This window comes from Mandrillus leucophaeus, unplaced genomic scaffold (assembly GCF_000951045.1).
Source record: "Mandrillus leucophaeus isolate KB7577 unplaced genomic scaffold, Mleu.le_1.0 Scaffold191, whole genome shotgun sequence".
NCBI classification, from domain to species: Eukaryota; Metazoa; Chordata; class Mammalia; order Primates; family Cercopithecidae; genus Mandrillus; species Mandrillus leucophaeus.
The window spans coordinates 5,612,712-5,681,664 of record NW_012101932.1 but is presented as its reverse complement, the minus strand read 5'-3'; the positions used below and the strand labels follow the sequence as shown (position 1 = coordinate 5,681,664).

The following is a 68,953-nucleotide window of genomic DNA, read 5'->3' as shown; positions in this document are numbered from 1 at the left end:
TCAGCCTCCCGAGTAGCTGGGACTACAGGCGCCCGCCACCTCGCCCGGCTAGTTTTTTGTGTTTTTTTTAGTAGAGACGGGGTTTCACCGTGTTCACCAGGATGGTCTTGATCTCCTGACCTCGTGATCCGCCCACCTCGGCCTCTCAATGTGCTGGGATTACAGGCTTGAGCCACCGCGTCGGCTAATTTTTGTATTTTTAGTAGAGACGGGGTTTCCCCATGTTGGCCAGGCCAGTCTCGAACTCCTGACCTCAAGTGATCTGCCTGCCTTGGCCTCCCAAAGGGCTGGGATAACAGGCTTGAGCCACTGAGCCCAGCCTACAAAATGCTTTTAGCTGAGCCTATCACCTCCTGAAATAGAAGACCACATTTCTCAGCCTTCCATGCAGTTGTTGGCCACATGACTAAGTTCTAGCCAATTATTTGTAGGCAGAAGTGTTGTATGGAAAGAGTAAGCCCTATTTCTCCACTTCTCCTTTGTGTTGCTTGGAATGCAGAGGTGATGACTGACTCTAGCATCACATTGGCCTTGGGGTGGACTTAAGGAAACCATATTTGGTGGATGGACCAAAGTAGAAAGACTTGGATTCTGTTGACTTTGTTGGGCTGTTGTATAGCAACTCTGGGCATTCTGTTACCAGATTTCTTTTACTGCAGAGAGTAAACCATGGTGTGTATAAACCATTGTGGTTAGGTCTTGGTTACTTTTAGTTGAACGTAATCTAATTAATATAAACACAAGGTGAAAAAAAAGATCCTAAAGAAAAAGACAAAGAAGACATAATCAGAAAGGTAAAACAGCGTATATCAGGGAACAAATGGGGAAGAAAAATGGGAGTGGATCAACAGTATTAAATATTGAAGACAGAATATTTTTTTCCTTTTTTTAAGTTATACTTTAAGTTCTAGGGTACATGTGTACAACATGCAGATTTGATACGTAGGTATACATGTGCCATGTTGGTTTGCTGCACCCATCAACTCATCATTTACATTAGGTATTTCTCCTAGGTATTTACGTTAGGTATCTCCCCCCGCTCCCCAGGCCCTGACAGGCCCTGGTGTATGATGTTCCCTGCCCTGTGTCCAAGTGATCTCATTGTTCAATTCCCACCTATGAGTGAGAACATGCAGTGTTTGGTTTTCTGTCCTTGTGATAGTTTGCTGAGAATGATGGTTTCCAGCTTCATCCATGTCACTGCAAAAGACATGAACTCATCTTCTTTATGACTGCATAGTATTCCATGGTGTATATGTGCCACATTTTCTTAATCCAGTCTATCATTGATGGACATTTGGGTTGGTTCCAAGTCTTTGCTATTGTGAATAGTGCCACAATAAACATACGTGTGCATGTGTCTTTATAGCAGCATGATTTATAATCCTTTGGGTATATACCCAGTAATGGGATGGCTGGGTCAAATGGTAATTCTAGTTCTAGATCCGTGAGGAATCGCCACAGTCTTCCACATGGATGAACAAATTTACACTCCCACCAACAGTGTAAAGGCTTTCCTATTTCTTCATATCCTCTCCAGCATCTGTTGTTTCCTGACTTTTTAATGATCGCCATTCTAACTGGTGTGAGATGGTATCTCACTGTGGTTTTGATTTGCATTTCTCTGATGACCAGTGATGATGAGCATTTTTTCATGTGTCTGTTGGCTGCATAGGTGTGTTCTTTTGAGAAGTGTCTGTTCATATCCTTTGCCCACTTTTTGATGGGGTTGTTTTTTTCTTGTAAATGTGTTTAAGTTCTTTGTAGATTCTGGATATTAGCCCTTTGTCAGATGGGTAGATTGCAACAATTTTCTCCCATTCTGTAGGTTGCCTGCTCACTCTGATGGTAGTTTCTTTTGCCATGCAGAAGCGAAGAGAGAATAGTTATATTTCTTTCTATGCACATTATACTTGTGATAGAAAAATAAATCTGTTAATCATAATAGATTAGGCATCATTTATTTGATGTTTAAAAAGACTCAGAGCTTGGAATTTTTATTGTTTTAGAAGACTTTATAAAATATCTCTTAATTTTCTTTCAACTGAGCCACAAAACTTCATAAATTGTGTTTCATGTTTAAGTTTGACAATGACTATGTCATAGAATTGATAGTAGCAAAGAGCTACAAAAATATTCCAAGTGTGAAAAATAGAATTTACACATATCTAAATAAGTTAATTGTAGAGCTTTCTAATGGATTCTAAACTATATGATCATACTGGATTTTTTGTTTAGTTTTCAGTGTCTTTGTTCTAAGACAGAAAATTTATATCCATCTTATTGACAGTGTTCATCTTCTAAAATGAAGATATTGACTAGAACAGAATTTTATTAAAGGAGACTTTGCAATCAGTTAAAATCCAAAATTGGATAACAATCTCATACATAACAAAGAAATGAAGTGTAGGAGATTTTATCAATCAGCAAATTCCATTTCACCATCTGCTACACCTATGTCTGAAGATATGCAATAACTTTCATGGATTATATATAAAATTGATTATATACAAAATTATTTCATCTTTCCAAGGTCTCCTTCATTACTAAAATGTGCTAAGACTTACCCTAATTCCTTTATTTGGTAGTCTTGCTTATTGAGAAATCCAAGAATCAGGAAAGAAACCCCAAAAGACCTTGGAGCAGGTAAAAATAGTACTTAAGCACACATGCCTGCATGGGCACCTGTGTACTTTACTTAATAGGAGATTTCCTTGGATCTCTCCTCAGGTTCTAATTATTCTGGCTTTTTAATATAGTGCTCATAGCAGATTTTTAAAAAATGTATCATCCACGTAAGTAACATATCATACATGGCTAAAGGCAAAGCTTGGCCAGCGACCCAGTTTGTGTGTGTGTGTGTGTGTGTGTGTGTGTGTGTGTGGTGTGTGTGTGTTTCTGCAGGGTTCTGGCTATATCTCAAATCTGTCTTCCCACATAGTTGTAAGGTGTCTGTCAGCAGTACCCAGTACAAATACCGCCTCATTGATGCCCACCAGATGTCTTTTTTGCTAACCCTCAAGCATGAAAAGGGAAGCTGTTTTCTCATAAGCTTCCAGGAAATTCTCTTAATAGCTCAATCAGCCCAAATTAAGTCATGTGTACACTGCTGCACCAATCGCCATGGTCAGGAGAATGTTGTACCTTACACTAACTGACTTCAGCCTGGACCTACTCTAGAACTGAGATTTGGAGTCAATTCTACTAAAAATAAGCAACTGGAAATTTAGAGAGCTATTAGGAAGGAGGAAATGAACTTAAGGAAGAAAAGAAAAATTTATTATCAGGCTATGGAGATACCTTATGGTCCCAAGGATAAGAATGTTCTGGGTCCCAGAAGGAATGGAACTGGGAATGAGTCCATTGGCAATCCTTGTCACTTTTTCACTGCCTCTTATTTCTCCTTCTTGTTAAGCCTATCTTTTCTTTTTTTATTAGAAAGAAAGTGTCCAGGCCATGTGATGGGCAGAAGACAGCTTCTCATAGTTCCCAAGTTCACATGTTAACAATTACAGACACACAGAAAATTTATCACTCACTCTGGCTCCAGATTCCACATTACCCGGGAAGGAACCTGAATTAGCCTAAGAACAGTCAGCTGCCCACCCTTTATGCAGTTAACCGTTCCCAGGAATGGGGTCATTATAAACAAACTTGGCTTCTAGAATCCTACTCCTGTGTATCAGGGAGTAAAGGGATCACAGGGAGCTAGGCAGCCTTCACACAGTGTGTCTATCATAGGCAATAACTGCTGGAGACCATTACATTGCCACAACCTGTCAGCAACAAGAGAAAAATAATTTATAAATCAGATACAGAAATAATAAGTGTATGGTACAGTATCAGGACAGACCATTTCACGAGCTCCAATTGTCCGTATTCATGACAATAATTCTGGATCATTTAATGTTACACTGGCTTCACACTATTGTAGTTAAACTGAATTTTCACACAGTTAAATGTATGGCCATTATTATACTACTTTCTATAACTTACAGCTATCTTAATTTTGTCTTCTTAACATCTATACATTGTTGTTATTCATTGTTAATAAAAATCATGTTCTAAATGATCGTAGTGATTCAGAATTGTTATCAAAAATAACTGTGAATCATTATGATCATTTCTGACATGAATTATTTCAACAAACATTTCAATTTCACTAAATAGCATGCTTGCCTTCTTTCATAATGTATGCAGTTTTACTTACATAGTTTTGACTGAACTAATGAAGTTGAGGTTTATTCATCTTAGTTCCCAGGGGTGTACTTGCCATTAAACTGTTTATATATTTCCTGATTCCCAAGTTTTGGTGGCAAAACTCAATACACCTACTGAATGGTTTCTCTACACTGAAGTCAGATTCACTTGAGAAATAGTGTGGCTAGGATGAAGAAACCCTGGGCACCCTAAGCACACAGTCCTGGAATTAAAAAAATATATATATAGACCTAGATATTTATTACCAAAGGGACTCAAGTGAATCATACTTATCTATCAGTGTGACAGGAATGCTGTGAAGCTAGACCCAGGACTGCCTCTATTGAGCCTCTGTTCTGCTTTTCCTTAACTGTTCTAGATTCACAGGCACTTCAGGAGAGGACAGCATTATGGTTAAGAATGCAGCCCCTAGAGTCAGGAGTCCATGGGAGCAGTTTGAAAGCATGGGCTAAATTAGAATCCTACCTCTTCCACTGAGAATCTTTGGGAAAATTACTTACCTTCCCTAGCTCAGTTTCCTTCTTCATGCAAGAATAACGATACGTACCCCAAGTTAAGAGCTTACTAAAATGCCCATATTCAGTACACTCCCTCTATAAATTCTCCTTTGCTTCTTATTCTATCCTAACCTGTTTGCTTTGCTCTGGTCTACGTTACCTAACAGTTTGGTCCTTGCTTTCTGTTCTTAATGAATCTTTGTAGACCAAGAAAAGATACCTGAAAAATCTTGCCATATTGAATTCCAAATTATTCTTATTTTCTTTTTCAAATATTTTCCAAACAAAACTTTTCTGGAAACCCCATGCCTTGGTGAAATCCTGTCTTTTGCTCAATTCAGATCCCTTTCTAAGGAAAAAAAGGCCAAATTTCTTTGTAGTGACTGGTGTTCTCTTCTAATCTAAAGATTTTATTTCTGTTTTCTGGAAAGTGCCTAGTAAATCTCTGGTGCTCATTTTTTAAAATTATTTTTAATTTTATGGATACAAAGTCAGGGTATATATATTATATATGGGGTACATGAGATATTTTGATACAGGCATACATTGTGTAACAATCACATCAGGGTAAATGGGGTATCCATCACCTCAAGCATTTATCATTTCTTTGGGTTACAAACATTCTAATTACACTCTTAGTTATTTTGAAACACACAATAAATCTTTGTTTACTATAGTCACCCTGTTGTGCTATCAAATGCTAGATCTTATTCACTCTATCTAACTATATTTTTGTGCCCACTAACTATTTCCTCTTTCTCCCTCCCCTGACTACCCTTCCCAGCCTCTGGTAACCATCAATCTACTCTCTATTTCCATGAGTTCAGTTGTTTTAATTTTTAGCTCCCACAAATAAATGAGAAGATGTGAAGTTTGTCTTTCTGTGCCTGGCTTATTTCACTTAACCTAATGTCCTCCAGTTCCATTCATGTTGTTGCAAATGACAGTATCTCATTCTCTTCTATGGTTGTATAATACTCCATTGTGTGTATGTACCACATTTTCTTTAGCCATCTGTTGATGGAATTTTGGTTGCTTCCAAATCTTGACTATTGTGAATAGTGCTGCAATAAACATGGGAGTACAGATATCTCTTACAGATATTGATTTCTTTGCTTTTGGGTATACGCCTAGTGGTGGGATGGCTGGATCACACAGTAGCTCCATTTTTAATTTTTTGAGAAACATCTATACTGGTCTCCATTAGTGGGTATACTAATTTACCTTCCCACCAACAGTGTACAAGAGTTTCCTTTTCTCCACATCCTTGCCAACATTCCTTATTGCCTGTCTTTTGGATATGAGCCATTTAAGCAGAGTGAGATGATATCTGATTGTAGTTTTTATTTTAATTTCTCTAATGATCAATGATGTTGAGCACATTTTCATATACCTGTTTGCCATTTGTATGTCTTCTTTTGAGAAATGTGTATTCCGATCATTTGCCAAATTTTTTAAAAAATTATTAGTTTTTTGTTTTTTGTTTTTTCCTACAGAGTTGTTTGAGCTCCTTAGACATTCTGGTTATTAATCCCTTGTCAGGCGGGTAGCTTGCAAATATTTTCTCCCATTCTATGGGTTGTCTCTTCAGTTTGTTGGTTGTTTCATATACTGTGCAGAAGCTTTTTAACTTGATGTGATCCCATTTGTTCATTTTTTGCTTTGGTTGCCTGGAATTTTGGGGTACTACTCAAGAAATTTTTGCACAAAACAATGTTCTAGAGACTAGTTATCTCAATATTTTCTTTTAGCAGTTTCATAGTTTGAGGTTTTATATTTAAGTCTTTAATTCATTTTTATTTTCTTTTATTTTTGCAGATGGCAGGAGATAGGGTCTAGTTTCATTCTTCTGCATATGGGTACCCAGTTTTCCCAGCATCATTTATTGAAGAGACTGTCCTTTCCGCCAGTGTATGTTCTTGGCACTTTTGTCAAAAATGAGGTCACTGTAGATGTATAGATTTATTTTTGAGTTTGCTCTTCTGTTCCATTGGTCTATGTGTCTGTTTTTATAGCAATACCATGCTGTTTGGGTTACTACAGCTCTGTAGTATAATTTGAAGTCGGGAGAGGTGATTCCTCGAGTTTTGTTCTTTTTGCTCAAGATGGCTGATATGATTTGGCTGTGTCCCCACCCAAATCTCATCTTGAATTGTAGTACCCATAATCCCCATGTGTTGTGAGAGGGACCTGGTGGGAGGTAACTGAATCATGAGATCAGGTTTTTTCTGTGCTATTCTCATGATAGTGAATAAGTCTCATGAGATGTGATGGTTTTATAAAGGTCAGTTCCCCTGAACGTGCCCTCTTGTCTGCCGCCATATAAGACATGGCTTTGCTTCTCCTTTGCCTTCCACCATGATTGTGGGCCTCCCAGTCATGTGTGACTGTGAGTTCATTAAACCTCTTTTTCTTTGTAAATTACCCAGTCTTGTGTATTTCTTCATAGCAGTATGAAAATGGACTACTACAATGGCTTTGGCTATTCTGGGTCTTTTGTGGTTCTATATAAATTTTAGGATTTTTTCTATTTCTGTGAAGAATGTTATTGATATTTTGATAAGGATTGCATTTAATTTATAGATTGCTGTGGGTAATATGGACATTTTAACAATATTAATTCTTCCAATCCATACACATGGCATAGTTTTCCATTTTTTTGTGTCCTCTTCAATTTCTTGCATCAATGTTTTGTAGTTTTCATTAGATATACTTTGCTGCTTTGGTTAATTCCTAGGTATTTTGTTTTATTTGTAGCTATTGAAAATGGGATTACAGTCTTGATTTCTTTTTCAGATTGTTCACTGATTAGATATAGAAATACTACTGATTTTTATATGTTGATTTTGTATGCTGTAACATTACTGAATTTATCAGTTCTAATAGTTTTTTGGTGGAGTATTTAGGTTTTTCTAAATATAAGATTATGTTATCTGCAAACAAGGATAATTTGACTTCTTCCTTTTGAATTTTGATGCAGTCCATTTCTTTCTCTTGTCTGATTGCTCTAGCTAAGACTTCCAGTATTATGTTGAATAACAGTCGTGAAAGTGGGCATCCTTCTCTTGTTCCATATCTTAGAAGAAAAGCTTTCAGATTTTCCCCATTCAGTATGATACTAGCTGTGGGTCTGTCATATATGGCTTTTATTTTGTTGAGGTACGTTCCTTCTATTTTTAATTTGTTCAGAGTTTTATCATGAAGGGATGTTGAATTTTATCAAATGCTTTTTCAGCATCAATTAAAACGATCATATGGCTTTTATCCTTCATTCAATTGATAGAGTGTATCACATTGATTGATTTGCATTTGCTGAACCATTCTTGCATCCCTGAAATAAATCCTACTTGGTCATGATGAATGATCTTTTTAATGCGTTGTCGAATTTGGTTTGCTAGTATTTTTTTTTTAGAATGTTTGCATTAATGTTCATCAGCAATATCGGCCTGTAGTTTTCTTTTTTTAGATATGTCTTTGGTTTTGGTATCAGGGTAATACTGGCCTAATAGAATGAGTTTGGAAAAATTCTCCTCTCTTCTATTTTTTGAAATAGTTTGAGTAGGATTGGTATTAGTTCCTCTCTAACCGCTTGGTAAAATTCAGCAGTGAAGCAATTGGGTTTTGGTCTTTTCTTTGCTAGGAGACTTTTTTATTATGGTTTCAGTCTCATTACTTGTTATTGGTCTATTCAGGTTTTAGATTTCTTCATGGTTCAATGTTCATAGGTTTTATATTTCTAGAAATTTATCCATAGATTTTACAGTTTATTGGTATATAGTCGTTCATAGTACTCTTAGGATCCTTTGACTTTCTGCAGTATCAGTTGTAATGTCTCCTTTTTTATGTCTGATTTTATTTATTTGGATCTTTTCTTTTTTTCTTAGTCTGGCTAAAGTTTTGTTGATTTTGCTTATCTTTTCAAAAAAACTAACTTTTCATTTCATTGATCTTTTGTATTGTCTTTTATCTCAATATTATTTATTTCTGATCTGGTCTTTATTGCTTCTTTTCTTCTAATTTTGGGTTTGGTTTGCTCTTGCTTTTCTAGTTCATTAAGAAGCATTGTTAGATTATTTATTTGAAGTTTCTCTACTTTTTTGATGTAGGCACTTATTGCTTTAAACTTTCCTCTTAGTACTGCTTTTGCTGTATCCCATAGGTTTTGGTATGGTGTGTTTCTATTTTCATTTGTAAAAGAATTTTTTCAATTTCCTTCTCAATTTCTTCATTGACTCACTGGTTCATGAGGAGCATATTGATTAATTTCCATATGTTTGTATAGTTTCCAAAGTTCCTCTTGATTTCTAGTTTTATTCCTAGTTTTATTTCTAGTTTTGATATTCTAGTTTTGTAGTTAGAGAGATATTTAATGTGATTTCAATTTTTTTTTGAATTTTTAAAGACTTGTTTTGTGCCCTAACATATGGTCTATCTTTGATAATGATTCACGTGCTGAGAAGAAGAATGTGTATTCTGCAGCCATTGGATGAAATGTTCTGTAAATATCTATTAAATCCATTTGGTCTATGATGCAGATTAAGTCTGATGCTGCTTTGTTGATTTTCTGACTGGATGATCTGTCCAATGCTGCAAGTGGAGTGTTGAAGTCTCCAGTGATTATTTTATTGGGATCTGTCTCTCTCTTTAGCTCTAATAATATTTGCTTTATATATATAATAATATTAACTCTAATAATATTTGCTTTATGTATATCCAGTGTTGAGTGCATATATACTTTAAATTGCTAATTTCTTGCTGAATTAATCACTTTATCATCATGTAATAACCTTTTTTGTCTCTTTTTATAGATTTTATCTTGAAATCTATTTTTATCTGATATAAATATAGCTACTCCTGCTTTTTTTGGGTTGCCATTTGCATGAAATGTCTTTTTCCATCCCTTTTTTCAGTCTCTGTGTGTTTTAATAGGTGAAGGGTGTTTCTGATAGGCAGCAGATAGTTGGGTCTTATTTTTTTCCATTCAACCACTCTATGTCTTTTGACTGCAGAGTTTAGTCTATTTACATTTAATATTATTATTGATAAGTAAGGACTTATCTCTGCCATTTTATTTGTTTTCTGGTTGTTTTATGGTCTTCTTTTCCTTCCTTCCTTCCTCCCTTTCTTCCTGTCTTCCTTTTTGTGAAAGTGATTTTCTCTGGTGGTTATGTTTTAATTTCTTGCTTTTTATTTTTTGTGTATTTGTTGTAGTTTTTTTATTTAAGGTTACCATGAGCCTTGCAAATAACAACTTATAACTCATTATTTAATTTAATTTATTTATCTATTTATTTATTTGAGGCAGGGTCTTGCCCCATTGCCCAGGCTGGAGTGCAGTGGGGTGATCTTGACCTACCACAACCTCTGCTTCCTAGGCTCAAGTGATCCTCCCACCTCAGCCTGCAACTATAGGCATATGCCATCATTCCTGGCTAATTTTTGTATTTTTTGTAGAGATGGAGCTTCTCCATGTCACCCAGGCTGGTCTTGAACTCTTGGTCTCAAATAATCTGCCCACCTCAGCCTTCTAAATTGCTGGGATTACAGGCATGAGCCACCAAGCCCAACCATAACCCATGATTTTAAAACTGATGACAGCTTAAGTCTGATTGCAAAAACAAACAAAGAAGCAAAGATAAAAACTAATAAAAACTCTACACTTTTACTTAATCCCCCCTTTTAACTTTTGGTTGTTTCATTTTATATTATATTATACTATGTCTTAAAAGCTGTTGTAGTTATTTTTGATAGGTTCATCTTTTAGTGTTCCTACTCAAGATATGAGTGATTTATACACCACAATTGCAGTGTTACAATATTCTGTGTTTGTTTATGTACCCACTATTACCAATAAGTTTTATACCTTCAGATAATTTCTTATTGCTCATTAACGTCCTTTTCTTTCTTAAAATGAAAGTAAAACAAATACTATGTCCACATTATGAGTAGACACCTAGTGATAATGGAGCAAAGCAACTAGCCCTCAGGCAGGGCCTGGTAAGGTCACCATGTTTCACTCAGCACCTGGAGTCTGGCATAGCAAGCTCAGGTGTGCCAGTTTAGAGGGTCTGACTCACATTAACCAAATTCACAATATGCTGATCAATTCCCAAGGGTCTTTATAATAAAGAGGGAAATTCCTCAACAGACTGGATATTTGTAAATATGTAATTTTTACCAATAGGAGAGCAGCTTCCTTTAAAGTTCAGAGAACCCTTTATTCTGTAGTCCTCTCACAACACTGAAAGGCTAATTCTAAAAAATACCTCATCATCCAGACTTTGTGGCTGGTACCCAAAAGAGGCCCTAATTCAATGTAATAACCTCTGGGCTTCTATTTTGATGTACATGTCACAGCACTATGTCCTAAGAGCATGTTGTAAAGAAGTCTGAGAGAATTGAAGACAACCTATTCATAGAAACATTGATATGAATATAGATGTATAAATGTGCATATCACCATAATGTGAGTTTAAAAGTAGAGAGAAAAATATCATGGAGAAAAACAAGTTTTTAAAGCACAATATACAGAATAATTTTACAACTAAAACTTTGTGGCCTAGAGCATCAAACCTGTTTTTCATCTCTTCTTTATCTGCATTGCCCCCTAGTGGTAAAATTGCATTAGTCCTTTGGAGAAATGAGGTAGATTGAGAGTACAGGAGACAGGCTGAAACAAGAAGGAGGCAACAGGTCAGATAAGAAATAAAATAGAAAAGAAGGAAAGTTTTTGTTTCCTGGAGCAGTAATCAGGAGAGCTTGGCATGCGAATGTTGGGGAGAGCCCCTAGCACCTGCAGGAGCAGCTTTTGCTGCCCATGGACATTGGTTAGGTCTCTTACGTTTCTTAGAATTGACGAGGTTTTGCTTTGCTTTGTTTTGCAGCCCTGTATAGGGTGGGTGTTGTGATACTGAATCACATTGCTCAGCCACCACTGTACCTACCCTGCACTCCCTGTCATCTCAGAGAAATGTGGCCTAGGAAATTGGATGATACAGTCCATAGTGTGCATTTAGCAGAGGAGATGTTGGCAGAATAGCTCAGTGGCCCAGAAATGCAGGGCCTTCCACCCTTTTTAGCTACTCTGGGTACTCACAGACAGAAGAGGGCCTTTTAAAGAGGGTGTTTGTTTGTAATTTATGTCCATCTATTTTCAATGAGACAAGGAGACCTACAATGAATATCACAGTGAAAGGGACATTAGAAAAATAAAGAAGGCAAACTAGAAACAATCTTGAGGAAGGAGCAAAAACAGTACAGGGACTTTGGCACAAGGTGATTACCACAACTAAGCATTGCATTTAGTTCTAAATTTTCTTGTGGCTAACGCAAACTGGAAATGCAGGGAATTATATACTTTCCATTGCCTGGAGCAAGAAAACATAACTGATCTTCAGAGATACACAGTTCTGGGTGTTATATGACAAGAGGAATTCCATAAATCCTAGATCCATAAATAAATATTGCATTGAAAGGTATCCAAATGTATAGCTGATTCTCTTCCATGAGAGCTTGCAGACCTATTACTATACCTAAATACGGTTAGTTCCCCTAACCTCTGGTGAGACCTCTAGTGGGCCATGGAGTTACTGCAAAGTGTCCATGAATCTCAATTCTAGAGGGATAGTTTCAGTAGTGAAAAAATGTTTTGTGCAAATAAAAGTACCAATATTTTTCAAAAATATTTAATATGAGGATTATTATAACTAGTAAAATACAAATGTATGTAAAAGAACTACTGAATTCACATTAGCTTTTAGTTATTACAGATTTTCTTAATTAGAGTCTACTAATAATACCATTATTTTAAAATTGTATATTACAAGTAGGTCCCTGTGCTTGAAAAGGTTGTAAACCATCACTGGTGCAGACTATCTAGATGGTGTTATTAATCTAAGCAGAGAGGGCAGACACTGCCCACCCCTCCTTAATCATGCTCTCAATAACTTTTTCATGTTCTATGATGAGCTCCAAGGAAGGCACTTTGTGCTCAGATGCTCTGGGGCTTTGCTCAGTAGTTAGCTTTGTGGTTTTAGGAGGCCCGAGAGAACTTTAGGGCTTTCAACTCTGAGCACTTTGTTCAGGAAGCTTAAGAGACTTGTTGTGGTTTCGGAAATGACATGCTTGAAGCTGGAGTTGGCACAAACTACTGCTCCTGCTTAAACAGATGGTAGGAAGAAAGACAGCCATAGGGGCTGGTGGCGTGAAAACCAAAGCTGTGGTTGTCTCCACAGACAACTGTTCTTCAACAAGCTTGCAATTAATTGCTCCACAGAGACATACACACTTCTTTCATGTGGGCAAAGAAAGAACTTTATCAGACAAGAAGCCTCATTTCTCTTAAAACGGGATGAAGGGGAGGAAGTTAGGCAGTCAATCGGGGCAGATTTTACAACAGTGAAAATCACGTTTTTGTTGAGTTCTGCCTTAACATGTGGGCGACTCCATGCTGCTAAAGATGCTTCATAGATGTTTGTGTTACTGTCAACCGCGGGCTGATGCTCTAACTGCCATAAAGCCCCCAGAGAGGGGGAGGCAGAGCTCCCTCAAGCAAGCCTAAAGTCTTAACCTACTGTGATCTGACAACCAGCTTAACTTGGCTGTTTGGGAACAGAGGCTGATGGCAACAATCTTTCAAAAGTAAAATGGGCATGTGCAAAGCCTTGTAAGAAGCAAAGAATTTCAGCCTCACCTGATGCAGTGGTGCCATTAAATAAGCTACCGAATCACCATCGCGGAAACAGACTGGCATATTTGTTAAATATAGTACCAAGGTAACAAATAGTTTTTAGTTATAACTTTAAATGTATATAGAGACACATATAAATTTGAATGTTTAGACAAAAATGTCTCTCCCACAGTCTATCATGGCTCCTGAGTTATACCACTGGAAATTCATTGATTTGAGCCAAGAGTCTTTTCTATCTCAGAATGTGAACATTCTGGTGGATGTGTCTGGTAGAAATGGGGAAAATAACAGACATCTGAAGATGGGACAAGGTGCCAGTAAGGAAAATAGAATGATAAAGGAAAATAAAAGGTAAGACAGATAGTTCTTACAGCTTGGAATGTTTGGAATCTATGGTCAGAAACAAGATGGCCAAATGCAAAATCACAAACTGGGCAAGGTTCTGCCGGCTTGTGGCCCAACCTCTCAGCTCCCCTCCCCTTCCCTGCCAGGCCCTCCTCCCCTTTGGCTGACTTGATCTCAAGCTTTAAACTCTTTTTTACCCTCTTTGCTTTAGCAAACCTATCCTACAAAGAGCACTGAACCAAGGAAACACACATTCACATCTTGATTCTTTGGCTAAGGCATTCCATCTCTTTCCATGTCTCTTGTAAAATGTGGTTATTACTATCATAGTTTCTTGATGCTAAAAATATATTTTTTCTTGCTTAACATTACTGAAGTCTGGAAACATTTGTAAATGTGTACCTTTTTTTTTTTCACTTTCTCACAGGTTGCTGTGAGGGCTGAATGTGAAAAACTTTTTCTAAAATGTTGGCAATGTATAACCATAGACAAATAAAATGTCATGAGATCATTCCCTTCAGCATCTGCTGTTTATGGGATGATGGTTCAAATGATTGCCAGTGACGTCTCACAGGTTCCTACACGGTATACACATGTTTTCTTTCCTAAGGTACAACATTATAGTGCTGGATTCCATTTGCTGTTGAAAAACCATTTTGTATCATAAAAATACCATGATCATTAAAATAAACACAAAGAGAGAAAATGTAAATACTTTTTAACACATTAAATTGTGTGTGTTATATTTATTGTATATAAATTATATATAGTTGACCCTCCATATCCATGTGTTCCACAGCAAGAATTCAACCCAATTACAGATCAAAAATATTAAAAAACACATATATACAGTAATAAAAAGTAGCAATACAATACTACAAATAATACAAGTAAAAATACAGTATAACAACTATTTAAATAGCATTTACATTGTATTCGCTGTTATAAGTAACCTAGAGATTAAAGTATGTGGATGTGCATAGATTATATACAAATTCTACACCGTTTTATTAAAAGGGCTTGAGCATACTAGGATTTTGGTATTTGCTGAGGTCGTGGAACAAATTCCCCACAGATACTAAGGGATGACTATATATTTAAAGGGAGCATTATAAAAATCTTAAGGGATTTTTCTGCGTGGTCTAGATTGACACAAGCTTCTTAAAATGTAAATTCAATGAGATTTTGATAGAAAATATCTTTTGCTTTTCCTAAATATCACATAGAATACATAGTATTTTTTTATTGTTCCAAGACTTACAAAGTATAAAGGCTGCTAGAAGATGAATGTTGGTCTTCTGGCAGATGAAGAAAGAGGAAGGTTTGAGGACAGGCCAGCCATGTGGTACTTTTCAGTCCTACCAGGTGGATGATCCTCACTCTTCTTACTGGACTATTCTTCAGCAATTTTTATAGCATAGCGTCTATTGTCTTTAAAGCATTATGGTCAGGGAATGCATGGCATCAGGCCTACTGGGGGTCTGGCTGTGGTCAGCATTCTTAAATTCCAAGAGGATGAATTTCTCAAAGTCAGACAGTAAGTTATTGGCAGAGTCAGGATTCAAACTTAGAAACCCCTGTGTCCTGTGCTAATAAATATACCTTTGTGGCCAGTGAGTGGAGAGTCAACAAATATTTATTGAATGGCTGCTATATGCTAGATTCTACACCAGCCATCAGACATGCAAAAATGAATAATCCTACTACAAACTGATAATAGATAGGAGAATGTGCTAAGAGCATGAAGTAGAAATTCACAAAAGAAACTTTCAAATGATCAATAAATGTTTAAATGCGTGTAATTCACTAGCAATTAAATAAATTTAAGGCCAGGCGTGGTGGCTTATGCCTGTAATCCCAGCACTTTGGAGGCTAAGGCAGGAGGAATGCTTGAGCCCAGGAATTCAAGACCAGCCTGGGGAATATAGCAAGACCCCTTCTCTTAAAAAAAATAAATAAATAAGAATTAGCAGGTGGTGGTGCATGCCTGTAGTACCAGCTACTCGGGAGGCTGTGGTGGGAGGATCACTTGAGGTCGAGGCTGCCATGATCACACCACTGCACTCCAGCCTGGATGATAGAGCAAGACCCTGTAACAAAGAAAGAAAAACAGAAAGAGAGAGGAGGAAAGGAAGGAAGGAAGAAAGGAAGAAAGAAGAAAGGGAGAGAGAGAAATAAATTTAAGTTAAAATGAGAAACTTTTTTTTTTTTTTGCTCTGTTTGACAAAGGTTAAAAACGTGACTATACTCAGTGTTAGGAGGGTGTGGGGTCACTTTCCTATTCAATTGATGTTAAAATACTACCTTGCTAGGGGAGTTTGACAATATGTATCAAAATAAAAGTGCCTGTCTTTATCTTGGCAATTCCTATTTGAGGAATTTAATCAAAGGAAATAATAGAAAAGGGGCTCAGGGATGTGTATACAAATATTTTCATTGAAGTATTGTTCATAAAAATGTTGTTTACAGTATTGTTTTAGTCCATAAAGCTCCATCCTTTCTATGGAATACTGTGCAGTTGATAGTGTATACCTGTGTTAGGATGGTTATCCACAATAGATCACTAAGTAAAAACGACGACAGTACGCTGTATACAGCTCAATCCTATTTCTGTTTTTTAAAATGTATACATGCTTATATACGTAGAAATAAATTTTAAAAATCCTCCAAGATTGTAAACATGAACTAGCCTTTCATTTTTATACTTATTTCTGTAATTTTTTGCAATGATCTTTGATTACTATATTTTTGAGACGGAGTCTCACTCTGTCGCCCAGACTGGAGTGCCAGTAGTGCAATCTTGGCTCACTGCAAGCTCCGCCTCCCGGGCTCACACCTTTCTCCTGCCTCAGCTGAGAGAGGAGTAGCTGGGACTGCAGGCACCCGCCACCACGCCCAGCTAATTTTTTGTATTTTTAGTTGAGATGGGGTTTCACCATGTTAGCCAGGATAGTCTCGACTCCTGACTTTGTGATCCGCCGGCCTCGGCCTCCCAAAGTGTTGGGATTACAGGTGTGAGCCACCGCGCCCAGCCTGATTACTTTTATTATCTGAAAAAAGTATTAAAATACAAATTTTAAACACTCTACCCTAAAGGAGATCACATTTGTATATTCAGCATATTTTTTCAAGTTATAATGTGAGTTGTCTACCAAGTCTAGAATCTACAGAATTGATAGCACTAGCAAAGCTGTGAGACTGCCCCTCTTTTCAAAAACCTAAGCCCAGTCTCATGAAGAGGGCAGGGAATCCAGAGACGACCTGCCTCCAGTCCTGTCCTCAGCATTTTTCTACTTAAGCTGAATCAGACCCAGGTGATGTAATCATTTCTCTTGAGCAGGGAAGCAACTAAAGTTTATTGGGAGGTTCTTAACTTCTAGTACTCTGCTGGATACTTCTATATCCCCCACCGGTGAGGCAAGTATCACTAGACAAAGTAACTGGCCCCAGATTGCACAGCTAGAAATTGGCAGAGTCATGACTCAAATCTAGTCCTCTGATTCCAAAACCTATGCTATTTCCCTGGGTTCCTTACTGTCTGCTTTTTTGTGTTTGTGTGTTTGCCAAGATATAGATTCCTGCTTTAGTGTGAAATAGTCTATGCATTAAAATTTGCACGTAACTGAGTCTTCCTTAGAAGAGTCCTACAGTGGACAGATTCCTGTCATGATCTGGCTTTAACTGGCTAGAGACTCATATATTCTATCCATCCTTACATATATCATCTGCATCAGTCCATCCTTTTGTCTAGAATTTGTTAAGAGCAATATAGTTTATAGTTTAAAAGTATGATCCATAGAACCCAAATGGCTGGGTTCAAATTGTGACTCTACTGCTTAGTACATATAATGGACAAGTTGCTTTGTGCCTTATTTTCCTATAAAATGGAAATGATAACAGTACCTACCTCATAATGTTGCTGTGAACATTAAATGAGTTAATCAGCATCAAGTACTTAAAACAGAGCCGGCATGTAATAAGCACACCATCCGCGTCATTATTATTAATACCATGCACCAGGTACTGGGCTAGATGCTGAAATTTCAAAATAGAACAAGATAGGGTTTCTGCCTTCAGGGAGCTTATAGTCTAGTGAAAGAGAGAGATATGCCAATACCATAGGGACAGAATGTTATGCTGGCGGCACTGGCGAGGGTAGGGTCAAAGGGGGCTTTCCAGGGAAGGTGCTGTCTAACCTGAAGTGAACCCAGCAAACATGGGAAAAGGAGGGACCAAGGCCTGGAAGCAAGGGTGTGTGGCCAGCTTGAGGCACAAAGTGGTAGAGAATTACTGAGATGCTGAATGCCAGAGGGGTACTAGAGAGATGGAACTGGAGAGGGGATGTCAGCTCTTGTTCTTTGGCAACATTTTTTTTTTTTTTTTTTAGAGACAGAGTCTCACTCTGTTGCCTAGGCTGGAGTGCAGTGGTGCAATCTCTGCCCACTGCAACCTCTACCTCCCAGGTTCCAGCGATTCTCCTGCCTCAGCCTCCCGGGTAGCTGGGATTACAGGCACATGCCATCACACTCAGCTAATTTTTGTATTTTTAGTAGAGACAGGTTTCACCATGTTTGTGAGGCTGGTCTTGAACTCCTGACTTCAGGTGATCCGCCCGAGTTGGCCTCCCAAAGTGCTAGGATTACAGGCGTAAGCCACAGTGCATGGCCCTTTGGCAACTTTTATAAAGTCCCCTGAATCTAATGCAGTTGACCATATTCCTCTCCTTTTCTTGCTTTTAAACCTTTCTCCCTGTTACAGCCCTTAATTATATCAGACCTAAAAGATAATAAGGTCAGGGTCATAGGCAAAACCTCTCCTTTCATTATGCATTCAGTTTCTGTGGTTGAATAACTGAATGTTCCAGCTATACCTGTGTCTGGAAACTTCAGCATATTTAGAGTCTCAGACCGTGAAAGTGGGATCCAAAGTGTCCCAGGCTTTGGGGAAAACTGACTTCCCAGTCATCTGGGTATGGCAGGCTTTTCTGGACAAGCTGCCTGCCAGTACACAGAGCAACATCATATGCTGGGGGCCATACCCCTGCCTTCAGCAGAAATCACAGTGTGCCTGCGCGGCAGGCTGACCAGCTTAGGCAGACAGAGTTTATTACAGTTCTTATATCGTTCTTTTCAAAAATAATTATGTTCCAAGGACGGAACGCGAGTGATACAACTCTACTGACTGAGTTTTACAAGTCTGTCTTAATCTCAAAGATTGCTCTCCCTCTATTTCTTCATTCCCCTTTAAAGTGTAAAGTAGTACATGTTTTCAGATTGTTCAGCTTTAATTTATGCCCCATTCATCACAAAAATTGTGTATTTTTAATTTTGGTCTTCAATCATTGCATTCCACAGGTTCTCTCTGTGTAAAATATAGTTAGACCAAAAGATTCTCATTCTATTTTGAGATTCCGTTTGAAAGTGAATCAAGGGTGCTCACAAAACTGGTTACCATTTTCCAGAAACGGTTCAAACTCTGCTACCTATATTTATCTTCAAAAGGACTTTTGTAGTTTTATCATAATACCGTTTGTGTTTCTCTTTTGGCTTCAGTTGCTTTCTGTTTTTTGGTGTAACATCCTCCATCGTGTATTTTTGGCAACAGAGCTAGTCTGATTCAGTCTTCCTTTCATTTCTGAGGCAAACCGGTGATTCATCTTTAGCATGGGAACCACTTTTATAAACACGGCTGTTACTGTTTTCTATCACTGGGGTTTGAGTTAGGAAGATAGATCAAAGAAAGTTGTCTCAAGAGACATTCAAGTTTGCAATTCGTTCTTCATGGTTGCTCCTGTCTACAACACCCGAAAGAATGTGAGTGCAGGTCAGGTCCCTTTGGCCTGCCTTTGACACCACCCCTGCTTGAGGGGGAACTTGTGCTGTGTGGAGGAAGATGGGCTAAAAGTTGCATGGAAAAGTAATAAAATCATGTGCCTCCTCATGTGCTACACTGAGACAGGCCTACCATCACCTATATTGTATTCCTGCCAAAAAAGTTTAATCGAAACCTAGTGGTAAGGAAACAATTGGGCACGTTCAAATTGAGAGGTATTTTGCAAAACAGCTGTCTTAGGCTCTTCAAAAACGTCGATGCAATGAAAAACAATGTCAACAATAGAAACTTGGGGAATTGTTCTAGATTAGTTCTCAAAATGTAGGCCCTGGACTAGCAGCATGGGTATCACCTAGGAGCTTATTGGAAAAGCATAATCTCAAACCCCACCACAGAACTATAAAGTTAGAATCTACATTTTGACAAGATCCCAGGTGATTTGTATGCACACTCAAATCTGAGAAGCTCTGCTCTAATAAACAATTAATATTCAAATTGTCCCAATAGTCTCAACAATATCACTCTTTACTGTTCCCTGTCCTACACCCTCCCCAAGTCTTAGTCTAGTCAAGTATCTCACATTACATTTAATTGTCAAGTCTTTTTTACTTTAGAACTGTGGCTCTAAAACTTGAGCATGCATCAGATTCACTTGAAGAGTTAGTGGAAACACAGATTGCCACCCCCGCCACAACCTTATTTCTTAGTGGTAGTGGTTGTTGCTGCTGACTCTGGGACCACACTTTGAATATCAAGATGTAAAATAATAGTACATATTATTTCAGTGTTAAATTTCTAAGTGTAATAATCCTGGTTATATAGGAAAAGGCCTTTGTCCCTAAGAGATTCTTGCTAAAATGTTTAGCGATTAAGTATCATGATATCTACAACTAACTCACAGATGATTCTGTAAAACAAAGAAACAACTAGATGGATGGATGGATCATGGATGCATGGAGTGGATAGATGGATGTGATATGGACAGGTGATAGGGAAATACTGGGTAGGAGAGGGTGCCTCCCTGCAAAGGTTTCACTCTCAAGCCTGAAGACCCATGGCCCTAAGTGGGAACAGGTATTTCTGTTTTCATGCCCGAAAAGTTGCCTTTCAGCCCACCACACCCCCATCCTGGACCCCATACCTATATAAACCCCAAGTTCCAGAAGCAGACGAGCTGATGAAGAGATAAGGAGACAAGCACATGGCAGAATGACATGGCAGAGAAAGAGAAGAGAATGTCTGAACACCAAGAGGAGTTTGACTGCAGGCGGTTGGAGAGAAAGTTCGGCCACTGGACAGCCAAACACCAGGGGAAGATTATCTTCCCACTCCATCTTCCCTTCCAGCTCCCCATCCATTGTTCTGAGAGCCACCTCCACCACTCAATAAAACCCCACATTCATCCTTCAAGCCCATGTGTGACCCGATTCTTCCAGGATGCTGGGCAAGAGCTCAGAACACAAAAAGCTGTCACACTGCCCCTCTGCCCTTGAGAAAAAGCAGAGGTCCATTGAGCTGGTTAACACTTAAGCCATCTGTGGACAGCAAGGCTAAAGGAGCGTTGTAACACTGGGGCCACAGACACCCACCCCTAGACACTACTGTGGGGCCAGAGCCCAAAGCACTCACCCCAGCTCCTGCACCTGCCTGTCTGCATGCTCCCCCATCCTGTCAGGGGTTTGAGCAGCGAAAAGGCGAGCTACACCCCTGTCACACGTCCTATGAGGGGAATCAGGGAACTCTCCCTATTGGATATTGTTTTATCCAATAGATGGATAAAACAAATGTGACAAAATATTAACAATCAGTGAACATGAACATAGATGAACAGTGAACACAGTGAACAAAATAGTTGAGGGAACACATAAACAAACAAACTGTAGAGGAGGAAAAAACCTTTTCCTCTACCCTCTTAGGCTCACTGCCCGGGACTCTGCAAATTAGACTGCTAAAAGACAGTTCAACAAGTGAAAAGGCACACATATTTTATTTTATGTTAATTTTTACATAACAAGGGAGCCTTTTTTAGAAAAGAAGTGAAAACCCAAAGAAGCGGGTCTGGGAACTTATATGCCATTTTAAACGAAGAGCAATACATTGCAAGATATGTGACAAGAAAAGAAAAGGGTTTGGGGCTTCCAAGCATTGCATCCTGTGGGTAGATAAATATGTGGGGGAAACTAATGAAAGATAAAGCTATCTTAGCAAGATTTGTTTGTGCAGGTCCATCTCAGTGCTGACGTTCTGTTTTCTTCAAGGTCGTGGTACTTTTCTGGGAGAAGAGATTCATGGCAGTCCTTATTTCTCAGGAGTTTCTGCTTTTACTCAGGTAAGGGAAGCTCTGGGAAGCCTTTCTGCATCTGTTGAATCCCAAATGTCTTCAGCTTAAGATAATTTTTTAATGCAAAAGTGGCATATTTTAGGGCAGCATATTCTGATCCTCTTCAAAACCATGTTGACCTAGAGGTTGTAGATTTTATGTTGAGTCTGAAAAGAGCAGTGCTTGGGTGGATCTGATTTGCAACTCCTCACTGCTTAGTGGGCAGAGTACAGTACGTGACCCAATAACCAGCCCTTATGATTTTAACCTGAAGAGCTGAATCAAAGCTGGTCTTGTAGGTGATGTTTTGTCCCATGATGACCAATGGGAGGGGTAACCATACTGAACTGATTTCACTAATATTAAGTCTTCAACCAACATTTTCTTACCATTTGTTTATGGTGTCCGGAATATTTGACCCTTGCCATCTGTGTCCAGTCAGCAACCATCCATGGGTGTTTAGAGTAGGCAGTGGGAGGGGTGCTCCATTAATCACTGAGATGGGTAGGTCAAAGCACCTTGGTCTAGTTGGGGAAGGAATGCAGATTCTGGTTCCGGCAATGCCAAGTAAGAGGTAATGTTTTCAAGGCAGGTCACTTAGGCCCTTTGGCTTGGTGTTTCCATGTCTGTAGCCTGACCATTGGACTAGTGCAGGGATTTTCAAATTGTGTTTTGTGGAACCTTCAGCGATTCCCTAAAGATACCTCAGGGACTACTGAAAGGAGTGGGGGGTACCTGTTAGGAAGGTTTAGGGGGAAAGTACCTCCCCTACTCCAACCACACATAGTGAACCATTCACCCCTGTGTGGTGATGGCAGGTGGGACATTGATGGGAGGAATAAGGTGGTGGAGTGGGGAGAGAATACAAAGAAAGGCAGGGTGCTCCTTGGCCACCTATGAACCACCTCATTCTTGTGAAAGTTTATTGAGTGACTCCTAGTTCAGGCCAGACATCCTCATGAAGACTGAAGAGGTGGCCAAGGCAGCACAGGGTCCAAGGACACAAGGCTTCTTACAGGAGGTACTTTTCAGTCAGATCCCCAAAAGCAGCTCCAAAACCCATGACTGATTCTAAGGCTGGTGTATGCCCTATCTTGCTCTCCATAGCAAAAAGAGAGGACTCTTTTCATGTTGCCACTGTAAATGCCTTGTGTGAGCTACATGCTTCAGTAAGAAATGCCCAGTATCCCTTGGCACCAGTCAAAATTTGCCTTAAATTGTGAACTGAAATAATTCATTTTTTGTTGGATTGTTTCACTGATGCTTACACTTAGCTATAATTCTAAACAAACAACTTTGCCAGCGAGCTGTAATGTTTACACTGACCATAACCCAGTTTCTAGATGTCCAGATACTTTCTTAACAGCACCTCCTGCCACAGCATACTGTCCCACCAGTCAGGCAAGGTCTGCAGGCCAGGTCCCCTGCAGGATGGCTTGGCAATGCTAGGTAACACGTCTTGGGTTAGGCATCTGCTTCTCCTGTGCATGCACACACACACACATGCGTGCACACATGCACACACACATGCACTGTTACTACTTATTAGTCACCAAGGCATAAGTTTTAAACTCTGAAAAATATAAACTGACACCATATCTCCTATTGTTACAAGTTTAGTCCAGCAGTTAGTTCCACTTTTGCTTCTATAGGAACTAGGACATAAACCCTAATTTACATTGGTGACCCACAGTCTCAGATGCTACGGTAGGTAAGAGTTTGATACTACTTTTCTTTAAAATCACATATATACACAAGCATACACACACAAACAAGCCTCATATTAAAGATTTATTCTTAGATTTGCGTTGACTTCCTCTATATCCACTGTTGCATTTGCTTCTGGTCACACTGATCTGCGACAGTCTTGCATAAGTCACTTAGCCTTTCTCAGCCTTATCATCTCTATTTATAACATGAGAGAGTTTGCAGGTTCCTGAGGGGCCATGCTGTCTTTGGCCTAATTCTGTGCCATGTTCTCTGCCTAGAAGCCTGTACCACTCTCCAAGCTTGCCCCTCAGGAGGCATTTGGCAATATCTAAAGACATTTTTGGTTGTCACAACTTTGATGAAAGGGGATGTGACTGACATCTAAGTAGAGGCCAGAGATACTATTAATCCTATATGCAAAAGTAAGCCCTTACAACAAATACTTATCTGGTCCAAATGTCAATAGTGCCAAGGTTGAGAAACCCTTTTCTAGACCTAGTAACTCCTAAAAGTTCTTTACCTTGAAATTTAAATGTCGCTTCCCCCAAAGACCCCGGTCTAATGCCCTAAACTGAAGAAAAAAACTATCAGAGCACTTGTCCCCCTATGCTGTAATTATTCTTTACCCTTTTTTTTCTTTTTAGGAGATGAAGGAATATTTCTTGTTTAGTGCTTTATGTATTTCTCGAGCTTAGCACATAATGTAGCAGAATAAGGGAATGGATAGATGGATGGATGGTGTCTTAGTCCATTTAGTGTTGCTATACAGAATAACTGAAACTGGGTAATTTATTTTAAAAAAGAGAGAGGTTGATTTAGCTCATGATTATACAGGCTGGAAAGTTCAAGGGCATGGCCCTGGCTTCTGGTGAGGTCTTTCATGCTGGGATGTAATATGGCAGAGAAGGTCAATGGAGAAATATACGTGTGCAAAGAAGACACAAAACCCAAGGAGAATCCTTGGCTTTATAACAAACCACTATTATGGCAACTAGTTCAGTCTTGCCAGAGTGAGAACTCACTACCATGAGAACAGCACCAAGCCCTTCATAATGGATTTACCTCCATGACCCAAACACCTCCCATTAGGCCCCACTTCCCAACACAGACACATTGTCATCTGAGACTCCAGGCAAGCTCCTTTTGGCTATAAGCCTGTAAAATAAAAAAATAAGTTACAGTTAATCATTATTGTACAACATTGGTTGGAACTTCATGGGTCCACTTATACGTGAATTTTCTTCTGCTTCTGCCACCCCTAAGACAGCAAGGCCAAACGCTTCTCTTCTTCCTCTTCCTCAGCCTACTCAAAATGAAGGATATTGACCTTTATACAAATGAAGGATAAAGACCTTTATGAGGATGAAAACCTTTATGATGATCCACTTCCACTTGATAAAGAGTAAATGTATTTTCTTTTCTTTATTATTTTCTGAATAACATTTACTTTTCTCTAGCCTACTTTATTTTGAGAATATGGTATATAATACATATATAAAATATGTGTTCATTCACTGTTTATGTTATTGGCAAGGCTTCTGGTCAATAGTAGGCTATTAGTAGTTAAGTTTGGGGGAGACAAAAGTTATATGTAGATTTTTGACTTTGCAAGGGGTCAGCACCTGAACTCACACTTTGTTCAGGGGGTCAACTGTATTTACTTCCAAGATAAAACGGTTGTACAGGCATTGGGTAAACATTCCTATTCCAAAAGGGAGAAATTAGTCAAAAGAAATAAATGACAAGCCCCACACAAGTCCAAAACCCAGAAAGGAAGTCATTAAATCTTAAAACTCCAGAATAAACTCTTAGATTCCATGTTTCTCATCGTGGACTCAATGGTGCAAGGGGTGGACTCCCATGGCTTTGCTGGTGGTAGCCCACATGGCTGCTCTAACAGGCTAGAGTTAAACGTATGTGGCTTTTCCAGGCTATGGCTGAACACAGCCAGTGGCTCTACCATTGTGGGGTCCTGGCCGTAGCCCCACCTGTGTGGCTTCACTAGGCATTGCTATGGTGGGAACTCTCTGCAGCAACTCTGACCTCACATTTCTGCTCAGCATTTCCCTAGTAGTTGCACTCTGTGGTGGCTCCACTCTTTCAACAAATCTCTCCCTGGGCCCACAGGCTTTTCCATGCAGTCTATCTAGGTGGAGAAAGCCACACTTCCATAGCTGTTGCATTCTGTGAGTCTGCAGAACCACATGGAAGCCACAAAGGTTTACTGCTTCAGCCCTCCAGAGCTACAGCCTGAGCCATATGTAGGGCCATTTGAGACGTGGCCACTCTAGTTCAAGCAGCCAAGATGTGGGGAGCAGTGTCCTGAGATAGTGTAGGAGTATGGTGCCCTGGGGACTGTCCCCCCAAAACCGTTCTTCCCTCTCAGGCCTTTGGACTCATGATGGGAAGGGTGTCTTCAAAGATCTTTGAAATGCCTTTGAGACCTTTTTCCCATTGTTTTGATTATTAGCACCTGCTCCCTTTTGTCAATGTACATCTCTATAGCAAGCAGTAGTTGGGTCACACCCTTGGATTCCTCTCCTGAAAATTCCTTTTTCATTCTCTGTCACATAGCCAGGTTACAAATTCTCCAAGTTTTTCATACTCTGCTTCTCTTTTAATTTTAAGTTCTGTCTTTAGGTCATTTCTTTGCTGTCATAACTGAGCATAAGCTGTTAAAAGTAACCACACAGGTTCTTGAGTGCTTTGCTGCCTAGAAAGCTCTTCCACCAGATATCCTAGTTCACTGACTTAAGTTGAGCCTTCCACAAGGCCCTAGGGCATAGACACAATGCAGTCAAGTTATCTTCTCTGGTGTACCATTGGTGACCTTTGCTCCAGTTCCAAATAAGTTTCTCCTCAAGAAAAGTCTCCGTCTGAGACCTTGTCAGAATGTCCTTTACTGTCCATGTTTCTATCATTATTTTGGTCATGACCACTCAGCCAGTCTTTAAGAAGTTCCAAACTTTCTCATGTCTTTGTATCTTCTGAGCCTCCACCAGAATCACCCTCAATGCTCTGTTCATGGCAATACAGACTTTCTAGCCTGCTCTTCCAAATTCTTTCAACCTCTGCCCATTACCCAGTTCCAAAGCCACCTATCTTTATAGCCACACCCATTCCTCGGTACCAATTTTCTGTCTTAGTCTGTTTTGTGTTGTTATAACAGAATACCTGAGACTATGTAATTTATAAAGAGGCTTATTTATGCCATAGTTCTGCAGGCTGAGAAGTTCAAAGGCATGACCCTGGGTTCTGGAAAGGGCTTTCATGCTATATCATTAAATGGTGGAGAAGATGAAAGGGGAAGTGGACATGTGCAAAGAAGAGAGGTGTCCTGGCTTTATAACCCACTCTGGAAGGAACTAATTTAGTCTTGCCAGAGTGAGAATTCACTACCACAAGAATGGCACTACATCATTCATGAGGGACCCACCTCCGTGACACAAACACCTCCCACTAGGCCCCACCTCCCATTACTGTTACAATGGGAATCTAATATCAATAAGAGTTTTGGTCGGGACAAACAATATCCAAACTATGGCAGATGGATGAAGTCTTGTTCGTTTGCTAGAGCTGCTATAAAATGCCACAGGGTGGGTGGCTTAACTAAAATAAGTTTATTTTCTCACAGTTTCAGAGGATGGAAATCCAAAATCGAGGTGTCAGCAGGTGTTATTGCTTGAATGTTTGTAACCTCCAAAACTCATGTTGAAACTTAGTCCCTGGTGTGGCAGTGTTACAAGATTAAGAGGTGGGGCCTTTAAGAGGTGATTGGGTCGTGAGGACTTTGATCTCATGAATGGATTAATTCGTTCTTGGATTAATGAATTAATAAATTATCATAGAATAGGATGTGTGGCTTTATAAGAAAAGGAAGAGAGACCTGATCTAGCACACTCAGCCCCTTTGCCATGTGAGGCCCTGTGCTGCCTCAGGACTCTGGAGACAGTCCCCACTGGGAAGAAGCCTTTTACCAGGTGCAGTCCTTTGTTCTTGGACTTCTCGGCCTCCATAGCTGTGAGAAATACATTTCTCTTCTTTATAATTTGCCTAGTTTCAGGTTTTCTGTTATGAGCAACAGAAAACAGACTAAGACAGCAGGTTTAGTTTCTTCTGAAGCTTTTTTCCTTGAATTCCAGATTGCTGTCTTCTCACTGTGTCCTCACAGTGAGCATTTCGTACCACTTTAGAGCCTGACTTTTCTACATGCATCCATATTTTTCCTTCTTATAAGGACACCAGTCAGATTGGATTAAAGTCCACCCTAATTTTTAACTTATCACCTATTTTATCTTAATCACCTCTTTACAGGCCCTATCTCCAAATAAAGCCACAGTCTGAGGTACTAAGGGTTAGGTCTGTAACATGTAAATTTGGGGGTGGGGAATGTCAGGCCTCTGAGCCCAAGCTAAGCCATCGCATCCCCTGTGACCTGCACGTATACATCCAGATGGCCTGAAGCAACTAAAGATCCACAAAAGAAGTGAAAATAGCCTTAACTGATGACATTCCACCATTGTGATTTGTTTCTGCCCCACCCTAACTGATCAATGTACTTTGTAATCTCCCCCACCCTTAAGAAGGTTCTTTGTAATCTCCCCCACCTTTCAGAATGTACTTTGTGAGATCCACCCCCTGCCCACAAAACATTGCTCCTAACTCCACCGCCTATCCCAAAACCTATAAGAACTAATGATAATCCCACCACACTTCGCTGACTTTCTTTTCGGACTCAGTCCGCCTGCACCCAGGTGAAATAAACAGCCTTGTTGCTCACACAAAGCCTGTTGGTGGACTCTCTTTACACGGACAGACGTGTGAGACAGGGAACACAATTCAGCCTGTAACAGATGGATTTTTATTATCTCTGACATTCTGAGGTTCAACTCCTTAGGAATATGTCTTAATTCAAGACAATTCTCCTGGTCTCTTCCCAGTACTAGCAGCTTTTCTTCAACAATCTCTCCACCTTTTATTTCAAATAACTGAGGACTGTGAGATCGGCAAATAAAAATTATCTGTTGTAACCTTAGAGCTCGCATCCTTAAACAGATTATCAAAGGCAGCCTCAATCCATCGTTGGATCCTGCCTCCCCTACTTACAAACTGTGTTATCTTGGGCAATTTCAGTTTCTGCTCTGAAAAATGGTATGATAATTATATGAACCTCCAAAAGATAGTGCTAGGATTCAGTAAGATAATACGTAAAATATGCCTAACATAGTGCCTGGCACATAGTAAGTATTCAATGAATGTTGTGGGGGGGGGGGGGGGGGGCGCGTGTTTCAGCGATTGAGTTTTTGTGTATGTGTGAATTACACTTTTTTTCAATATCACTGTAAAGTTTTTCTTTCACGTTAGCAAAAACTTTGATATTTTCAAGGCAAAACATATTTTGCTTTCTAAGGCTTTCCTTTTAGTTGAAGTTACAGATAACGTAAGAAACCAAATTGTCATCAAGTTTTTACTCACAACTCCTACCCTGATACCCTGTGTAACCCCAACTCTCAGAAGCTAATGATGGGCTAATGGAAAAATGAGAGGAAAGAGTTTTTTAGGACCTAGATCCCCTCGGTCAACTTCATCATCTCCCTCTCATCCATCCCAGCATTCACTCCTGCATTAAACTTATAGATTCTTGTTCCTTACTATCTCTTAAATATTTCTGCTTCCTGATAGGCTCATCTCTCCACCTTGGCTGAGACCCTCACCACTTGTTCAGTACCACTTTAGAGCCTGACTTCCCTGATCCTGGACCATGTACCTTCACACCCATACCCTGACTCTGCCTTCAATTTGATTTTGCCGAAATATAATACCTCAATGGCTTCCTCTAGCTTTCAGGATAAACTTCAAAGTACTTAATCCATGAGCCCTTTCCAATTTGACCCCTACTTTCTTCTCTAGCTTCTTCCTCTCCCGGCCCCTCCCTCTGAAAGCACTGTGCTGTTTCACATATCTGTCCCTCTCCACATGTCACACTCTCTACTTCAAATCCCCTTCCTCTGTCCTTCATCTAGTGAACTCCTGCTTGTTCTTCAAACATCCACCTCCTCCAGGAAGCGTTCTTTACTCTTTAGGGTCCAATAGTAGCTTTTATTTATTGAGGAAAATTTGCATACAATGAAATGCACACATCTTAAGTATTAATTCAAGGAGTTTTAATAAATGTATACACACCCATGTAACCACTACCTCAATAAAAATATAGAAAAATGTTTGTGCTCCTTCCCAGTTGATCCTCACCCCCACCATTCATAAACACCCACCCCACCCTCCTAATTTCTACCACCACTGATTAGTTTTACCTATTCTTGAACTTCATATAAATGGAATCATGGAATCACACTCCTTTGTGTCTGTTTTCTTTTGCTTAATATAGTGTTATTGCAATTCATCCATGTAGTATGTTAAGTAGTTCATTCTCTTTTTTAAAATTGCTGAGTAGAATTCCATTGCATGAACATATTACAGTTTGGTTAAACATTAACTGCCCTATTGATGGGCATTTGAACTGCTTTGTTTTCTGGCTATTACGAATAAAGCTGTTATGAACACTGCTAGCATTTTTTACATATCCATGCTTTACTCTTGATCTTAAGAGAAGAGTTTAATATTTCACCATTCAGTTTAATGTTAGCAGTAGGCTTTTAAAAATTGTCCTTTATCAGAATGAGGAAATTTTCTCCTTAGTTTGCAGAACTTTTTTTGTTTTTAAATGATGAAGAGATGCTAAATATTTTCAAAAGTTCTTTTGCATTTTTTAAAATAATAATTTTTTTTATTATTTGATTTTGGATGTTAAACAATCTTTGAATTCTTTGCATGAATCATGGTCATGATTAATACAATTTTACATATTGCTGGATAAAACTTGTCCATTTAAAAGTATTTTTTTGCTTCTATGTTTATGAAGTATATTGGTCTCTGATTTTCTTTTCTCAAAAGATTTACGTAGGTTTTGGTATTGGTATTCTGCTGACCTCATAAAATAAATTTTTAAGTATTCCCCCATCCTTTGTTTTCTAGAAGAATTTTTGTACCTTGATATCATTTCTTTAATAAATGATCAATATAATTCACTAGGGAAGCCCTGGGCTGAGAGTGTTCCTGTGAGACTGTTTTTGTTATTATTATGAACTCCATTTCTTTAATAGATATAGAGCTCTTCATGTGTTCTATTTCTTCTTGTGTCAGTTTTAGTAAATTTATCTTTCAAATAATTTGTCCATTTTATCTACTTCTTAAAATGTAAACAAATTTTAAAAATTATTTTAAAAATTATAAAATTCATTTTATAATTGGTTATCTAAACCTTGTTTTTTGTCAGTCTTGCTTAGGATTTGTCCTTTTATTTTATTTTATGTTATTTTATTTTATTTTATTTTATTTTTTGAGACAGAGTCTTCTCTGTCACCCAGGCTGGAGTTCAGTGGCACAATCTTGGCTCACTGCAACCTCCCTCCCAGGTTCAAGAGATTCCTATGCCTCAGCCTCCTGAGTAGCTGAGATTACAGGCACATGCCACCACATCCAGCTAAGTTTTTGAATTTTTAGTAGAGGTAGGGTTTCGCTATGTCAGTCCTGACCTCAATTGATCCGCCCTCTTTGACCTCCCAAAGTGCTGGGATTACAGGCATGAGCCACCGTGCCAGTCTGGATTTGTTGATTTTATTAATCTTTTCAAAGAACATATTTTTGACTTTTCTTAATTTTTTTCTGTTTGTTTTCTATTTCATAGATTTCTGCTCTTTTCATTATTTTCTTCATTCTACTTACTTCAAGTTTATTTTGCTCTTCTTTTTTTAGCTTCTTAAGATGGAATCCTAGCTAAGTGATTTTAGACCTGTTTTTGTATTACAAGTATTTAATGCTGAAAAATCCCTATACAAGATGGGCGCAGTGGCTCATGCCTGTAATCCCAGCACTTTGGGAGACTGAGGCAGGCAGATCACGAGGTCAGGAGTCCGAGACCAGCCTGGCCAATATGGTGAAACCCTGACTGTACTAAGAAAAAAAAAAAAAAGAAAAGCCAGGCGTGGTGGCTCACGTGCCTGTAGTCCCATCTACTCGGGAGGATGAGACAGAAGAATCACTTGAACCTGAGAGGCAGAGGTTGCAGTGAGCCAAGATCACGCCACTGCACTCCAGCCTGGGCAACAGAGCAAGACTCTGTCTCAAAAAAAAAAAAAAAAAAGTCCCTGTACACACTGATTAATTAGCTGCATCCCACAATTTTGATATGTTGTGTTTGTATTCTTACTAATTCAAAATGTTTTCTAATATCTTTTGTGATTTATTCTTTGATTCGTGGGTTATTTAGAAATCTATTTAATTTCCAAATACTTAGGACTTATCTAGCTATCTTATTATTAATGATTTCTAATTTAATTTCATTGTGGTAATAAAACACATACTTTGAGATTTTGAAATTTATTGAATTTTATTTTAAGGCTGAGACTATGACCTGTCTTGCTGGTCATATTCTTGAATGTTCTATGTGCAATTATAAAGAATGTGTACATTGAAGTTATTGTTAGTGTTCTGTAAATAGTAGTTAGAGTGAGTTTGATAGTTTTATTAGTCCATTCCTGTGTCACTATAAAGAAATACCTGAGGCTGGGTCATTTATAAAGAAAAGAGGTTTAATTGACTTACAATTCTACAGACTGTACAGTGCTGGCATTTGCTTCTGGTGAGGGCCTCAGGAAGCTTACAAGCATGGCAGAAGGCGAAGTGGGAGTAGGCATGTCACATGGTGAGAGAGGAAGCAAGAGAGCAAGGTGAGAGGTGCAACACAATTTTAAACAACCAGATATCATGTGAACTAACTGAGCAGGAACTCATTTATCACCAAGGGGATGGTGCTAAACCATTCATGAAGGATCTGCTTCCATGAGCCAGTCATCTCCACCAGGCCCCACCTCCAACATTGGGGACCATATTTCAACATGAGATTTGGAGGGGACAAACATCTGAACCATATCAACAGTGATATTCAAATATTCTGTATACTCGGTGATTTTTTTTGTCTAGTTGGTCTATAGATTACTGAGGGAGGTGTGTTAAAAAGTGTCAATTATAACTGTGGATTTGGTTATTTGTTCCTTTAGTTTTTTTCAGTATTTGCTTCATGTATTTTGAAGCTCTGTGTTAGATGCATACAAACTTATAATTGTAATGTATTCCTGACGAAATGATTCATTTATCATTATGAAATATTCAATGTTCATCTCTTTCACTGGTAGTACGTCTTGCTTTGAAGTCTGTTTTATCTGATATTAATATTAGAACACACCTTCTAATAATGTTTTTATCACACATCTTTTTCTGTTCCTTTAAACCTACCTGTGATTTTATATTTAAAGTGTGTCTCTTGTAGAAAGCATATAGCTGTGTTTTGTATTTTTACAAAGTCTGTTTCTGCTTTTTAATAGTGTTTAGTCCATTTTCATTTAATATTAATTAGTTATATGGTTGGATTGAAGTCTATCATTTTCCTGTGTGTTTTCTCTTTATCCCATCTGCTTTTTATTCTCGTGTTTCTTCTTTCCTGCCTTCTTTGGGTTAATTAAATATCTTTATTGTTATATTTTAATTTTCCTCATATTTAAGTATTCCCTCCGTTTGTCTGTTTGTTTGTTTGTTTGTTGAGACGGAGTCTTGCTCTGTCACCCAGGCTGGAGTGCAGTGGCACGATCCCATGTCACTGCAACCTCCGCCTCCTGGGTTCAAGAGATTCTCTTGCCTCAGCCTCCTGAGTAGCTGGGATTACAGGCACCCGCCACCATGCCCAGCTAATTTTTGTACTTTTAGTAGAGACAGGGTTTCACTATGTTGGCCAGGCTGCTCTTGAACTCCTGACCTCAAGCGATCCACCTGCCTCAGCCTCCCATAGTGCTGGGATTATAGGTGTGAGCCACCATGCCCATCCTGGTATTCCTTTTTTAATCCTTTTGAGCTACTACTAGGATTATGATGTACATTTTTAATTCATCATAGTCTGTGTAGAGTTAATTTGTACCACTTCATGTTAAATTTAAGAATCCTAAACAATGTAATTTACCACTACTCCATCTTGTGTGCTGTTATTATAGATCTTTTATAATCTCCACAAGAAGATGTTATAATTTTAATTTTTGGCATTAAACAGTTACTTATCTTTGAAGGAAATTAAGAGAAGAAAAATGATGGTGTTTAATATTTACCCATATATCTACTTTTTCTAGTAGTCTTTATTTTTTCCTGTATTTCTGAATTTCTTCTGAGACCAGATACCACTGGGCATGTTCAGGGTGATATGGCCATAGACAAATTTCTATATGCTATTATTTCCTTTAGCTTGAAGAACTTCCTTTAATAGTTTTGTAGGAAATCTATTTGCTTTTAAAACTTTTTTTGAAAATACATGTATTTTGCCAAATTTTTGAAGGATATTTTTACTGAGTATAGAATTTGGGGTTTAGTTTCTTTAAGGCATGCTAAGGATGTTTTTTCATTGTCTTGTTTTTAAATTTTTATTAGTATCTCCTCAAATTTGTTTTATCAGTTTTTTCATTTTCTTCTATCTTTGTTTCTGATGAGAAGTCAGATATCATTCTTGTCATCTTTTTCCTATAAATAATGCATCTTTTTTTCTCTTCTGGATGCTTTAAATTTTTTTCCCTTTCCCATTGGTTTTACCAGTTTAACTATGGTAGGCATCGTCTTCTTTGCAATTACACTGCTTGAGATCCTCTAAGGTGCTTAGTTCTACACTTTAATGTTTTTTACCCAATTTGGAAAATTTTTGGCCACCATTTTTATAGATTTTTTTTCTGCTTCATTATCTCCCTTGTTTCCCTCTGGGACTCTCATTTCACATTTTAGACCAATTGATATTATTCTGTGTCCCTAAGGTTCTAACCACTCTTCAACTTTCATTCTCTGTGTTCTTCAAATGAGAATGTTCAAATATATGTGTACAAGTCCACTGACCCTTTATTCTGCTATAGTCAACCAATTAAGTCCATCCAGTGGTTTTTTTTACTTCTGATATTATACTCCTTGGTTTTATATTACCACTGCTTTTATAATTTCTGTGTCTCCTAAGACTCTCATCTATTCACTCACTATAACCATTTTTCCTTTAAGCCCTTGAGCACATTTATAATAGTTGCTTTAAAGTTACTATCTTCCAATGCCAATCTTTGGATTATCCTGGGGTATGTTTCTCTTAAGCGATTTCTATACTCATATTTTCCTATTTGTGTGCCTATTATTTTTTGTATATTGATATTATGCATGATACATTATAGAGACTACAATCTGTTATCTTTCTCTAGAGATGATGCTATTTGTTGTAGTAGGCATTTAAATTACTGGCTCATCACTTGAATTTGTGGAGGAATGATTTCACATTTTTGTTAGGATATGTTTGTTTTTGTTTTGCTTTTAGTCTTAGGATTAATTCCTATATCTTGACTGCTAAGGACTAGCCTCTGTGGGATTTCAATGGAAAGCCCAAGGTGTTTACCAAGTCTCTCTAACTTAATGGGAACTATATGCCAACTCTATCTACACTGAAGTGAACCCCAGCTGAAATCTCTGCCGAGCCTTTCAGATAGTGCTGTCCATTGGGCGCCGAAGTCTCTCCTGTCCATGCACAGTTCAGGAATTGTTCAAGGATTTGAAGCAGTTTATGGGCAGGTTTGGAGGCTCCCTACTCCAACTTTCTCCCTCAATTCCCAGCTACTCTGCCACCCCAAACTGTGTTCTCTGATCCCACATATCAATACACTGAAGGCTTCTGCTTGAGTTCTAGTTTCCCTACATCTCATGGATTGGAGAGAGCCCCCAAGGCAAAAGTCATGTAAATGTAGCTCTCACTCATTATGCTTTTCTTCTTTCAATAGTCAAACTCTCTTCACTTTTTCCCTACTTTTCACTGTTCTTGGTGAAATAGTGGCTTTTCATATTCTATTTGAGGCTTATCGTTGTTATCTGTGGGATAGTTGGTCTAAACTACATGACCATTACCAGAATCAGAGCTTTCCCATAGTATTTCTTTTAGAGATAGTTCTCACTATGTTGCCCAGGCTGAATTTGAACTCCTGGGCTCAACCAATCCTCCAGTCTTAGCCTCCTGAGTACCTGGGACTACAGGCATCCACCACCGCACCTATGTACCCATAGTAGTGAACATTCACCTATCACAGAATGTGCCACACTTTGCTATAATTATGAATTTTAATTGTATGTCTCCCCCACTAGAATCTAAACCCTTTCCAGCAAGATCTGTTTTCTGCAGTAGATTCCAGACCAGAAAAAATAGAGGACATTACACCAAATTCTGCATGTTTTAATATGGTACCAATCTGTGCTTGACAAAGTGATGTTTTCTGATTGTCAAAGGAACATAAACAGTACAAACAATTGTGGTATCTCAGAATGTTTTACTCAGTGTGACTCTTCTACATGATTAGGGACTTTTCTGTCGTTTTCATGGTAATGTAGCCTCACTACAAAGCATGTTTTCAGGGAGTAGACTCAATATCTGGCTCTGTAACTTGCAAGAGGCCAGACTACTGCTGCTAAGATCTAATGCTCTAAGTTGACTGGTAGGCTTCATAAACTGACCGGGCTCATTTTACAATGAGTGGGAAGGGGATTCCACATTCTTGTTTTCTACAGTTGGTTAGCCAGAGAGGATACTCCTAGAAGGGGTTTACACCTTAATTTCATTTAACTAGGGGTTTGATGAGGATGTGAATAGCATCATTCTTTTATACAAGTTGTGTGGAAGATAATTTAAAGTGTGGAATTAAGGAGTCTATGAATTCAGTGCTCTTCAATTGTAAGTGACAGAAATACAATTGAAACTGGCTTAAATATAAAAGGGGATTTTGAGGGGCTCACATAATTAGGTTAGTGGTGAACTTTCAGGCACAATCTATCTCCCTTTATCTTACTCGGCTTTTGTCTGGACTCAGAAAGCATTCCCCAAAGAATGATAAAGATGGCCACTGGTACTCTAGCCCAAATCTCATCAGCTTAGCAACCCCAGTAAGAAAAGAATATGTCTTTCTCTAAATAATTACAAGAAATGGCACAGAAAGTCTTCCCATTGCTCTACCTTGTGTTATGTACTCACACCTGGAGCTGGGGATGAAGTGAGACCAATCCCAGTTGACCACATAGACTGATAGTTGAGCTATGAGGGATTTGCAAAGAAAAAGAGGGGTTTTGATAATGGAAGAAGGAGGATAGACGTTAGGCAGACAAAAACAAAGGGTTTTGGTTTTTTGTTGCTTTTCAACAGAGAAAAAGAAGTTACAACATTAAATGTAGAAGCAACAGAGGCTAGACTAGAAGTGAGCAGAAGCAAGAGATAAAAGACACTAACGCAGAAATAGTTAAAACACTGAAACTATATTGAGGAAACCTATATTACACAGAAAATAATGATAAACTTTTGGAAGAAGGAAGTATGATCAAAGGCAGCTGTAAAAAAAGATTTAATTTATGTGTTTAATTAAAATGCTGCAACCTCAAATCTTTATTCTGTGGCAAACACTAGGAACATTTTTTAAATTGACTTCTTCATTTATTAAGAAATTATGTATTAAAATACAATTCAATGAGGCCAAGGTTGTGGAAAGGAGGTTCTCACATGGGCTATTTGTTATGAAAGAAATTCTGTAAGTGGGATGAGGTGAGAATTCAGCACAAGCTATTGTCACTACAGGCAAAATAAGTCTGAAAACCAGCTTCTACATTGTTGAATGTGTAAACACTTTATAAGACATTTTCCCATGCCTTATTCCATTTTATCTTTGTAAACATTCTATGATCTTAGGCTGAACTATTACAGCTATTTCACAGATGAGGAAATCTGCAGCATGTTTCTGGCTTCTTCACAAATGAAGGATAAAGCATAACAATTTCCTGGTTAAAGTACTAAAGAGAACCCCAACTTGATTAAGGTCACTTTACCAAGAGCCAGTGACCAGGCATTCTGCCAGTTTCAGGATCCTGCGAGCTCCCTTCTCCGCTGTTTCTGTGTGAGCAGGTCCACCCCGAGAGGTATATCACAGCATGTTTCAAACAGTCCTGTTCTTCTTCACACTAAGTTCTGTGAGTCCTAAGTTCTGTGGGTCCAAGAAGAAATGATATTCCTGGCCCTGAGGCTCCTTTTAGAACTGATTTAGGTAGTGGAAATCTTTGTAAACTCCAGGACAGAAAAAGTTGAGAATTTTTTTTAGAATTTATATTGTTTGCTTTTCGCCAGGTACTGGGTGACAAGGTCCTGATGTTTTTAGAACTGGGTGTCTGTATGTATTTGCGTTGTTTCAGTAGGTGGCAGCATGTCCTCTTCTTTAAAAGGTATCTTTTTAAAAGGACCTAGTGACAGCTTCTGTTGTTGGGAAATGAAAAAGTGACAATAAGAGAGGCAAATAGGAAATGTTCCCTGTGACACACCATGCATATATTGCTCATGGTCACAACTTAAGTCATTTAACAGATTTTGATCCATCAGTAATAACTTTAGAACAAAAGTTGTAACATGACACTTCTACTTCAAACTATAATGCCACTTAGGTCTCTCCTCACTGGGGACTCAATATATTGGAAAAGTTTTGGGAAAGCAATGTGAAGCACTTTCCCACATGCCATTTTGTCCCATCTTGGCTGCACCCTTTCCTTGTCTACCTTCTTCAGTGTGAGCAGCTCCGAACTCTCTTCTCCCTTCAGGATGGATTTTGTTAATCAGCAGGTGCAAATATTTTAATTCTATCTGCAATGGAGTTTCTCCCAAATGGACCCTCCAAGAAATGTTTGGTTCTCACTGGGTCAAACAAGAAAGGGAGAGGCTTACTAGAAGTTTAGAAACTGTCAACTACCCTATGTTCCAATAATATCGAAAGGGGTTAGCCAGCCTGCTTTAGGCAGACAGTAAGGGAAGGGTCCCCTAGAATCTCTGACCCGTCCTACAAGTGTTTATACCAGATGTTATGTGCAGATAAGGGAGCTTGCCTAAACATGCCCGCAGTGGAAAAGTCCATTCCTTAACACAAGTGCAGTAAGGGAAACAAATCAATATGGAGCGGCTCAATTTAAGGGCCCAAATGCACACGGAAAGGACGGGCTAGAGCCTCCAGGAATTCATGCCTTAAGCTGGGGTATTTAACTGTGAAGGAGGCAACCAGCTCTCAGGACCCCTCTCTTTGCTGAGAGCTTTCCTTTTGCTTAGTAAATCCTACTCTGCTCACTCTCTTGGTTCGGTGTACCTAATTTTTCCTGGTTGTGAGAAAAGAAACGAGACCTAGCTGAGCTAAGGAGCAAAAATCCTGCATTGATATAAATATCCCTATCTGGGAGAATTTATTCAGTTTGTGGCATGGAAGTGATGGCTGCCCTGGGGTAGAGGTTGGTTGGTCAGGAGGAAGTACAGGTCCTCTTGGTATGTAGGATTTAGGGTGCACATCAGTAGGGTCATATTCTCTCACTTGAGCACTCACGCTTCATGCTGCAAGTATATTCATCTCCATAAACTGGACTCCTTTAGGTTAATGGGCTTAAAGACAAATTGTGACCAAAAAAAGAAATAATCTATATAAAATATATAATGAATATATGTAATTACACATAATTTTACGTGAACAAATATATCCTAACTTTCCTGAAACTCCCTCTATTATGACAATATAATTAATCTTTACCTTAAACCCTCTTATTTTAAAAATAAACTTTTTAAAGAAAAAAAGCACTCTGCCTGCCCAGATCTCCTTGGATTCTTTTTATCAGCTCTGTATGCCCATCCCCCAATCTTCTCCATGCTTTGATACCAGCTTGTGTTTGGGACACTCAGAGGACTGCCTTCACTTTAGTATGCAATTGGTGTGCACTGGAGCAGCCTCATCAGAATTCTGAAGCTTGGTGAGTGGCTAGTGTGGGAGGACAAAAAGCCCAGCCCCTTTGCCTCCAAGCACAGCTGACAACTCCGCAGGGTAATTTATGCTCTGAGGATCCCACAGGATCAGGCTGAATCTGGGGAGTCACCTAAAAAATCACGCCCTGGCTTGGCTTTCCCCTTCCCTATCCTGCTTTTCTCACTCAGTTACTGATTTATCTGGGAGTGTCTCCTTCATAAATCACAGGCACCTGAATCCTTGACTCACCATCTACTTACCTATGATGTGTGAGGAACTTGACCTAGGACACTTATTGTTCTCTCTCTCTCTTTCAGGTTATTATTTTTCTTTTGTAAATTATTTTAGGGGAAATTACTTGAATTAAGATTATAAGGAGCCAGACGTGGTAGCTTACGCCTGTAATTCCAGCACTTTGGGAGGCTAAGGTGGGCGGATCAGTTGAGCCCAGCAGTTCAAGACCGTACTGGGCAACATGGTGAAACCCCATCTCTACTGAAAATACAAAAATTAGCTCCACATGGTGGCACTCGCCTGTAGTCCCAGCTTCTTGGGAGACCGAGGCAGGAGAATCACTTGAACTCAGGAGGTGTAGGTTGCAGTGAACTGAGATCATATCATTGTACCCAGCCTAGGTGATGGAGCAAGACCATGTCTCAAGAATAAAAAAAGATTATAGGGGAAAAACACGTATACATATACACACACAAAAACAACAACAAAAAAAACCCTTTCCTCCCCAAATTGACCACTTCTCAGCCATCTCTCACCAGGAAGATGGTGACATGATCAGAGCTAGTTTTAAAAGAATCTTAAAGTTGTTCTTGTTGACTGAAGTACCACAACCTAGAATCCTGTGGCAAATACTGGGTTTTTACCTCACTCTCTTCCCGGTTATCACCTAGCTAATTGTTTTCCCTCTCCATAGCCTTCTCCAACTTCTTCTATGTGTCATTTATCAGATAGAACTTTAAAAAAAAAACACTTTTCCATCATTTATTTTTAATTTTTTATTGAATTATACGTAGAGAAAAAATGGTATTAATCATAAGTATACAACTCAACAAATGCCATCTTCTAGATCAAGAAATACATTACTAGTACCCCAGAAGCACCCATTTATACTCTCTCTCAACTTATTGCTGTGTTCAATTCCATTGTATGATTGTTCCACAATATTTCATTTGGAGAGAAAGTAGAAATTAACTCCTTTAGAGACTCATAAATGAACATATAGATGCTTCAAATTTTCTATTTTTGTAAAGGGGGAGGAGATATAATATGGACGAGTGTTAGTTGTATGATTGGAAAACATCAAGATATTTTATTTGTCAGAAGAATTCTAGACAATATAAAGCCAGGAGTTTTCTTTAGAAAAATATTTTTGCTAGAATTTTAATGATAAGTGAAAGAATGTTTCCATTTTTATCTTTCAAGCTTCATATCGCTGAAGGCCAGGTTCAAAAATAAAGAAGAGGTGTGGTTACATCTGATAAGAGAATAGGGGAATATTTTCAGAAGATACAAGATAGAGAATAGGAAGAAGTTATAAGGGAAAAAATCAATAGCACACAAATTGCATAATAAATAGAAGGCAAACTGTGTGTTAGGAATGAAAACCCCGTGAGAGACCTTCATTGCAGAACCCACCAATTCTTTCTACAAATATTTAATGAGTTTTTTCAATGTTCAGGACATTGTTCTAATAGCCAGGTATACAGCAGTGAATAAACAAGACAAAAATTCCTGTGCACATGGAACTTATATTCTAGTGGGGGACAGAGACTATAAACACATAAATGTTTAAAATATATGTGTCCAGGGTGGTAAGTGCTATGAAGAAAAATAAAGCAGAGGTGTTTGGGCAATTTAAAGTAGGGTGGTAGTGAGGCAAGACTTAGTAGAGAAGATGACATTTGAGTGAAGTCATAAAGGAGGTGAGGGAATGGGACACATGGACATTTGGCAGGAGAGCATCCAAAACAGAGGGAATAAAAAGTACAAATGCCTCAGGAGAGAATGTTCCTGGAATGCTGGAGAACAGAAAGAATGCCAGTGTGGCTAGAGTCGAGTAAAAAGAGTGAAAACAAGGTTAGAGAGGCTGGAGGTGGAAGAGATGCGAACAAGTAGTCCTTGTAGGACTCGGGTTTTACTCTGAATTATATGGGAAGTGTTGGAAGATTTTGAGCTGAGAAGTGGCATACTCTGATTGGTTTTTAAAGGGACCATTCAAATTGTTTTGTTGCAGATAGATTTTGGTGAGGGGCAAGGACAAAAGCAGGAAAACTATTTGGGAAGGTGACCTGGTTTGTATCTGTGTCCCCGCCAAATCTCATGTTGCATTATAATCCCCATTTGGGAGTGGGGCCTGGTGGGAGGTGACTGGATCATGGGGGCAGAGTTCTAATGAATGATTTAGCATCATCCACCCTTGGTACTGTGATAGAGTTCTCACAAGATCTGGTTGTTTGAAAGTGCGTAGCACGTCCCTCTGCCCCCTCCTCCTGCTCCAGCCATGTGAGGATGCCTGCTTTGGCTTTGCCTTCCACGAGTAAAAGCTCCCTGAAGCCTCCCAGAAGCAAATGCAGCCATGCTTGTACAGCCTGTGGAGCCGTGAGCCAATTAAACCTCTTTTCTTGTAAATTACCCAGTCTCGGGCATTTCTTTAAAGCAATGTGAGAACAGACTAATACAGAAGATATTACAATCATCTGAGTGAGAGATTATGGTGGCACCAACAAAGTAGAAACTGGAGGTGGTGAGAGTGGATTCTAGAGATATTTTGAAAAGAGAATTGATTGGCTTTGGTAAGAATTAGATTCAGCATGTAAGAGGGAGTTGTCAAGAAAGACATCAATGAATAAATCATGTGTTTTGTGTTTAGTTCAATTTAATTTTGCAAACATTTGTTTTCTACTATATGTTATTTACTGTGTGTATGAGGCACTGTGCTTGCCTCATATACAGTAATTTCTCTTTCCGTTTCTCTGGAAAGAGACACTGACATAAAAATCAATAAATCTGCCTTTACTATATTAAGTCTAATAATCAAAGTATGCTCAAGTTTTGAAAGTGGGAAGGGGTCAACACTGTCACAGAAATACAGTAACATGGTGATGGAAATCCTTTGAGAAGAATGATGACTAAGTTGAATATTGATGGACACCTGAGTGTTTTCGTTTTCAGGCTATATATATATTTTTTTCTCTCTTTTTTAAAATTTTACTTTAGGTTCCAGGATACATGTGCAGAACGTGCAGTTTTGTTACACAGGTATATGTGTGCCATGGTAGTTTGCTGCACCTATTGACCCATCTTCTTAAGTTCCCTCCCCTTAGCCCCCACCCACCAACAGACCCTGGTGTATGTTGTTCCCCTCCCTGTGTCCGTGTGTTTTCAATGTTCAACTCCCACTTATGGGTGAGAACATGCGGTGTTTGGTTTTCTGTTTGTGTTAGTTTGCTGAGGATGATGGCTTCCAGCTTCATCTATGTCCCTACAAAGGACATAATCTCATTTCTTTTTATAGCTGCATAGTATTCCATGGTGTATATGCACCACATTTTCTCTATCCAGTCTATCATTGATGGGCATTTGGGTTGTCCGTGACTTTGCTATTGTAAATAGCACTGCAATAAACATATGCGTGCATATGTTTTTGTAGTAGAATAATTTGTATTCCTTTGGGTATATACCTGGTAATGGGATTGCTGGGTCAAACCTGAGTGTTTTCTAAGCATTAAAAGGGGATGGAGGAATAATATTCTATGGAGAGGTCACTGCCAGTGCAAAGTTACAGAGGAATGAAACAACGTAGTGTGTCTAGGGAACTGGAAGTGATTGGATTGGCTGGAATGTGAAGTCCAAGGTGAAGAGAAGCTGGGAGCTGAGTGCAGCATAAGAAAAAAGGTCTTACATGCCCCGCTTCAGGCCTGGGCTTTGTTCTAGAGGAGAGCTAGTGAAAGATTTTAAATAAGGGAAAGTTGTAATCATGCTTACATTTTACCAAATATCACTCCAGCGGCCATGTGAGGTGGATTGGAGAGAGTAGATGAAATGCTAGAAATCCAGTTGAAAGGTATTTTAACTATCGCAACAAGAGCTGAGAGCCTGAATTAAGGTGATGGCAGAGGTAGTAGAAAAGAAATGATGAATTTAAAAGATAGAAATAACAAGGCCCAGTTAGTGATCATGGTTATAGTGAGTAAAGGAGAAGGCAGAGTCTGGGAGGCTAGGAGGATATAGTCCCCTCAATTAAGTTTAGGGAACTCTTGAAAAGGAGAAGGTCATGGAAGTGGGGAAAAGTGAAGAGATCAATTTTAGCATGTTGAGATGAAGAGCCTGGGAGATAAAGAGAACATCTCCAGGGAGCAGTTGGATATATGACCCTGGGAATTAGTAGAGAGGTCTAGCCTTTAGCTATAGATTTAGGGGTCAACAGCATAGAGGGGGTATTTAAAAGAACAGGAGCACATTTGACTATCGAGGAGGAAGACTTAAAGTGAAAAGATGACCAGAAACAGAATCCTCAGGAACATCAACTTCTAAGGAGAGGACACAGGAAGGCAAATCAACAACTGACACTGAGTATGTATGGTCAGAGAGTAAGACCTCAGCCAGACAAAAAGGGGCCTTCAAAGTCATAAGGAAAAGGGAGGGGGTGAGGGGGTGGTTGAGAATAGCAAAAACCATGATAAGATCAAGTAAGCTAAGGGCTTAGATACATTGTGAATTGGTTATTAGGAGGTCATTGCTGACCAGAGACAGGGCAATTCCAATGATACAGTGACAAGGTGTGAGATGGGTACAAATCAGATTATAGTGGTCTGATTAGTAGATAGGAGGTGAGAGAGTGTCAAGACACTTGTACAGACTATTCTTTCAATGAGCTTGACTGTGATTATGAAAATTCCTTTCCTGCACACAGGTGAGGCTATGCCAGGCTGACTGGGGACTGGAGTAGATGGAGGGATCTCTTATCCAAAGCTGTGGCAGATGTTGAAAGCAGGTGAATATTCAGAGCTGAATGTGAAGTGGGAAACTGACTCCAGAATGCCAGGAAGTGAAGTTTGAAAGGATCTCCAAAAGTGAGGGGCTGGAGCCAATGTCTGACGCTGGATTAGCGCACCAAGGATAAGATAGCCAGCTAGAATGTTTGCAGGCAGCTACTCAAGAAGAGTGAGGAGGGCGGGGGATAGTGTGTGCTGCTTGGCCTGTAGTTCAAGGGACCGATCAGGGACGTTGGTTCTGTGAGGGAGGGAGGAAAACTAATAAATTGAGAGAATGGCTAGGAGTTAAGGCCTAGTTTCAGAGTCTCAGGACAGACACAGTAGAAGTAGGGCAGTTTGAGAGCTAAAAAACTAGCAGCTGATGGTCTTATATTTACATCTATAAATCTTTACATAGATTTCTGAGAGAAAGGGGTCCCAGGTGATAAAGTGTGGGACATAGTCATGGCAGTAGACCACAGGATGGAGTTAAAAGAGGCAGGTGCTCAGAACTGAGGAGGCTAAGTCTCTGAGATGCTGCAGTGCTGGTGGAATTTTCCCCGTGGGCACTGAAGTCACCCAGATGATGGCAGACGTTGGATTTGAAAGAAAGAACATCCTCAGTCCCCAATGAACATGGAGGAGTGGCCAAAAAATGACAATCATTAGTAAGAAGAGGACAGAAAAAGCTAGATAGGATAAACTTGAATGCAGGAGAGAATTTTGTGCAAGAGTGTAGGTGCAGTGGTGGCAGTGGGCATTGGGAAGTATCTCTAACTCCTCCTGAATGTGCCATACATTAGGGAGGGCTGCAAAGTAGGTGATATCCTTGAGGCAGAGACAGGATCCATTTCGGTGAGAACAGGTGAGAAGAGAAGATCATCTTTACCATGTACATGTAAAAACTATATGCTCCCAGAGACTAAGGATAATCTTTTCTTTTCAGTCAGGACTATTGAATTAAGGGTTTCCAGGGAATCACAAAAGACGGTTGTACTGAGCGGGTAGTATTTAATATGATCAGGTCTTAAATAAGAAGCCATAAACATGAACATTTAAAATCAAATATATAATAAATAATTATTAAGTTATAAACTACATAGTTCATATTAGCTAAATTCTCAGATGCATATGTAAATACAACAGAGCAATAATATAGAATAATAATGCTACAATTTTATATAAGTGTCCCAAGAAGACACTTTGAACTAAAATAATAAAGATCATGGTTAATTTTCCCTGAACTCTCATGACCTATAGTAATGTTTCCTTCTCTCCCTTCCTTCCTACCTTTTTTATCTTGGAACACGTCCCTTGCTCCTGCAGTGAGTGTTGCTACAAATGTTATTGAAATAATATTGAGCAATTGAACATCAGACTCAGTAGAAAATTTTACCCAGAAGTGTGATCAGATGTTCCTGTAAGGATACCCAGAACTTTAGAGATTCATAGACATTTAAAGCTTTTAAAAAAAAGAAAAAATAGATGTTAGAGATGGAGTCCAGCACTCTTATTCTACAGATAAGGAAATGGAAACCTAAACGGTTTAAACAGTGACCACAATTTCATAGTCAACAAAATTTCAGGTCTCCTGTATTACTGTCCGTAGGTGAACAGTTATATTTATGGGTTATCTTTATATTCCTTTTAAGAACTGGCAGTCTTGAACATAGAACAGTGAAGATGGAGCTGTTCAAGTCTCACTGCTTCATCTTGTTTATTCCAATGCATTGCCTTTCCTGGAGTGCTGGTGGGTTTAACTCTGGTTAAACACCAGAGTTTATCTGGGTGTTTAAACTCTGTTTAATGAAGGCTGTTATCCAAACCCTCACTAAATTATTTTTACTTTTAAGATAGAGACCCTGATCGAAATAATTGGAACAGAAAATTTTAACAACAAACATGCCAAAAGAAATACATTATTTTAAATATAAAATACAATATCAAAGGAGTTAATAGCTATAAATTCAGAAACAAGAAATACAGATTCCATCTTTCTCACTATCTTTGTGTCTGTTTCCACCTTTTATCGCAACAACCCAGGCTGGCGTATTTGAAACTGAGGCACATTTTAGATATATATTATCATCATCAGGCACATAATTCCTTTGTAATACATATTCTAAAATGTTAAAATGGAGTACCTTGTTTCTGATAAAATTTTTTTTTTCTTTTTTCTGAGTCTACTTGCTGATGATAAAACATTTCAATGAGATTTGATTAAATAATTCTTAATATATCTTTTAGAACTGTAGGTTAAGTCTGTATTTGTTTTAAGCACATAATTTTTCTTCTCAGATCATAAAGCATTTCTCTTCCCACATCCTCTTGCACACTCACAACTATTTTAACAATAAGAGATTCTCAAATAGCTTATACCATTCTAGCGAACATTTTATTTTTCTAGAGTTTTTAACTTCATGTTTAAACAGGCTGTGCTGGAGCTGATATGAAATGGCAGCTAGAGTAGGTTGCTTACTTTTACCACCCACGTTTGAAAGATTGGAATGCTTATGCGAAAGTCTGTTTTCAACTTGGAGAGGAGTCCTGGCCTCTTGGTTTGTCTCCTGATTTTTAAATCATACAGGTTATTGAATTTGTCTTATCCAAAGTATAGTAACTATAAGTGTCCAAAATGTTAAACATGTTTTGAAATTTTGTCAAAGCAGAAGATTCATTTTAAAAAGAAGGAAGAAAAGAAGGAAGAAAGAAGGAGACAAATATTTGGCGTTATTAGCTCGCTCATAATATGATCATTATAACTGTTGGAGAAGAGAGCTACAATACTTTTAAAACGATGTTTGTTCCAGAAGACAACCTGGTATATGTCCCTCTATAGGTTTAAATTGCCATTTCCACAAGCTTAAAATGTTAGCTTATAAGGGGACTGGGGACTGGAGGAAGGTAATATTAAATCCACTTCTTAATACTCTATTGCCACTGACTAAGAGTCTATTCCATAAATACATTCATATCTATAGTATTTAAATATTTTTATAAACCCCAATAAAGAAGTAAGACTTTTATAGCCATCTGGTATCCCCCAGTGCATAAATAAAGTACATATTTATATGTTAGACATTCTGAGATTTAAAAAAATATTCAGATATAAGTTTTTAAACATTCAGTTTTCATTTCCTTAAAAGAATAAAAATGTCAGCTTTTCATTTTGCTTTTGTATGTCTTGCTTCTATGCTTCTATATTTTCAGCTGGAATGAAGGTGTATATGTTTTAGACCTCATTCTGGTGGTAATCAAGCTCAAGGTTAATATAAAATCAATAAATGTCAAAACTATATTTTTGGTTAAAAATTTTAACCTTCTCCTTCAACCAAGAAATATCAAAGTTGAGCAGTGAAATAAAGTAAAAACTTCAGAAGTCATAGAAATCAATAACATAGGAAATCAGACTATTGTATAGTGATTATGGGGAAATAATCCTGACTTTGCACACTTACGAGTTTTTTTTCCCATCCCTAATATATTGTACTCCTCCACTTGGAATACAAAGAAATGAGTTTCACTACTATATTAGAGTATGTAACATAGTGTCCAGCTGCAAGTTAGATCCTCAGGAATCTTCACTTCCATGTGTTCTAGAGGACAGATGCTGATGAATCATCTGTGGAAATAGTATACCATGAGTAACTAAGAGGCAAATCTGGATAGGTAAAGATAAAGCTGAAAATCAAATGAAACTTAAGGTAGATACCTTTTGGAGAAGTGATTTGAATCTTTCTAGGAATTCTTTGGGTGGTTTTTTCTCATAAGAATCACATGAAGGGCATGTCTAGAAATCAATGAAAAAGTAACAGTCTTCTTTAAATTTTTTTCTTAATAAAATGTTCCTTAAAAATTTTTTTTATTAAAAACATAAATTATGTTCACTGAAAAAATTTGAGAATTACATAAAACTGGAAAGTAACAATGGAAAAAGTCCTTGTAATCCCATTCCCAGAGATAGGAATCCCACTGCAATGTTTCAATATATATTCTCTCTGTGTTTTGGGTATTTTTAATTATTATTATGCATTTACATTATTTATACCAGTTGGTGATTTGCTTTTTTTTTTACACTTAACATATCACAGGCATTTCCTAAGTGTTAAATAGTCTTCAGAAATATGACATGTAGTGGTTATGCTGTATTCCAACATAGGATGGAACTGTTACTATTTTTGGACCCATAGGTTGCATCTAAATTTTTTTTTTTTTTTTTTTTTTTGGACAGTCTCGCTCTGTTGCCCAGGCTGGAGTGCAGTGGCGTGATCTCCACTCACTGCAACCTCCACCTCCTGGGTTCAAGCAATTATCCTGCCTCAGCCTCCCAAGTAGCTGGGATTACAGGCGCGCACGACCATGCCTGGCTAATAGTAGAGACAGGGTTTCACCATGTTGGCCAGGCTGGCCTCAACTCCTGATCTCAGGTGATCCGCCTGCCTCAGCCTCCCAAAGTGCTGGGAATAGAGGCGTAACCCACCACACCCAGCCGTATCTAACTTTTTACTTTTGTCTACATTACTCCAAAGAACATCTCTGTAAATAATTTTTCATATATATCTTTGCTTATTTGATATATTCCTAGAAGTAGAATTACTAAATAAAAGGGATAAAAAAATTTTAAGGCTTTGATGTAGAGTTTTACCTCTCTTCACTTGGAGCATTATTATTATAGGGTATTGTTTAAAATGTTTAATTGGGAAAAAAACAGGATTTCCTTGTTTTAACTCACGTGTGTGTGATTACTAGGGAGATTGAACAGTTTTTCATATATGTATTGCTCACTTGCATTTTTAAAAAAACTTTCTTAGTTTATGCTGTTTGTCTTTATTCCTATTTAGATACCAAACACCAAGCCATTGCGTGGTAGTTAGCATCTCAATGCCAGTGTGATATTGTAGTGAGAGCATTTCACTAAAAGGTAGTAGATATACAGTCTAATTCTTATCATTCTGACACTATGTATGGAACTTGGGGCTAGTGACTTAACTCCTTGGTAGATCTCACTTTCCTCATCTATAAGATGAGCATGCTTAACTGGAGAGTTCTAAGTTTAGCTCCAAAGCTACCACTTCATGAGTTTCAAAAATAGGTTCAGCTCCTTTCTTTCTGAGGAAAGATTTAGAGGGACATTTTCACATGGTCACCAGGCCAAGCAATCAAAGGAAATCAGAATCACTTTGATAATGTAATTAAGATTTCATTTGAATCACAGGTGGAATTTTTTGGAGGAGAAAGAACTAATTTAAAAAATTTGAGGCCGGGCGCGATGACTCACACCTGTAATCCCAGCACTTTGGGAGGCTGAGGTGGCCAGATGATTTGAGGTCAGGAGTTTGAGACCAGCCTGACCAACATGGTGAAACTTTAGTTTAGAAATTTTTAGAAATTTAGAAATAAATATTTCTAAATACAAAATACAAAAATACACAATAAAAAAAATATTTCTACTAAAAATACAAAAATTAGCCAGGCGTGGTGGTGTGCGCCTGTGGTCCCAGCTACTCGGGAGGCTGAGGCAGGAGAATCACTTGAACTGGGAGGCAGAAGCTGCAGTGAGCCAAGACCTTGCCACTGCATTCCAGCCTGGGCGAAAGACTGGGACTCCGTCTCAAAAAAAAAAAAAAAAAAAAAAAAAATTTGAGAGTAATTTATTTTATGTGTTTTCCCACTGGCTTTGATTAATCTTTGAATTACTCATGTTCTTGAGTATCTGCATTGCTCATGAATTGGCATATACAAGAGGATCTCAAAGCTCCAAAAAGCTAGGGACTGTTAAAATTCCCCAGCCAAGTAATGAGGCCTGCCTATTTCAATTCAATACTGACTCTGCTGGTGTACAGGATAGTAATATAATTTAAGAGAGGAGGCAAAGTTTAAGATTTGCCCTAGTCTCTTGTAGGCTCTGTTCTTGTTAGAAAGCTAGGATCTAGCTCCTGTTAATAAGAATACTGTGACCATATGAGAGGAAATATTCCTTAACTCCAAAATCACAATTGGATTCTCTGCCTAATGACTTCCTCGCCTTGAGAAGCTATATTAGCATATTCCAGCTACCAAGGACTACTAGGAAATTATAATTGGGTTTCAGAATACTTTGAAGTCTATGGACTTAAAAGAGTGACCCTACTTCTTAAAATGCACCACGTATAGGCCGGGCGCGGTGCCTCATGCCTATAATCCCAGCACTTTGGGAGGCCGAGGCGGGCAGATCACGAGGTCAGGAGATCGAGACCATCCTGGCTAACACGGTGAAACCCCGTCTCTACTAAAAATACAAAAACAAAATTAGCTGGGCGTTGTGGCGGGCACCTGTAGTCCCAGCTACTCGGGAGGCTGAGGTGGGAGGAGAATGGCGTGAAACCAGGAGGTGGAGCTTGCGGTGAGTAGAGATCACACCACTGCACTCCAGCCTGGGCGACAGAGCGAGACTCTGTCTCAAAAAAAAAAAAAAAATGCACCATGTATAATAAGGCATAGGTAAGGAAGACACCAGCAGCTCTGGCTACAGGTGTGCATGTGTGTTTATGCAATGCAAGATACATAGTTTATAAGTACAAATAAGATAGATAAAAAATGACAGTCTTACTAGTCTGTGTTTCTGTCTTCTCTCTGCACCTGTGGAAGGTGATTTCCTCTTCAGCTTTTTAATTGATAAATTGATTATCCTTTCATTGTTTCCTGTATTTGCTGACTTTAGTTGGGCCTTCTGAAAACAGGAAAAAGCTGACCACTCACAGTTTGTCTGAAAGATAAACAGTTTGTATATATGTTAACAAACATTATTCAGAAAGTAAAAGATAGCTTTCCCAATCCTCTGTTTCTGTCTCTTCTGCAATGTCGTGCATTACATCATTTCAACAGATGAGTGAAGTATGATTTCACCTCCTACTTAATCTTTGGGATGGGAAAAAGGGATAATCCCCTGCCTCACAGATAAGAGAGAAAGGAGCCTCACTTCTTCACAATGCTTTATTCCTGATGCTATACAGAGGACCATTTTGACATCTAGGTGGTGGACAAGACCTTTGTGTTTTGTAAGGGAGAGTTAGTTCGGTTTAGGAACACATTTGCTGAATTATGAGGCTCTAAAACTTACACTGTGACTAGTGTCAGCTTTGGGTGAATTATGTTATAGTCTGATGAAGAATATTTTTCATTTGTTTGTGGTTTCTATAATGTATCTATCATGACATGTCTTGAGCAGCATTTTATTCTGTACAGCGCCAGGCATAGTGTCTTGCCAGTTAATGTCAACATACATTTGTGAAGTTAACAGATGAAGAAAATGAATTAAAGCCCCTCCTTTGGGGAAAAGAAATGGGTACCTACCTCTGATAGCATATTTCACATCTAAGACTCAATATGCTTGCATAGATCACACATGACTTTTCTAAAACCCTTTTCATACTCCCAGCTCAGTTAGGGTAGGATTCTGCCTGAATCAAGCAGTTGAGGGACAGTTTGAGGCTTGCCCAACCAATGAGAAGGAAGATAATTTCTTAGAAGGTAAGAATAGGGTCTCAGAGAGTGGAGGAGTGTATAAAATAAGCATGAGAAGGAAGATAATTTCTTAGAAGGTAAGAATAGGGTCTCAGAGAGTGGAGGAGTGTATAAAATAAGCATCAAACACTTATCTCTTGACTTGGAAAAATAACTAATGACTAACAAGCCAAAAGTCTAGCAATCAAACTGGAAAGGAAATGGAATTTACTGGAAGAACCAAATATATACTGACTTGTTGAAAAATGTTAATGCTGATCCAAAAGCTTATATCCAGGTTACTTGTATCCAACTGACTTTTTTCTTTCAGCAAACGTGTGTATATGATGCTATTTTCCTCCTGAAGTTGCTATATTTTCATTTCACTAATGCATATGGAAGCTACTACCTTATAACCAGAAACCTCAATCCCTTCCAGTCCCTACAAAGGCAGGCCTATAAGTAACAATATTACCTGAATCTTCTTATGGACAATCAGCTGAACACAGCATCTGGGCTGCTTTGCATTTTCCAACCCATATGCTTACCCAATATGAATGTTGATTAATAACATGCATCTCTAAGACACAAACCTGTCAGGTTTGCTTTGCATATATAGCCACAAGCTGAGAAGCAGCTTATCTGGTTTCCTTATATCAAGGCAGATTGCCTCTCACAAGGGCAAGGTGGTGTCCTTTCCATATGTTTGCCAAAATGCTTATTTAATAGAAACTATTTATAAATGTTCAATATAGCACTTTTTTTTCCTTGAAAACCACACGTTCATGTTTGTTGAAGTTTTTTCTTTTCTCTTCTTTTTGACCACAACCGGCTTAACTTACTGGAAAAAATAATATTCATATTTAAAGAGGTAAATTTTCCAGCTGAAACTGAAAATACTGACTGCTTCATCCGTGATGATCTGAAAAACCAGCATTTCTCACAGAGGCTCATTTTGCTGAGTTAACATTTACATGTGTATGCTGAAAGAAAATTAGGTTCCAAAGAAGTAGAGGGGCCCTGCCAGCCAGATGAACTCCCTTGAGATAATATTGCCAGGAATGGTCAGTACCAGTACTCAAAGCACTGAAATTGTAAAACTACAATTTCAGTTGTAAAAACAACTGAAAATCTTTTCTGAAAGCCTTTGAATGGCACCTGGACACTGACGCCCGTATTGATGGGGCTGTGCTTCCTCTCCCACCCTTCCTTGTTTACCTGTGTTAACAGACAATGGTGTTTTGTTTTCTTTTGCTCTGCAAGCAGCAGAGCTGTGTCTGGCAATATGTGGTCCGGGATAAATAACTGCTGGAATTGGCTTTATATGCACATCAAAGGCCGCCTCAAAAGAGGAAAAGAAGTGGAGAGCTGTCTCCACTAAACTGCCTTAAGGATGTATTGAGGAGAGTGAAAAGATTAACCTTGATTTAGGCAGCCTCGGGTGCCCTGTCACTCAGGAGTCTACAGGATGCCCAAGTCCATATTTAGCACCGTCTGGAAGCATAAACATTACTTTCCTTTGCTATGCCTTGGTGACAACAGACTCCAAAGGCAAGGCTTTGTTTCCCTCATGCTTTAACATGTGAGAACATGAGGAGTTTTCTGCTCCTACATTAGTTTTGCAGACTAGAAGGAGTGGTAGTGAAGTCAAAAGCAAGAATTCACAAACCATTCCTCTTCAGCTGAAGAACAAGTCAAGTGCTCCTTTTGCCAGGAGTAACACTTGTCTTTGTTGTTTTGCAACTGAATTTTTGAAATTTTTTGCCTCCTTAGGGCTTTTTTTTTGTTTCTTTTATAGAAACAGGATGTCTCACTATTTTGCCCAGGTTGTTCTCAAACTCTTGACCTCAAACAATCCTCCAACCTTGGCTTCCCAAAGGGATTACAGGCATTGGGATTATAGGCAGGAGCCACATCACCCAGCTGAGGCCTATTTTTACATTTTTTTTCTTCTGCAAAGAAAGCCCTGGCCATTCCCCCTAAGGAGTCTTGCTAATTGGGCAAGGCTACCTTTGTCCTGGCCAGGCACGGTGGCTCACGCCTGTCATCCCAGCACTTTGGGAGGCCAAGGCAGGTGGATCACGAGGTCAAGAAATTGAGACCATCCTGGCCAACATGGTGAAACCCTGTCTCTATTAAAAAATACAAAAATTAGCTGGGCATGGTGGCGTGCGACTACAGTCCCAGCTACTCAGGAGGCTGAGGTAGGAGAATCGCTTCAACCTGGGAGGCGGAGGTTGCAGTGAGCTGAGATAGCGCCACTGCACTCCAGCCTGGCAACGGAGCGAGACTCCGTCTAAAAAAAAAAAAATGATTACCTTTGTCCTACACACAAACTAGGTTTATATCAGGGTTTCTCAACGGTGATACCACTGACATTTGGGGCTAGACAATTCTTTGTTGTCAGGGCTGTTTTGTGCATTCTAGAATGTTTAGTACCTGCCTTCTAGATGCCAGTAGCACCCCCATTTCTACCTCCACGTGTGACAACCAGAAATTTTTCTAGCCAATACCAAATGTTTTCTGGGGTACAGAAATCACCACCAGTTGAGAGCCACTGGTGATATGATTAGACAGAAAGAAAAAGAGAAAAAGAAAGATGCCTGGCCAGGCCAATTAGAGATGTTAGATAATTATTATATGCATACAACATTAGATGGTTTTATTTTCATTATTCTTTTTTATTTACATTTTTTTATTTTTTGAGACCGAGTCTCGCTCTGTCGCCCAGGCTGGAGTGCAGTGGCGTGATCTCGGCTCACTGCAAGCTCCGCCTCCCACGTTCACGCCATTCTCCTGCCTCAGCCTCCCCAGTAGCTGGGACTACAGGCGCCCACCACCACGCCTGGCTAATTTTTTGTATTTTTAGTAGAGATGGGGTTTCACCGTGTTAAAATCTCTTATAGACCCTGCTTTGAAGTTAGCTTGATATAATGCTGATGTGACCTTGAACGATTTCTTTCTTCCTGAATTTGCCTACTAGTATAGCTTAAAGATCCAGGTTACACTATTACTCACTTGTATCATAGCCAGCATTGCTTGATCAGATTATCAGATAGATATAGTATCACTAAGACAAAATCCTCTCATTATGATGTAAGATAAAAAAAATCTTTCATTAAAAACACATCTAAAGGAAGTACCCATTGGATGAACTCAGGTTAGAAGGTGGAATCTCTTTCCTATTTCTTATTTTGCATGTTACAGACTACAGCCAGGAAACTCTGGAAAGGACTCCAACCATAACAGTTAAACAAGGTGCATGAGATGCTAGAAATGCATGTTTTGATAATTAGGCACATTGATTAAGAAGTATTTTCAGTTATTGGAAAAGTCTTTCCAATAAGCTGAATGTGCTACTTTCATTTTAGATGCTGCTTATTAGAAAAGGACCTAGTAAATGAGAGTGGTTGGGTTCAGAGCTAGAGAGTGAATTTTAGAGAAAAGCAATAGTTGTGACTCATTCACTTTCTAAACTTTTACACATAGTCATTTACGATAATTGTTTTCTTTGCAATGTATCTTCTTCAGTCTCCCCCTTTGTAGTGTCCTAATTACTGGTAGCACTTTTAGTTATTCTAATTTATGCAATTAAAGGTCTGTGACAATGAAAACATTTCCCCAATTGCATTTATACTCTCAGGGTACCAGACCAGAAGATCAGATCATAGAAGTTGCTAGAGAAAAAGATCAGCGGACAGCATTCTTGAACTACATGCCAAGCCTCTCCTTCCTGGAACTCTAATGGATTTAAATGGCTTAAGAAATGGGATGAATTGTTGAAAATGGTTCTTTCAAAAGACCTCATGGAAGGCCAAAGACAAGACTCACTGAAGCCAAGGTATATGTGAATTATATTCTAAAGGACAGCTTTGATTTCCATACCACCATTTCTCCATGCTGTCCCTGTAATCTAATTCTTCCTTTCTTTCATTTTTAAGTTTGTTATTAAAAGGTTAATTCTGCTTCCTATTGTGTGTATCTATGTTTCTTAAGTAGGATAACAAAGAGGGCTCAAAAGCTTTCATGCCCAAGGGCTCTTAAAGAGTAACTAGCTGTGCATTGTTCAGAAACTGATCAGAGTATAGATTTCATTTCTAGTTTTGTTATTCTGTCTCAGCAATACTACTTAGGAGTACTCTTAGAGATTCTTGAAGATAAACATAGTTTATGAGGAATATAATATAGCATTTTTTAGTTGGTTTTTGGTAAATCAATGAATTTAACCAAAATATAAATAAATATTTCATCAATTATTAGACCACTAAGTTCATTAAAATTCAGTATACTCCTATATAATCATGCTAATGCCTTTCTTATTAGATTTTAAAAGTTATGTCAAATGTATTTTCAGAAATAAATTCAACTGGTCTTACCTCTACATCTTCTGGAGCTGGCAGAAATTCTGGGTCCTAGAGCAAAAGAAAATTTGTTCTGAGTTATTTTTGTAAGCCAAACCCTCCTTTTATATTAATTGAAAAGTATGATTTAGATTTTGTTGTGACAAGTATAGTCTTACCAAGTCATTCACATAATTTTTCAGCTGATCAACAATATCTATAAGTTGACGCATTCTAATCATGTGGCGATCTTGACCTTGGGAGCTTGATTTGTGGACCAGTGTCCCCAAGAAGATGACCATCAGACAGATGACTATCCTCTCCATGTTGCCAGGACTGGATCTCATAAGTACCAACAGTAGAGCTAGACGTTGGTCTCGTTTTCACTTCAGCTTGACTGAGAACAGGTTGTCAGTTAAGCTACCTATTTATTCATCCTTCAGGGAGAGGTAAAGCCCTCCCATTGCAGCCTGGAAATCTTTGTAAAATGGATGAATGTGAGTAACTCTTTTTTCTTTTCCACTGGCTAGGTATACGTGTGCATGTGCTAATGTGTGGGGGCAGGGATTGATGGAGTCAACGAAATGTGCCCCATCTGCATCTTTGACAGGAAAAAGAGAGAATGGGTGAATTCCAATTTCAGCATGAATCAAGAAGTATGTATAATAAACAGTAGGTACTACAAGACTTCAAAAAAGTAAACAAAAACACTTTGATCTCTTTTTCTCGGCCTCCCCTGGCATCTTACCTGTTCTCTCTGACAGTCATAAGAGCACTTCGATAATGAGTAAAATGGCAACATGTGCTTTCATGCAGGACTTTTTCTTATGGTAATAACTTTGTCTTTTGACTAAAATCATCCAGTATTCCATCATAAAAGTAGGAGGAGAGGCTACCTTTTAGGAAATTTTAAATAAAGAGGTATTTTCCAAATTAGCAAGAATATTTTCGGTTCTAAACGGATGTGCATCTCCTTGAAGACACTAACCACAGTGGTTAGGAAGTCAATTTCTAAAGCCTGAGTTCAAATCCAGATCCTAACAATTAATAGCACATATGATCCTATTGTGTAATTGCAAAAGGAAGCTAAGTACAGAATCTAATCATAGGGTTGTGATAAGGCTTAAATGAGACATTTCAAGTAAAAGGGCTAAGTACAGCACATGATAACATCCCAGGAGGTTTGCATGCTGATCATGGATGAGGGTGAAGGGGAGAACTTAAAGAAGCCTAGGGAGGCTAAACTGATGAAAGAAGGAAGATAATGGACAGGTCAGTGTTCAGCCAAAATACACGTGTGTGGCTGTACTGGTGGTTTAAAAAAAAAAAAAAGTCAAATATCTTTCGTACTGCCTAGAGAGAACCATTGCTCCTGGCCCTGGAGTGCCTCACCACTGTGTTAGACACCCCAGTACCTCCTTGAGACATCCTAGCCCTCTCCATAATTCATCCACCAGCACATCAGGGGTCTCAGAGTCTTGCTCCAGCACTATGACCAGAGGCCTTTCTGAAAGTCAGAATTTCTGCCTTAAGTGACACATCAGTTGTTAAGCATTTTTGGATATCATCTCTGGTGCAATAGACTTACCAATGCCCGAAAGACATCCATGCCGTAATCCCTGGAACCTGTGAAAATGTTACCTCACATGACAAAGGGGACTTTGCAGATGTGAATAAATTAAAGATTTTTTACATGGTAAGATTATCCTGGATTATCCTGTGGGCCCAATGCAATCACAGGAGCCTTTATCAGAGGAAGGCAGGAGAGTCAGGGTAAAAGAAGGAACTGTTGTTTCAGAAGTAGAGGCTGGACTGATGCGGGGCCAGAAGCCAAGGAATGCAGATGACTTCTAGAGTCTGAGAAAAGTAAAAAACAAATTCTTCCCTGGAGCCTTCAGAAAGAATGCAGCCCAGCCAAAAATACCTTGAATTTAGTCCCATAAAGCTCATTTTGAGTTATTACTTCTGACCTTCAGAAATGTAAGATAATAAATTTATGCTGTTTTGTTCTTACCTGAATAGATGTGCATCTCCTTGAAGTGTTTGCGGTAATTTGTCACAGCAGCAGTGGGAGTGTAACATTCATAGATATGGAATTTTTAATTTCAGGGGAAAAGGCAGGAAAAGAGGGAAAGAGATGAAAGGGTGCTAAGAAAAGATCCAGCAAGGGTTGAAATTTTGTTGGGCTTTTGGGAGGTGCAGGTAGAGGGTATCAGAAGTGTAGACAAGAGAGGGAAGTAAGATTAGTATAGCTGCCACATGGTATGGGACATCAGGGATAAAAATGTATAATGAGGATGTTCCAGGAAGTCTGGTGTGTATTGTAACAACTCCTTCCTAGCCCTGAGAAAACATCACTCAGAATTCACCGCATGGTTTAAAGTCATGGATCCAAATTTGCATTTCATTTGAATTTATCACTATGTGGAGATGAACCTTAGGGTAGGAGCAAGGAGGCCCAAAAGTATTTGAGTCACTAGGCAAAGTAAATTATTCATTGCTCAGAAATATTAACGTTATTGCTACCCTTACAGTATCATTTCATTGGGGTTTTAATGGCTGCTTACTCTTTAAATTATAATTATTTTTATAATCTAGATACAATCAGTGCTGCTATAAGGCTTATGTTGAAAATAATGATTTATTCCAATGGGGTTAATATATCAAGGAACAATTTGAGTATAACAAGAACTTTGTGTTTCCCTATGTTTAATTTCATCGGCAAGAAATGCTAGGTGAATGCAGAAAACTGCATCCAGCTGAACTGAGCCATGTAGGAATACGTAAGATGTCCTCACACCTCTGACAGCCACCAGCATCCTCAGTTCACTGCATGTATAATGAGCCACACCCATCTACATCTGGTGTCACAATTTTCCATCCCAGAGAACTCTCCTTCGCCATGTCTCAATAACTCACAAACTGTAACCCTTCCAACACCTACCTCCATGAACAAGCTTCAAGTCTTTTTCTAGGTAAAACAATGTGTTTTTTCTATTATTTATGTATACCTTAACCATTTAACATGCCTAAAACAGCTATCTTTTAAAATTAGGTTGCTATCTTCTTTTTTAGTGTCACTGATGAAGTTTTTGAATGCTGTGCTCCTAATCTCATTTTCGTGTAAGCATGTGGTTTTTGTTTCTATGATTTTGTATAGTGCAGTGATTTTTAGAAACAGATGGGTCACATTATAGCAGAACTCACTGTATTTTGTCTCAATGTGTCACACTTAAGCCCCAACAGCGACTACTTATATCCAGGCAGAAAACAAGACTAAAATATAGAATTTATTCTTAACGCGGGGAATAAAAAGGGAAGGGAAGAGAAAGGGAAAAGGGAGAGAGAGACAATGAAAAACAATTTGCCATTTCTACACATGGCCCATCTGAGGTATTTAAAATCCCTGGGGTCCATTTCTTCCTTGGTCCTTTCCTGTTAGCACCTGGGGGCTTAGCTTGGCATCTGTGGATTTCCCAGGTTCCATACATTTGTTTCAGATATCCCCTAACCTCCTGAAATTACTTGCAAAATTTTGTATTTATATTTTGAGCAAAAGAAAACCTTAAATTTCATCAACTTCTCAATGGAAATGTCATGCAACTGCTGTTTGTTTTCCAGCCTCCAGAGACTTTGGTGAAGGGTGATGCAAACTGTGTTTCTTCAGCATGTGAGCCCCATCAGGCGTGAGTGTGGCAGCTCCAGAATGTCTATACCGGAGTGGCTAAGAGTCAGCAGCTTGGCTGGAAGCCACACTTGAATAGCAAATAAACCACTTTTACTTAGCTGCCATGTCTATTTGGTACCTTGGAGTAGAGTGATGAGTTTTACTAGATGTGGACTTCCCAGGAATATAACCAAGGTCGTCACCGTGAAAGTATGAAACTTTAGTCATTTACGCAAGGGGATTCATGGACATATTTTAAGAATTTTCTTTAAAGGACTGTGTTTATAGAACACCTGGTCAAGGCAGTAATGAGGCCAGGGAACTAAAGGGGTGGAAATCTGAAAAGGAATGGTTTTGCATGGGAAAGCTGTGCCAGGTCTAAAACTGGGCTAAACACTATTTGTCCCCAACTCCCTGGCCTGGTCCTCGTAGTTCCTTCTGTGATCCCTGCCTGGTGAATACTCCTTTTCTGCTTTCACTGGCTTTGGCCTCTCATGGGTAGGATTAGACGTTCTGCATGGCAAACTGGGAAGAGAGGCCTCCAATGTTTAGAGTGATATTATCATGTGTACCACTACTATTATACATACTAAAGGTATTCAGACAGGTGGCTTGTCTCTGGGCTTTATATCAGTCTCTGCCAAACTAGAAGAAAAATGTCACTAAAATAATTCAAGACAATTTTTGCACTTTCCAACAATGTTCAGGTAACAGCTGAAAATATTCTCACTTATTTGACTTGAGGAAGAAACTTCGAACGAGGAAAATCCTCAAGGATTTGCTAAAGTCCCCTCTGTGAAATCTTCCTTAAGGAAGTTTAAACACTGCTATTCTCTCTTCTCTCATTCTTTTGAACTCACTGCATGTATTGATATCACTGACTTGATTTCTTTTCTAGAGTATATGTGAAAGTAAGTGTGTATATATAACCCATTATGTACCTAACCTTCTAATCCTTCTAATATTCAAATTTCATGACTCCAGATCACTACTGTGCATTCTAAGAAGGTCAGGGACTCTGGAGACCAAAAGGTCAATCCTGGTCGTTGTTGTCTTACGAGACAAAAACAAGAGCCTTCTCAGGCCCCATGTTCTCTAGCTCGTGATGTGGCCTCTTTGGTATCACTGGCAGCCCACGGTCTGGTGGTCAGTGTGTCACAGCAGAGGGTCACTCACTGATGCTGCTTATCCACAGCACCTTTTTTGTGGGGAATGGGGACCTCTATTCTGCTAGTAGACTCAGGTGTGTCACTCTGTGATACTCTAAGACTGGGTTCATTGAGGACAGGTGTCTTTGCTAACATTCACACAAAGTCAGTGTTTGGAAGCACAGTCCTGCTTCTGAAATGCTGGGTCTGGAGGAGTTCCAGCAGCAGCCACATGGGCCTCTCCTCAGATCTTGGCTTCAACATGGGATACTCAGTAGTGAGGCTAGAGATCAGATATCCTTCATTCCATGACCACTAGGCCTAGAGGATGGAGAGAAAGAACTGCAACATCTGCACTCTTCAACCTGAGCCCACTCCAACTCCATACCACAAGGTGAGACAAGTTCCACCAGCCTCTCCAGCCTCCTGTCTAACATGATCAGAGAAATCCTCTTCTCTCTGGACTCAAGGCCCATCCTTGTTTCCTTCCCTAGGGTGACAGGTGGCTATAGCACCCTCTGTCTTGGCCCTGCAGCCACCAACACACAGCCATAAAAATAAAGTAGTCCAATTATTAACCTTCACTGTGTCCTGTGTCCTCTTCCCAAGAGATCTGCTGAACCCTCATTTATCACCTGAATAGGAGCCTCCTCCCCATGCTTTCCCAGGGGGCAGCCATAGGACCTCACAGAGAGGTTACTGTGTATCACTCTAGACTCTTTTCCTATGTACATAGAACAATAAAGGAATAGATAGGGACACATAGACACTTAAGGAAATAGAATTATATATAGAGATAGAAACATAGAAATAAACAGCACAGACATATAGATATAGAAAACTGTGGTATTTTTACATAAAAACTTAATCTGACTGTATGCAGTCTATAACTTTTTTCTTCCACTCAACCTATGTCAGGACAGCAGTCCATACTCCATACAAGATTCACACACAGGGATATCTCATTAGATTAATATTCCATTTGGCAGTACCACATTTTATCCATTCATGCCCCTACTGATAAATATTTAGATTGTTTCCAGTCTTTATCCACTGCAAACAATGCTGCAATGAACATCCTTAGACATCTAGATCTCTAAGCATATGTGAAATATATTCTTTTAATGTTGTATTTTAAAATACCTATCTTGAATTTCACTTCCTGAGTGGAAACATACTTTGAAAAATTTTATAGAAACTGCCAAATTTCCTTCTGACATGCCATACCAGTTTACACTCTCAACAACATAGAGTTTCTTTCCCTTCCCTACTCTCATTAATACTTTATGTTATGAATATTTTAAATATCTACCAACATATTGGGGCAAAAATAGTATCCTCTCATTGGTTTGTCTTTCTTTGATCAATAGTTAGATCTGGTATATTTTCATCAGTGTGTTTATTTTTCCACCAATAGTCTGATTCATATTATTTGCCCATTTATTCATTTGTTTCTTACTTACTTATAAAGGCTCTTTTTCTATTAAAGATATGTTAAACATGTAGAAATTATTTTCTCTATGGTATCTTTTGCTCTACTGAGGTTTTGAGCTTTCATTTTATTGTGTCTGAGAATCTTACGTTTTATGGCATGGACCCTAGTTTAATAGACAGGGTGTCTCACCTAACAAAACAATAAATGGCAGTAATTAATTTAGTGTTCCTTGTTGTTGAAGAATTCTAATGCCAAGGAGTCATGGTTAATTCAGGAGTGCTTTTAAATGAATTTGCATTTAACTTGTCACAAGATTAGCTACATACTTCTTTGAAATATAGTAATACATTTATGGTTGGAAGTGATTTAGTCAGTGTATAGGCAACATCCTTCCTGTGCAGCAATGAATTCATGAGCCCTGTGAACATCATTATTTTAGAAAAAACATTGGATATAATATATACTTCTTATATAGACAGAGATCCAATCTTATACCACATTCGGTAGTGGGGAGGACAAGGGACCACAGAATCCTGAAACGGCATCTGAGCCATCAGAAGTCAATGTGCTCTCTACAGTTTCAGTGCTGAATGTTTTGTTTTACTTCAATTCTTTAAATATGGTTTCTCCATATACAGGGTGCACGGTAGTTCTAAAAACATGAATGACTAATTAACAAAGTGCAGACCAGGAAAACACAGACTCTGTGAGATTTACCCAATGGGCTCCAAGACTACCCTGAAGTCACCCTTTAAACTGAGAAATAGTTATATCTGATAGACTCTTTTGCTGCTAATAAAGGGAAATGGGATGGCTCTTTCTGAAAAAAGACTTTGGGCCAATCAGAAAGATAATATCGATAATTATTCTAGTAAACACTTTTATACCTAAGTGCTTTATAGACATAATCTCATTTAAAGCAACAACCATGAGAAATAGGTATTACGATTGTGCCTCTTTACTACCGAAGCACAAAGAAGATAAGTAAGACATTGAAGTGATTGGAGGAACTACCTCCAGAACCTGACTACTTCTCTCTACAGCAGGGAACTGCCTCCATTGCTGATGTTGGATTAAACAGAACAGCCTGTGCAGTTAGTTCATGAGACTGGACCTTAATGAAGACGTTCCTGATGTGGGTTTGGGGTAAGAAGGAGAGTATGTCTGCAAAATTATTGTTGATAATATCTAGAATTTAAATGTATATCTTTTCTGGGTTAATTAAATAATATAATCAGCTTCCCATCTGGGCCAGAATATCCAATTGCTTCTCTTTCATTGACTTTAACTAGTGACAACTTGGTCCCGTGTAAGACTGAATAATAATTTTCCAGTGTTTTATATACATAAAAGAAGAGAGAAAGAAATGAATAAACTTCTGCAGTCATTTGGGTCTTGAATAGCATAGACAAAATCCATCAGGAAATCAGTTATCTTGACAACAAGAAAGGGCAACAATATGGCTTACTTACATTTACTTAATTATTGTTCATTTTCCATGCTTTTCAAGCTTTTTCATTGTTATGAGAACATCAGAACACTCATCTTTTGCTCCGTTGAGCTCTCAGAACTTTAAAATACACACCAAGGGGGAAATCAGTGCAAAAGAAGAAGGAAAACCAGGAATACAAAAGAAACATGCTTATAACAAGAATCAACTAAAAGTAAATTTTCATGAAATTAAGAGATAGATGGTTCAATGATTTTGGATATCGGCAGTTAAGTCATCACAGGTCAGATTAACGTATTTAGTCAAAGCTGTTCTGTCATCAGTATCTGCATCAACCAGAAGCTTTAATGACATGACAGGGATGAGGGACTCTCTGGCCCTTGACTTGACTTATCCAGCTCTCAGAACCTGGTCATTGCTACTGTGTTCAGAGAATTATTTTTAATGGCACTGGTGTTCAGGTCAACATTTAGAAATGTTTACATTTAGGCATTAGAAATGTCAGAATTACAGAGGCTGAGGAAGGTCAACAGTAATCGTTAAGAATGATGACTGCTAGTAGCCACCACCCAAGGGAGCCACAGACCTGGCAAAGCTCTGCTTGTCTGCTTCCCTCTCCCCTCGTCTCCCTCCTGCTTCCTCTCTGGGTCTGTCTATTCCTCCTTCCTCTTTTGTTGCTCATTCCTCCCAGAGATTTCTTCTCCTCTTGTCTTTCCTTCACTTTTTTTCTTCCACTTTGTTTCTTATTCAAATCTGCATACCATGAAGCTAAAACATATTTTAATTGTATGTAAAATATGTAAAACATATTTTAATTGTTTTATTAAATAAAGCTTTCTAGCCTCTAAATAGTTGTTTAAAATAAAACGAATTGAATACTATAATCTCTCTAAGGACTAGAAAGAGGCTATTTTAAATGACTTTTGGTATTTGATCTCTGGGTTTTTTTCTCCCTTGAATCAATGATCCTTTGGAGAAAAACAAATAGCACTATTTGACTTCTTCTAATTTATGGAAACATAAGTCAGGAAAAACTATAAAGAGACAATATTTGCTTAGTATCTAGGAGAAAGATGATTTGGGAATATCCTGCTTACTTTCGAATCCCTAAAGAGCAATTTTATTTTAGAAAACATTCTCTTACCTGTTGTCAATTGTTCTTTGTGTCAAAGCTCTCTGAGTTGCCACAACCATGGGCTTCTGTGGAAACTGCCTTCAGTTAGCTCCTATTGTACATTGCACATAACTCATACTAAGCCTGAGTTATTCACATACACACAAATCCAGCAGGCACCATCAGAGAAGAAGCACTTTATACAATTTGTGTGGGATACTGAATAGAGTATTCTATTTTCATTTATCTGCTAAGCTATATGTGAACAATCCAGGAAAAGAACGTTATGTTTCCCATAAGCTCATAATTGATACACAAAAATAGTTAAATTGGGTCAGGCCGCGGTGGCTCATGCCTGTAATCCCAGCACTTTGGGAAGCTGAGGTGGGCGGATCACCTGAGGTCAGGAGTTCGAGACCAGCCTGTCCAACATGGTGAAACCCCGTGTCTACTAAAAATAAGAAAAAGTAGCCAAGTGTGGTGGTGCATGCCTGTAATCCCAGCTACTCGGGAGGCTGAGGCAGGAGAATCGCTTGAACCCATAAGGCGGAGGTTGTGGTGAGCCAAGATTGCGCCATTGCACTCCAGGCTGGGCAATAAGAGCAAAACTCTGTCTCAAAAAAAAAAAAAAAAAAGTTAAATTGAATCTGTTATTGGGTGGAGGCTTCCTGAGATGGAGCTCAAGGAGGGTTTCAAGAAGAAGACATTAGAATAAAAAGTCCTTGAGAGCAGAAAGCTTTATATGGAATAAAAGTTCAACACCCTTCATGTTGTGTCTTCTGTGAGCATTACACTAAATCTGGGAAGGGTCATGAGGTGACCTGACTGAGATGAAAATATGGTCTCAGTTATGTTAGATGGATTGGAAGGAGTTTGGAGACCAAAGTGGAGGAAAGCAAGAAAAGTATAATAGAAAATGTGTCTGTGCAGTGCACTTATTAAATACTAAATGATTCAGCCAAATAAGGTGAAATATGACAAAGTTTGGAGTAATTAATTAACAAACACCTGTAGGTGTGTTAAGAGACTCATGATCTTACTATGACAACAAGGTGAGATGACTGCCCTGAAAGGACTCTTGGTGGGATTTCCCTGCAGGTAAAGGGGAGGAAAGATGATAGGCAGAGCTTTGTGCTCCTCCAGCCCTGCTTTAACTGGAACAAATCCTTTGTCTGTTTTACACTTTGGGTCCTATGTAAGATTTCGTTTGGAAAAGTATGTTTACCTGCTAGGAAAAAAAAATTAAAGGCGACTAATCTAGCCCCCTATTTACAGAGGCCCAGAACAGTGGCATGACCTGCCCAGGCAAACTCAACAAGGATGTGCTCCAGGTGTTCTTCCTCAGATGAAGAATCCATATCGTGGCCCACAGGAGGCTTGACAAGCCCACTTTTACCCTGTTGCCCATGGGTTGCTAATAATCTCAGTTGACACCTATTGGACACATCCTGTTGTGCCAGGCACTATTCTTAATTTCGTACTTAGATATTTTTCAGCTATTACTGTATGTCATCTATTTGTGGACATTATATTCATAAATTAATATATCTGAAACAAGCTGCCTCTTACAATCAATGGCAATGTAGATTCAATGAAGTACCATAAACCTAAGCCTCACATTTGTGAGATAGCTACTATTGTCATCCACTTTAAAGATGAGAAACTGGAGACACAGAGAGATAAGGAAACCCAAGGTCATACTTATAAGTGGTGATGGGATTGCTACTGCTAAGACACCAAGATTGCTACTGGCAAGGTGATACAGTGACCTAGGATGATTTCTGTTAGTGTTAGGAATGGACGTGATTAATACAGGAACTGTGGTGAGGGTGGCAGAAAATCACTGGCATTGTATAAAATGAAGAGCACCTTGTTGGGAATGGGAAGCCTAAGACTCCCATATTTGTATGTTTTCTATAAACTCTGTTCTCTCTGACTAACTCCTTTATTCCCAGTAAAAATTATCAGTCTTTAAAGAAAAAGCAAGAAACTTTGACTTTAAATGTTATATGTAAGTCCATTAAAACTTTCTTGCAAATAGCAGGGATGAACTCATTAAATGTTAGTTCCCGGCCTTTTTTCAGAAATTGAGAAAAAGATTTCTTGTGGATCATACTTTTAAAAAGAATGTGATAGTAGTGGCTGCTGTCACTGATGTTAAATGTACATGCAAAAATAGAAAGTAAGCTTTGGGAAATATAGTGGTTAGAACTTTGACAATGCCAGCTGATTTCTAAATAGATTTATAACATGTGAAAGAATTTTCCTAGCTACACAAAAGATAAGAAAAGCATTTTTGGCAAAAGAAGAGTATCTAGAATTGTTTAAGCTCACTGGAATATCATGGTGGAGGGGAGCGGTGAAGATAATTTAAATTAATTGCTAAGGTCAGGTGCAGAATGTCTTAATTGCAAGAAAGGTGAATAAGAACAAGACCAAAGGGGAGCTTAGTGTACTTCCGCTATGTGTGTGTATGAGGTGGGGAAAATACATGGTTTCCCTGTCACTTAGTGAGAGCAAATAGGCAAATGACGTGTGTATAGAATACATCACCTAAGAGGTCTGCGGCTTAGGAACATGCTGAGTCAATTTGTTACTTGAGAATTTACATAACCTTGGTAATGGACTTCCCCAAAAATGGAATTCTAAGCAACCTCATATCCCTACCTGGGGAGGGCTGAGATTTCCTTTTTCCTCTATCTTGGACAGTCCAAATTATGAGGTGGATACAAATCAGACCTCATTCTCTCCACCCACATTTTCCTTTACCTAACAACAAAAAAGGTTTTTCCTACAAGCTTAGTCACTGGCAGATTAAATAGCATTCTGAAAATTAGGAGGTAAGGTGACAAAATTGCTTTCAAGGAATTTTTTAAACTCTAAGTTGAGGAATCTTAAATTCATTATTCAGCATTTACCATAAAAATGTGCCAATCTGAAACATAAAATGACTTGCCATTAAAACAATAAATAGGAAGCATTACATCATCAGAAAACATTTATTGAGCATGTGTGTGTTTGGTATTTCTCTAGATGCTATCAGGTCACTACTCTGTGAAGACATGAGCCAAGCCATAATTACACACATGCTTGAGAAAACGAAAGCATGCTGGCCTTTATGTGTGAAGATGACAGAAATCATGAGGAGACCAATATGCATATGAGATGATTTTTCAGTTACATGGAGTTTTCCTTCCATAATTTCCGTCAGCCATTTACCGCTGGTGACCCATGTGAATGTCATGATTTTTATACGATGAGCAAGAGGTAGAAGGGTAGCCTTTGCTCATAAAATGATTTTTGTCTTTGAGATCTCCATAGCAATTAAAACCATGAGCAAGCACTTAGCATCATACTATGACTGAAGCTTCAGTAAAAATAACCTAGACTTACATGTATTTGGAGAAAGGCTTGTAAAACACATATTAGTGTAAAATACTAGTAAGATATGGAAGTCATGACATTAGTTTCTTTTTTGTTATTTTATTTGATTTTTATTACACTTTAAGTTCTGGGGTACATGTGCAGAACATGTAGGTTTCTTACATAGGTATACATGTGCCATGGTGGTTTGCTGCACCCATCAAACCGTCATCTACATTAGGTATTTCTTCGAATGCTATACCTCCCCTACCCCACCCCCCACCCCCTGACAGGCCCTGGTGTGTGATGTTCCCCTCCCTGTGTCCACGTGTTCTCATTGTTCAGTTCCCACTTATGAATGAGTACATGTGGTGTTTGGTTTTCTGTTCTTGTGTTAGTTTGCTGAGAATGATGGTTTCCAGCTTCATCCATGTCCCT

General features: G+C 38.7%; 1 protein-coding gene across 1 annotated transcript; it reads right to left on the bottom strand.

The window, feature by feature from the left end:
• Nucleotides 1–48,005: 48,005 nt before the first annotated feature.
• On the bottom strand, nucleotides 48,006–56,731 carry IL21 (interleukin 21). Its single transcript, XM_011978255.1, has 5 exons — nucleotides 56,518–56,731; nucleotides 56,375–56,410; nucleotides 51,106–51,261; nucleotides 48,229–48,306; nucleotides 48,006–48,138 (listed from the first exon to the last, which is right to left on the bottom strand). Exons 1-5 carry the CDS (start codon nucleotides 56,683–56,685, stop codon nucleotides 48,088–48,090), a joined length of 489 nt encoding a protein of 162 aa, XP_011833645.1. The 5' UTR covers nucleotides 56,686–56,731; the 3' UTR covers nucleotides 48,006–48,087.
• Between the last annotated feature and the right edge of the window lie 12,222 nt (nucleotides 56,732–68,953).

Bases quoted from the DNA above. Each gene is read 5' to 3' on its own strand.
- IL21 (XM_011978255.1), bottom strand. From the start codon at position 56,685: ATGAGATCCAGTCCTGGCAACATGGAGAGGATAGTCATCTGTCTGATG. The intron at 56,411-56,517 runs GTAAGACTATAC...CTTTTGCTCTAG, and splicing joins AAAATTATGTGAATGACTTG to GACCCAGAATTTCTGCCAGC. The intron at 48,139-48,228 runs GTATCTACCTTA...CTATTTCCACAG, and splicing joins TCAAATCACTTCTCCAAAAG to ATGATTCATCAGCATCTGTC.